This window comes from Ochotona curzoniae, unplaced genomic scaffold (assembly GCF_017591425.1).
Source record: "Ochotona curzoniae isolate NIBS_2020 unplaced genomic scaffold, NIBS_Ocur_1.0 contig_3350, whole genome shotgun sequence".
NCBI lineage: Eukaryota > Metazoa > Chordata > Mammalia > Lagomorpha > Ochotonidae > Ochotona > Ochotona curzoniae.
This window is the reverse complement of record NW_024465827.1, coordinates 440,061-508,920: the sequence shown is the minus strand read 5'-3', so window position 1 is coordinate 508,920 and position 68,860 is coordinate 440,061. Positions and strand designations below refer to the sequence as shown.

Genomic DNA, 68,860 nt, shown 5'->3' with positions numbered 1-68,860 from the left:
GTGACCCAACAGCCCACCCGGGATGCTCAACTCCCCATGCCCCAGCTCAATTCCAACCCCAATCGGGGGTTAGGTTCGCAGTAACAGAATCAGGATTAGAATTGAGCCTGGCGCCAGGTGGAGCTCCCGGAAACGCCGCAGAGGTGGACACCGCGGGCACCTGTACAACTCCCTCGAGCTCCGTGGGGCTCCATCGGGTGCTGAGTGAGTGGCTGACTTGAGGGAAGCTAAGGGAAGGATCTGAGATCCTGGGATGCCGGGGTGGCTGTGGGGTCGATGACTCCTACGAAGCGACAATCGCGGCAGCCTTCCAGCCGTCGCCTGTCCTGTGGTGCCCTCTAGTGGACACACGAGGTCCCTGCGGCTGCGACCACTCCCCTCCTCCAGAGTGAAGTCCACGCAGCAGCTAGGGCCTGCCTGCTCACAGATCGCAGAACCCGTCCCCATGGACGCCACTGGCAGGGTAAAACCTTCCTCTGTGGGGACCTGACCCAGGGCTGCGCCTCTTTCCCCTCATCTTCCCACAGCCCCTGTGACCTTCGATGGGGACTCGGCCCACCCTGCCCTCAGCCTTTCCCGGGATCTGAAAACGGTGATAGCGGACATGATCCCTCAGGACTGCATCGAGGATCCGGGGGAGCCACAGCGCTTCTTCCCGTCCCGTTGCGTGCTGGGCTCGCCAGGCTTCTCCACCGGCCGCCACACCTGGGAGGTGGAACGCAGTGGGCCCAGGGGTGGACCCTGCGTGCTGGGCGTGGCGTGGGAGCAGGCCCCTCGGCAGGGCAGCCTGACCCTGGAGCCTGCCAGCGGCTTCTGGGTGCTGCGCTTCGCCAGATTCAAGTGCCAGGCGCTCACTGGGAGCAACACGTGGGAGGACCTCCCGGTCTGTCCCAGGAGAGTGGGAGTCTGCGTGGATCTCCAGGAAAAGGAAGTCAGCTTCTACGACCCTGATACCAACAACCACATCTACACTTTCCAGGCCTCCTTCCCGGGGAAGATCTTCCCTTTCTTTAGGCTGCTGTTCTCAGGCACCCAGCTCACCCTGAACCCCTAGACATGCTCCCTGGTCATCCTCTGCGTCTCCTTGAGGCCACTGCATCACTGGGCGGTGGGATTCATACCGGGCTTCCAAGAGATCCGGGTCTGTGCATGTAACTCTATTTATGTATTTATATTAAGGATTTATGTATTTTTATTGGAAAAGTAGATTTTACAGAAAGAAGAAGAGAGAGCAAGAGAAAGATCTCCCAACCACTGGTTCACTCCCCAAGAGGCAACTGAACTGAGCTGAACAAAAGTCAGGAGCTTCTGTCAGATTCCCGTGTGTGTAGAGAGGGCCAGGCCTTGTCTCACCATCCACTGCTTTCCCAGGCCACAGCAGAGAGGCGAATTGGAAATGAGCAGCCGGGACATGAACAAGCGACAATAAAGATGCTAGCACTTACGCGCAGAGGATTAGCCAGTCGAGTCATTGCGTTTGCCAGTAACCTCACTTTAGAGGTGCTCCCAGGTCCCCCTCCCATGCTTGCCCCCATTTTCCTCAGCTCTAGGCTCTCTTTCCCTTGGCTAGCAGGTCCTCTGGTTCACCGAGGATATCCCAAATCCTCTCTTCATTGAAGATTAACCCACTAAGGGAAAGCAGTGGCCAGGGTGTCAGGCCGGCCTGCAGAACTCTGGGTGGCAAGATTCAGAATCCAGCCATCAGCCCTGGAGCCATCGTCCTCCCACCAGGCTCTACTTTGAGATGTCTCACAGGACCTTCCACCAAACCCTCAGCAACAACCAGCCTGCTTGTAGACCCCTGCAATGGAGCTCCTTGCTCTCACATTCCCAGAGCGTGCTGGCCTCCTGTGGCCCGCCAATCCCAGGAGGCCCTGGGGCCCAGCCAGAGACACGGCTGCCCTGAGAGGTGCTCATGTCCTGCTCGGTTCTCTGCAAGGTCTGGGAAGTGATCAGTAGCTACCTGCTTCTTGCTTTGTGTCTGACAAAACTAGTTACTGTCACCTACCACTCTGATGGGAGCAGTTGGCTTGCTGTCTGTCCAGTGAGTGAACCAAATTTGGAGGATTGTAGAACAGTTTCTCCAGCCAGGTTGGGGAGATGTTCTATCACACCTGTCCCTGTGTGCCTGAGGTAAAGCACACCCCGCTGTCCATGGCAGCACTGTCTGACAGGACAAGACAGGAAGTGACTCAAACGTCCATCAGCAGCTGATGGTTGAAAACTGTGATGAGGAATCCTCTGGCTGTGTTCTGGTTGAGGTGCAGCTGCAGGAGGCTGGACACTGACCCCAGACTGCCCTTTCTCCTCTGCCATCCAGCTCCTGAGCCCCAGGCCCTGAGCTTGGCTCTGTACACCATCCTTTCCTGACATCTGAAAACTCTGGTCCTGGGCTTGTGTCTCAGCAGTTCAGCCATGCCTGTCCCTGTGCCTTCTGTCCATTTTGCAAATGAGGATATCTGCATGTTGTTATAGGATGAATTCTTTTTAAAAATTGTTAAAGATTTCTTAATTTTCTATGAAAAACAGATTTACAGATTGAAGAGCTAGAAGTGGTCTTCCATCCACTGGTTCACTCCACACATGGCCGAAGTTGCCAGTCACACTGATGCAAATCTGGGAGCCCAGAATTTCTCCTGGGTTTCCCATGCAGGTGCAGGGTCCCAAGCACTTGAGCCTTCCTCTCAAGTGTTCCTAGGTTGTCAGCAAGGAGCTGGATTGGAAATGGAGCAGCTGTGGAAAACTGGCTCCCGTTTGGGATGCTGCTGCTAACCAGCAGAATATTAGCTGGCTATGCCACCATGACAGCCCATGAAAGATGACTTGAAATATATATTGTCACACGGACAAGGTAGGGTGGGGAACAATACACAAATTACAATACATATTACCTAAGGAAGGGGGAAATATTTGGATTTGCTGGCTTATAATTTTGTTTTAGGTGAAAGAACAAATAAAAAACAAATGGTGCTAGCATATAGAGGAGTAGCTTACTGTGCCACCACCCCAGAGTGACTTCTTGGATGTATTTATTGTTAAGTAAAAAAAGTAATGTGTGGAGTAATATACAAAGTACATTATATGTCACCTAAGAAAAGGAAAAATGTATGGATTTGTTGGCTTATAGTTATGTCTTAAGTGAAAGGACAAACCAAAGCCTGGTAAACAGTTCTCTGTGGGGCAGGGAAAGCCAGATGAGAGATGGAAGTTGGCCCTTCAGGATGGATTTTGTGTTGCACATTCAACTTTAGCACCATGTAAATACTATATGTCATTATAAAACAAATAAAACTAAATTATTTTCATCTTATTTGCAAGCAGAGAGAGAGAGAGAAAGAGAGAAAGAGAGATGCCTTCCATCTGCTGGTTCACTTGTCAAAAGCCTGCAACAGGTAGGGCAGGGCCAGAGCAAAGCCAGGCACAAACGAGGTTTCATGGGGCTGGCAGGGACCCAAGGACCATCACCTGACATCTCCCAGGACCCACAAGGAGAAGAGAGCTGGAATCAGAAGTGGAGCCAGGACTCAAACTCGGGCCCTGGATGTGGGATGCAGGCATCCAGGAGTCACAGCTGCTGGCACTGAGCTCTCACCACAGATGACTGCCTTTAAATCACTCCAGAATGAATGTGAGCAGCCAACGCCACACAGGCCATTTATCTCACTTAAATTCTGTTTTATAATGACATCTGCAATAATTTGACTATATTCCTTATAGGATATATCTTAAGGATGAAAACAATCATAAACAGTGACCCGGTGTGTTAGCCTAGTGGTTAAGTCCTCATGTTGCATGTACTGAGTTCCCTTATGGGCATCAGTTCTAATCCCAGCTGCCCCACTTCCCATCCAGCTCCCTGCTGAGGCCTGGGAAAGCAGTTGAGGACGGCCCACAGCCTTGGGACCCTGCGCCTGTGTGGGAGACATGAAAGAAGCTCCTGGCTTCAGATTGGCTTAGCCCCAGCCATTGTGGCTACTTGAGGAGTGAAACAGCAGATAGCAAATCTTTCTCTCTGTCTCTTCTCTCTGTTAAGTGACTTTCCAATAAAAATTTTAAAAACATTTTTTTAATCACAAATAGATGTTGAATTTGTCACTTATGTTGGTAATATTAATTTTATTATTCTGAACCTAGTATTGATGTATATATGTATATAAATACACATGAAACAAATAATTATGTTTAAGCTACTAAGAATATGTTCAATCTGTAAGTCTAGGTTTTCTTTTATAAAAATGGCATAAAAGAATGGAAATAAAAGCAAAGCAATGCTAACTTGGAATTGGAAATCAATATAAACTCATGATGTAATTCCTCTGGAAAATAGTAAAGTTTAATTCTGCCCTTTGAGTACAAAGCAGCCCTAAACCCACCAGAACCTATCAGAGTCATGTTACCAGCCCTGCGGAGATGCAGAGAGAAAACTCCAGTTTGGGAAAGTTTATAAAACAAAAGATTAGTTTTCTTTATCAAAGAGACCCCTAAGAGGAAAAGGGGAACATGAAGGCTAAAGGACAAATCCACCAAGTGTAATGCTAGTCTTGTTTGGACCTGGTCTGGACAAAGTAACTGCAATTTGAAATTTTAAAATATGGAACCAAAATTCCAACAACAACCATGTATCTATGCTAAATAATTGCATTCTACGCGTGTGCTAACTGTACTCTGAAAGGAGTTATTAGCATACTGAGTGTTTTACAATGGTATGATATGAAACCTAGAAGTGGGGTTACGGTATTGGAGATTTCTCTGCACACGCCTCCTAAAACTGTTCTGCACCTAAACTGTTGACATATGTCTTGTTAGAGTTATAAGCCAGTTAAGACTACCCGAAAAAAAGCCAGGTTCAGCAAAATTATGCTTTAACGCTATAAAATGCTAAATATTATAATGAAAATAGACACAAGACAGCTGAACTATAGCCATTTTAAGTGTATAGAACCCAGTTGTATATAAACTAAAATTGAGGGCCCGGCGCGGTGGCGCAGTGGTTAAGGTCCTCGCCTTGCATGCCCAGGATCCCATATGGGCACCGGTTCTATCCCAGCAGCCCCGCTTCCCTTCCAGCTCCCTGCCTGTGGCCCGGGAAAGCAGTCGAGGACGGCCCAAAGCTGTGGGACCCTGCACCCGTGTGGGAGACCCGGAAGAGGCTCCTGGCTTCGGATTGGCATAGCATCGGCCGTTGCGCTCACTTGGGGAGTGAATCATCGGACGGAAGATCTTTGTCTCTCCTCTCTGTATATCCGCCTTTCCAATACAAAAAATAATAAAAATAAATCTTTAAAAAAATAAACTAAAATTGAAATGTCAATGAAGAAGTCACAAGATGTGGTTAAGAACTTGCATTTTTTTAAACATATTAGTTACTCAATACTATGTCAATTAATTACATAATGTTATAAATTGTGGCTGATGTTATGTTGGGGCTTTTAATTGATCGGGATGATACTCTGCTGGCTCTACCTTCAGACCAGAAAAGGTCTCCCCGACAAGCTGTTGAACTTATCTGGACAATAAGAGGCTGGACTCTATGCTTGGTATATGCTTGCAATGAAGGAATCTCAACTGAACTTGAACTGTGGTTATGCAACAAGGTGGAGGAATCCACCATGGGGGAAGGGTTAGGGGAGAGGTGGGGGAAATCCCAGTACCTATAAAACTGTGTCACATAATACAATGTAATTAATAAAAAAAAAAAAGTAAGATTTAAAAAGGTAGATGAGTGAGAGAGGTAATCACAGGCAAAATTGGTTGAGATTTGATTTTGTTTGAAGAGGATGAATTGTGCTCAAGAACTCACCTTCCTCTTTCTACTTCAAGTGCAGTTGAAAACAAAAGCAGACAGTAGATTTTAAAAACAAACAAACAAGGGCATCTTTGAAGTACGGTTCTGACCTCTGATACTGGGGATGCACCTGACTCCGAAGCCAGACATCCATTCAGAGGCCCCGAAAACATTGGGATTGTCACCTAAGATCCCAACATAGTTTAATCCTGGAGCAGGAGTGGATCAGGGATTTTGTTTCAAAGACAAATGCGTTTGCCTTCCCTGGTTACTCACACACGGAAACCAAAGCTCATCCCGGGACTCTTGCATCCTCGCCTCCAACCATCATTGTAGCCTCGTGCAACTGACCTTGGCCTCTTCCAGTGCCGGCACACGAGGGACCCCAGTGTCAATGAGTTCATGTTTCTTGACAGTGAAAAATAAACACAGGGCGCCAGCAGCAAGGGGGCGCCTGCAGGCTCCCTCCTGATGCACTGGGATCAGCAGAGGCAGCCGGCGGCAGGCGTCTCGACTCGGGACTGTGCCCACCGCCTGCGGGGTTGCAGTGGCCAGGCCAGGGGGCAGGTCCAAGTGCCCGCCTGGAGCGAGCCAACGCCCAGCACGGATTGCAGGAGCTCTCAGTCAGCTGGTCCTGGCTGCCCCAGCCAGTTCTCCTGGTCGCCCGCGAGGAGCCGCCAGTGACCTAAGTGTGGGACGCTGGGCCTCGCCTGCCTGGGCAGGGCGACCTCCGGCAGGGGGTGCTCGAGCAGTTCCCCTCTGGAGGTTCATTTAGAGTCCCTGCTACTTGCCCGATTTCCTGGTTGCTTTAAGAAAAGCCTCGGCCAAGGGCTTCGCACATTGCACCTTCTTGGACGCCGGAGGCGCGTGTCCCTTACGTGATAGCGGTCCTCCACTGGTTTTAAGTTGATGTCCTGCTTCCCTCTCCCAGCCCCCCGCGCTCCAGCACAGACCCCAGAACCAGGTAGCCGATGACTATGCAGTAAACTGAAGCCACCCTCTAGTTCCTCGTGGCAGTCTTGGAAGGCCCACTGGGTTTTCACAGACCAGCTCCAGCTCACCTCTCCCAGGAAGCTGTCCCCAGGTAGGGCCGCTGGATCCTCCTGGGGAAGTGTGGCTGTTCCGGGTCAGTTAACAGCCCTGGGTCACCTGGTGATCAAAGTGGCCTGAGTCTCCCTGACGACAGAAGTGTCCTCACAGCTTGTCTTCACTCTCTCACCTTCCTTGGCCATTCAGGAGCCTGGTTTGTGGTGAATGAAAGCAGACTTTGTGACAACGTTTAAATCTGAGGTGGCCCACTGACCCGGATCTTACCCTTGAACTACAACCACACCTCGTGGGCCCTGGGGAAGAGGGGCCCCATCTGTCAGAACCTTCCAGAAGCTGAGTCACCTGAGGAGTGTCCCAGCCATTCATTCAGTGATGCAGCAGGGAAAACGAGGGGATACTGAACCCTTACAAGACCTACATCTCCATTTTCTAATCCAAGATATTTTCTCTTGTGCACACAGCCTAACAGTGCTAATTACAACTTGTGTAAGAGCTTACTGGTAAGGCTGTAATTCAGTAGGCTAATCCTCCTTCAAGTGCTGGCATCCCATATGGATACAAGTTTTGCTCCAGGTTGTTCCACTTCCCAACTAGCTCCCTTGCTTGTGGCTAATGGGGATTTGTGCGAAGGCTCAATTGGATAGTCCTCCTCCTACAAGCACAGTATCCCATTTGAGCACTGGCTTGGTTCCTAGCAGCTCTACTTCCCATCCATCTCCCTACTTATGTTCTGGGAAGGCAGTAGGGGAGGCCCAAAACCTTGGGACCCTGTACTCACACGGGAGACCTAAAGGAAGCACCTGGCTGCTGACTTAGGATTAGCTCAGCTCTGGCCACTGTGGCCATGTGGGGAGTGAACTAGTGAATGGAAAATCTTTCTCTGTGTGTCTCTTTCTCTCTGTAAATTTGCCTTTCTAGTAAAAATTAATAGAATTTTTTTAAGCTTAACCATTAGTGTTGGCACTGCTGTGCACTGAGTTAGCACTCACTTGAAGCACCGCCGTCCCTGATAAGCACTGGTTGCAGTCCCAGCTACTCCACTTCTGAGCCAGCTTCCTGCTCATTCTCCTGGAGAAGTAGCAGAAGATGCTCCAAATACCTGGGCTCTTGCCAAACATGTGGGAGACCCGGATGGAGTTCCAGGCTCCTGGCTTCCTCTTGGCCCAAGCCATGCTATTGTAGTCATTTGTGGAGTGAACTAGTCCATGGAAGATTCTTTCTTTCTCTATTTCTCTTCCATCTGATCTCTGTCTTTAAATAGATAAAAAGGTTTGTCTATGTATTAGATGAGTTCAGAGACATTATTCTACTGACTCCTCACAACCTATTGAATTAGGAATCTGAGCATTTCCACATCTGGATATGATGTGGACGTTCCAAGTCTTTTGATCCAAAGCACATGCAAAAGTCATCTTGAGGAGAATAACAGCCAGGGCCTGCACTGTAGTCCAACGGGTAAAGCTGTCTCTTGCAATGAAGGTATCCCGAATGGGTGCCAGTTCCAGGCCTGGCTGCTCCACTTGTGATCCAGTTTCCTGCTCAGGGCTTGGGAAAGCAGCAGAGGATAGCTCAAATGCTAGAACCCTTGCACCCATGTGGGTGACCCAGATGAGACTCTTGGTTCCTGGCTTTGGACCAGCACAACTCTGGTAGTTTTAGCTGTTTAGGGGAGTGAACCAATGGATAGATCTCTCTGCATTTCTCCTTCCCTCTGTAACTCTGCTTTTCAAATAAATAAAAGAAATCTTAATAAATAAATAAATAAATAAATAAATAAATAAAAGGAAGAAGGGGCCAGCACAGTCGTGTAGTAGGCTAAGCCTCCCTCTTCCTCCCTCTGCAGTGCTAGTATCCTATAGGGGCACTGGTTCTAATCCTGACTGGTCCATTTCTGACCCAGCTCCCTCCAGATGTGCTGAGAAGGCCATAGAGCATAGCCCAGGTGACTGGACCTCTGCACCCACATAGGAGGTCCAAAAGAGGAAAAAGCTATTGGCTTCAGATCTGCCCAGCTCCAGCTGTTGTGACCATTTGGGGAGTGAACCAGCAGATGAAAGATACATATCTCTCTTCTCTCTGTGTCTCTCCTCTCTCTGTGACTCTTCCAAGTAATAAATAAATAAATCTATATAAAAATTATTTTTAAGTCTAATAAAAGATAATATCCCATAATTAGAAGTATGTAGCTGTTTGGCTACAACAAATAAAAACACTCAATGCCTCCTCCCCTACCACCTCAACTCCTGTGCTGTTTTCTGGAGCGGCTGCAGTGAACCACCACAGGCTGGTGGCTTCCAACAACGGAAATGGATTTTCCTGCGGCTCTGGAAGTCAGTATCAGAAGCCACCATGTCAGCAGAGCCATGCTCCAACTGGGAAAGTCTCAGGAAGACCCCTTCCTTCTCTTCTAGCTGCTGGTGTTAGCTGGCAATCTTTGGCATTCCCTGGCTCTGGTGGTGTCACTCGAGGCTCCACCTCCATTTTCATGTGGTCTTCTCCTCTTATCTCTGCACACATATGGCTCTCTCTCTTTTTTAAAGAGTTATTTATTTATTTTAAAGTCAGAGTTGCAGAGCGAAAAAGAGAGAGATCTTCTATCCACTGGTTCATTCCCAGATGGTTGCAATGGTCATGGCTGGGCTGAAGTGCCACCTGCAAGTGCTAGCAATCCAGTTTCTGTCCTGGCTGCTGATCCAGCTCTTTGCTTCTGCTTTGGCAGAGCAGTAGAGGATGGTTCAGGTTCTTGGGACCCTGTACTCAAGTGTGAGACCCAAAAGAAGCTTCTGTTCGTGGCTTCAGATCAATTCATCTCTAGTCATTTTGGTCATTTGGAGAGTGAACTAGCAGGTGGAAGATCTCTCTCTCTCTCTCTCTGTTTCTCTCTCTCTCTTTCTGCTTTCTAACTCTGCCTTTCAAATAAAAATATTTCTAATTATTAATGAAATATTGCCTCTAAAATGAGTTACAGATATTCAACTGATTTTTCAGACAGAGAAGTTTATTTGTAAAGTGACCAAGTGATCAGGGAAAGGGAGAAGGGGAAAGCACCTCCCAAGAGAAAGCTGAGAGGTGGGTGCCTCTTGAAAGGACAGGCACCATCAGCTAAATTTTTTTATTATTATTTTATTTTTATAATCTTTATATAGTTGATTAGGACACAAAGGGTCAAGTGCTACAGAAAAGTGGATCAGATTGTTTCCACATTATGTCTGTCTGTCTCTCTTTTTCTCTCTCTCTTTCTCTCTCTCTTTCTCTCTCTGTCTCTCTGTCTCTTATCTGGGGTAAAGTGCAGTGGGGAGATAAAGGGAGAAGCCCCACCCAGCCTCCCATCTATCCCAGGGTGCCTCTACTGGGGCATGCTCCCAGGGCAGTGCTCAAGTGGTTTTGAGAGTTCAACAGTTCTGAATTGCTGCAAATCTTGCCACTCCAAGCACAATGAAATCTCTCCAGAATCCACTGGTTGACATAGTCCACTTTAGAGCTCTGTTTGCCCAGATTTTCACTGCCAACAGATGGTGGGGGTAGATGATCAATTTGTTCTGTCCTCTATCCTTTGTTGTGGTACCAGGTGTCCTCTGCAGGTTCTGAAATACTGCCATACCCTCCATGTGCACCTGGATATGCTGTCCACTGCTCTATCTAACCCACTGAGGAGTCTCAGCTTTGACACTTGCACTCCATGGTCAGACAATGGAACCTGCAATTCTCTTCATGGTTGGGGTTCTGAGAGCAGCAATTCAGTAGGAAGGATCCCCAAAGAAACTTTGTCTGAGGTGATCCCAGATCTGATTCTTGTGTGTGCTTGCCTGTACAGGGTCCGGCACAGTCCATCACCCCAAACAGCTTATGCGCATGCTGGTGGTTGCAATTGCTGGGTCAGTTCTGTTTCCAGCCCTGTGAACTAATGAGTGTTGGAGTCCAACCTGATCCTGCCCACCACACACTCAACCCTCATACAATGCAGTGGGAGCAGCAGCCTAGTTGAAGCGACCCACAATAATCCCCACCAGGCCCACCCCTGCCCTGGTTCCTGTGCTTGCCAGTATGTACAGCAGACTGGTCCAGTCTGTCCCACAGCCAGTTCAGTTCTCATACATGTCAGTGGGCATTGAAATCTACTTCAACCCAACTAGCCCTATTATTCAGCCCACACACATACTGGCGGGTGCTGTTCTGTCCAGTCACACCTGCCCCAGTCCTGGTTTTCATGCTCTCCAGTACAAGTGGTAACCCAAGAGGATGGTGCCCACTATTTCTCTACTGGGTCCAGTCCCACTCCCAGATCTGCACTCTCCAGGTGATTTTGCAGTTTAATTTGACAGCATTAGCCCCCAGTGCCAGCACCTGCCAGCTGATGCTGTGGCAAAGCCCCACCAACCCTCACTCACCCTAATTTATGCTTGCACCAGTAGGAACAGCCAGCCCAGCCTGGCTTTTCACTGATCTAGCTCACATGAGGCCCACAGGTATTGTGGCCCTGCCTGGTCTAGGCTGCCCCATCCCAACTCAAGCTCTCCAGTAGGAGTGATGATCCAGCAGGGAGCTCTCTGTCTGGCATGGCTCACCTTGCCTCGACATTTGCCAGTGGGTGCTGGAGCCTGGCCAGGCTCCACCCCCAATTGCAGCTCATTCTAGTGGGGATTATAGGCTAGCCCAGCCCAGCAGCCACCCAGTCCCAAGTTACCTAGGCCCACCTTTGTTCCCAAGAGATCCTTTTATTGGAAAAGAAGAGAAGGAGAGACAGAAAGAAAAATATTTCATCCACTGGTTCATTCCCAAAATGGCCACAATGGCCAGAGCTGATCCAACCCAAAACCAGGAGCCAGGAACTTCCTCCAGGTCTCCCATATAAGTTTAGAGTCCCAAGTCTTTGGGCAATTCCTTACTGCTTTCCCAGAATATAAGCAGAGAGCTGAATGGAAAGTGGAGCAGCTGAGACGTGAACAAGCACCTATATGAGATCCCAGCATATGCAAGAAGAGGACTTTGGCTACTATATTGAGCACTCAACTAATTTTTAAAATATATACATATATTTAATATATGTATATCTTTAAATATATATAATATATATTTAATATATGTATATCTTTAAATATATATTTATTTATATATATTTATATGTATTATATATATATATATAATATATATTTAACATATATATTTAATATATGTATATCTTTAAATATATATATAATATATATTTAATATATGTATATCTTTAAATATATATATATAATCATGTCAGGATTTTCTTAATTTTCAGTGATGTCACATCCTGGGAAGACAAAGCCCAAATTCCATATTGCAACTTCTGGTTGTCTCTAACCTAACTCCTCCTCCCACTTGCTTATCTTTCTCACTCCAGGAAGTGCAAATTGTATCAAGTTCCCCTCTTACCACAAGATTTACCACCTCCCTGACCAGCTCTTACTCCTTCTTAGAAACTTGATTCAGCCTTCACGCCAAGTATGCTCTTCCCCAGCAAGCCTTTCTTGAACCTCTACTCCTATACTGCTTTAAATGTACCTGCTCCACGATCACGTAACAGCCCCCAAGACACGCCTCTCAGTCACTGGACTTATCTTCACATACCCTAATGCTTTTTGTCTCCCGTACCCAACCACAATCAGGAGCTTCCTGAAAACTCAGGGATAATGCTGTAGTTGCCTATTGTCCCTGGCACTTGGAACAGCCTGTAGTGTGTGGGAGTGCCGTAAATACCTGTTGAGTGAATGGATGACTAGTTTTGGCCTTTCTGACAGCACCTCTCACCTTTGTATCATCTTCTCCCACATGGGGTGGAACCAGATCTCAACATGGATCCCAGAGGGTCAGAAAGAAGGAAAGAACCCAGGGTGAATCTGTTACCAGGAGAGCTCTGTAGGTCCTTTCCTCAGTTTAGTATGGAAATGAAAAGCCAAGGGTTGGTTACAGACAGAGTTCTATTTGTGAAGTGATCAGGTGGATGGGGGAGGAGAGGGAAGGGGAAAGCACCTCCCAGGAGGGAGCTGGGAGATTGGTGGGGAGAGGGGCAGAGAGGGAGTCTCATGAGAAAAGGAGAGATACCAAAGGTTTTAGGAAGATTCTTGGGATTTTAAGTGTTCCCTGACCCCTCCTTGTCTGGGTGGAAACCTGTGGGGAAGACATTCCCTATTGGTCATCTTTCAGCTAGTTAGAAAATGGCTGGGTAATTCTTGTGCTACCCGCTGGAGGGTGTGGCCAAGATCTGAGTGGGCTTGGATGGTCTCAGGACCCATGTCCTTCAGCCAAAGACCCCAAGGACACACCTGTGGCTGAACAAGTGGGTTCAGTCCTTGCAGGAAGGCAGAGTACATCCCATGAGGACCCATGGGACATTTCAGTGTCAGAGTGTTGGGGTCAGCCTTACAGTGCAATGGCCTGGATACGTGGGCCTCTGCCACGTATGGGTAAAAACCAAATGGAGTTCCTGTCTCCTGGTTTCAGTCTTGCCCAGCCCCAGCTATTGCAGCCACTTGCAGAGCAGATCAGCAGCTTTCTCTTTCTATTGCTTTTTCAAGTAAATAAGCACTTAAAAAATGAGTGTGTTAGCAAATAGCCTGTTGTAGGATTTGGGCTTTTGGGTAGGTAATTTGGGGAAGGTCAAAGAGAGTATGTCAGCTGGGCGGGGGGCAGTGGTTGTTTTAGATTAATGCTGTCAGAAAGCAGGGCAGATTCTGTAATTGAATTTCTTATCTATAGGACGCAGTGACTAGAATGAAGGTAAAACTGTAATTAATAAAGAAGACAGCCAGGAAGGTGTGTTTAGTGTTTTGTGAGTAGCACAATGACTTACTCTGTGCTCAGAATTATGAAGTAGCCTTGCCTTGTTTTGCTTTGTCATGGTCTCACAGTAAACTCATCTGAGGTCAGTCTTCTGTAAGACTTAGCACCTACAAAGAGCATGATAAAAGCAGCTGTGACCGAGGGAGCTATTATAGTCTCTCCAGGGGTTTAAATAGAGACTTGGGGAAAGATGAAGCTGTGGGGTGGGAGTATGTGCATTGTACATGAAGAATCGAGTCCAGATAGAGCCCACTTTGAATTTATCTTCAAGGTCCTCAACCCAGAGGACCAATCCTTGATCATAAGGCTGACATGCTCAGCCCCAGCAAAACGGTCCAGATGCAGGTGGGTCACAAATAAGAAGGGGCTGGCCTCCTCTCCCATCCAGACCTCCCTCACCCTTCCAGGGGAATTGGCCAGGACCCCTTTCCCACCCAGATATCCCCCATGCTGTCAATGGACTTGCCTGGGACCCCTCTCCCACCCAGACTTCCCTTACCCTTCCAGGAGGTTTGGCCAGGGCCCCTTTCCCACCCAGATATCCTTCATGCTGTCAATGGGTTTGCCTGGGACCCCTCTCCCACCCAGATCTCCCTTACCCTTTCAGAACACAGACTGCCTGGCTTGTTTTGTCAGCTGGGCTATTTGTTACCCTGCCTGGTATCACAGCCTCCTGATGACTGTCCTACCTACTAGTCTGAGCCCTGAGGAAGATCTATTAGATACGAATTCTTTGTTGGTTTGGTGACAGCTCCTGGACCCCAAGGGCCTTCTTGTCCATGCTCCCTGCCTTTTGGGGTGGTGATCTCACCCCTGTCATTAGTTTCAGGGATACAGTGACTCATTTCAGGATAAATCAACAACCTGGTGGATGCCCGGCACATGAATTCTTTGGAGATGCTCTCTAAGGATGTGGGGCCATGACCTTTCCACCTTAGGGGCCATGTTTCTGATTTAGTCCCTAAAGGACCACATCACAGGGAGACAGCTGCTAATGCAGACTTTCATTCTCTTACTTCAGTTCTTTACAAATGAATGCATATACTAATGACTCATGTAGGTAGAAATATAAAAAAATAAATGAACCCATACCACACTGCCAAAAGGTAATTACCATTCCCCACAATTTACAGGTGCAAACACTGAAGCCTGGAGAATTAAGTAATTTGTTCCAGGTCTTAACAGCAGGCAAGCACATCTGCTAAGAGTAGATCTGAACCAAAAGAGAAGGGAGGGACAGAAGAAAGGCTGGCATTGTGAGTCTACATGTGGGGTATGAGGAAGCTTTGTGAAGGCAGGAGGCAGCAGCAGGGCTGTGTGGCTTGAAGGCAGTGTTGAGGGCTCTGACAGGGCCTCAGTTTTTTTCCGAAGCTAAGTCAAGATGGGCTGCCCACTCATGGCCTCAGCCCAGATGTACACACCTACCTCCTCCCCCTCACCATTCCCACGGTCAGCCTGGTGCAGCCCTCCTGGTCTCTCATTCCTAACTGGTCTCCCTCGTTCCTCCTAGCCAGGCTCCACTTGCAGCCGGAATGACCTATAGGACAAGTTTGATTATAGTTTACTTCCTTTCTGCTTGAAACCCTGGGGCACTTGCCTGGGACACCAGGATGGATGTGACACCCTCAGCATCGTGACCTCCATGTCCTGAGCTTGAAGTCCAGACACAAGGCCCCTGTTCCCCTGTGCCCTGCCCCCAATGTCATGGGCTGCCAGCCATCTTCTACCCGCACCTGTTCCCTCAGGCTGTCCTGGCTCTGGATTCCTGGTTCCTGCTCCCAGCACTTCCCCTACATCTGGATTGTAACCCACAGGACATAATGTTCTGTGCTACTTTGAACCTGGAGTCTTTGAGAGATTCTCATGTCAACCCAAACAGATTTTCTTCATTCTTGTGAATGGCTATGTGAATTAGAATGTATGAGGCATAAGTGGGTCTCCTGAAGGTCCATGGAAAATGGACACTATGTAAAAAGTACACATGGATGTCAATAATTATATCCAAATGAGGATATTTCTAATGCCGTTTTCTACTAACTTTTTGTGGTGTCCTCCTGTGGTACCTTTTGCACCTAGGAGTGAGGGTCCACCAGAGTTCCCATCACTGCAGCATAATAAAGAACTGTCCTTGTGGTCCTGGAACACTGGCGTTGGGAGATCCCTCCCAAACAGCAGCTGTGCCAGGCTGCTGTATTCGCCCTATTGTTCTCCACACCATTTCTTCAGCTCCTCCATCCAGGCTCTCTCACATCCCTCCTTTGTTCTCCATGAACACACCCAGCTCTGCAGCCCTCCCACACACACTGCTTACAGACTCTCACCTCAAAGGCCCTCTCCATCTTCCCCAACTCCCTGCAGCCACTGGGGCCAAGCTTCCCTTCTGCCCACACAGGACTGTAAAGCTCCTCTGAGCCCCCTTCCCAGGAGGAGCCCTCCTGCCCAGAGAAGCCCCCCTCCCCAGAGGAGCCCCTGCCTGGACTGTGCTGCCTGCTTCACCCTCCAGCTGGACTCGCAGGCTTCTGAGGGCAGGTGGCCCTATTTTCCTGCTGAGCTTGCACCTGGCACCTAACTGGTTGGCTGAAGAGCCTCACTTCCCTAAAAATTAATCCCTCTTGTCTGTTCACCATGTTATGTATAGAAGGGGCTGCAGCTGTGGTATACAGGATCCAGTACAGCATTTAGATTTCTCCTACGTGTGTGAACTCAAGGCAAGTCCCTTTACCTGTCTGAACCTCAGCTGGTTGGGTGATCAGTAAGTTAGAGGGAAGCGATTTGCTATGCAAGCATGAAACGAATTAAAACATAAAAAGGTCTTCTAAAGTCGCAAGAACTACATTAGTACTCCGCTTTCAACCTCATTCTCAACTTCATGAAGTTCCAAGCCCCCGTTCCCCTGGCCCCAACTCCCGCCCAGCCATTCCTGCAAAGCTGTCAGCCACTGCACACCTTCGCTCCCGCTGAGATTCCACTGTCCCACCCTCCGCCGCCTTCCTACCCCCTTGGTGGGCCGGGTTCTCCCCTAATCCGTTCCCCCTGCAGACTCTGCCATTCTCCTCTCCCCTGTCTTCGCAGCTTGCTTAGAGAAAGACCCCAAGAACTCTAGAGGGTCTCTCTTCCAGGGCTTTCCTCGAAGCCCCTCCTGGTTCCTCCAGCCCCCCACGCCAGCCTGGGGGCACGGGAGCCGGGCCTGGGCGTGGACTCTTTCACCACGCACGACTTTCAGGGACGCTCACAAAGGTGCTCTGAGATGGCAGATAAAAGCGAGTGAGAGAGCCGGCACGCTGCGCGCAGGGAGTGGCCGCCGGGAAACCGAGGCAGGTCCCCGTGCAGGCAAGGCGCCAGCGGGTGTGCGCTGCGGCCGGTCGGCTAAGCCCTGGAGGAAGTCAGAGGGAGGAGCTCGGCATGCCGGCCGTGTTTGGGTGACAGGTCACCGGGGAAGAGGAAGGACAGGCAGGAGGAAGGTCCGTCCTGCTGGCAAAGAGTCTAGGCCCAGGGCGCTGAACGTCAGTCACACTTTTCCGGGTCAGTTGTCTTCCTCACCGGGTCTCCCTGCTGCCCTCAACCTTCCTTTCATGTTCCTGACTTGGTTTCTCTGACTCACATAGGCTTAACCCCAACACTTTGTGTCCCTGTGTCTCTTGGCGTTAGGAGTCCGGGCTCCACCCCCACCCCTCCCTGGCCGTGACCTTTGGCCACCAGCCCTGTTTCCTCCCTTAGAGCCAGGAGTGACACACACTCTCCCTAAGCAGTGAAGACATCTGCAGAAAAGCTTAAAGCTTTGAAAAATGATGAATTGCTGTATTAGTGTGAACTATTCTCATACTTTCTATTGAATTTTGTTGTTGTTGTTTATTTAAAAGAGACAGGGCCAGGCAGAGAGTTCCCGTGTGGTGAATCATTCCCTAAACACTCACAGTGGCCGGGGCTGAGCCTGGCGGAAGCCAGGAGCTCAATCCAGCTCTCCCATGTGGGTGGCAGCTACCCAACCACTTGACCCATCACCTACTGCCTTCCAGGCTCGGCGTTAGTGGGAAGCTGGAATTGGGAGTGAAGGCGGAACTGAAATCCCAGCCAGCTGAAACAGGACACGAGCTCCTCCCGGCACCTCCCATAACATCTTCATGTTAGGCCTAACACCTGCCCCAGACAGCTCTTCTATCGTTTTGATTCTCCCACTACCTGTCAGCTCTCTCCACATCATGCTATGAAGCTGGCCTCTTCCCACTACCTTCTCCCACCGGGCCAGCCTTGCTCGGTGCTAACGCAAGTCCATCCCATGCAGAACATGACCTGTGGCTGTCACTTCTCTGACTTCCTCTCCTCTCCCACTGTTCCCTCTGCTCCTGCCTCACGGACCTGGCACTAGATCTCAAGTGCATCACTAGCTTTAAAACAAGGAGTTTGAGGACCCAGCACAGTAGCCGGCGGCTCAAGTCCTCGCCTTGCACACACTGGAATCCCATATGGATGCTGGTTCATTTTCAGGCTTCCCATCCAGCTTTCAGCCAGCAGTCAAAGACAGCCCAAAGCCTTGGGACCCTGCATCTGTGTGGGAGACCCGAAATAGGCTCTGGGCTCCTGGCTTCAGATCGACACTGCTCTGGCCATTGTGGCACCTGGTGAGTGAATCAGCAGATGGAAGATTTTCCTCTCTGTCTCGCCTCCTCTCTATATATCTGACTTTCCAATAAAAATAAAATAAATCTTAAAAAGCAAACAATCAAACAAGGCGTTTGGGCTCACATGGAGCTGTGGATTTTCCTTGATGCCTGATCAGCTGCTTCAGTCCACATTCTTTTCTTTCCTCCCAGCCTTGTGGCTTCCTGGTATCCAAGGAAAAGAGGTTAAGTGGTAGACCAGGCCCACTGGAAAACTAGGAGTGCCAAATTACAGGCATCCTTCAGTTTCTGCTTCTTACATTCCACCCATGCCGTTGACTGATATCAGATTCTGTAGAGGAAATAGGATGACCCCACGGGGCCAACACCGTGGCTCAGCAGGCTAATCCTCCACCTTCAAGCAGTAGCATCCCATATGAAGAATTCATGTCTTGGCTGCTCCACTTTCCATCTAACTCCCTGCTTGAGGCCTGGGAAAGCAATAGAGGATGGGCCAATGCCTTGGGGCTCTGCACCAGTGTGTGAAACCTGAAAGAAGCTCCTGCCAGTTGGCTTCAGATAGGCTCAATTCCAGCTGTTGTTGCCATATGTGTGTGTGTGTGTGTATGCCTGTGAAATTAAAAAAAAAAAAACTTTGGGAAAAAGAGGATGGGGTGAGTTGGGGAGGGGGATAGCCCCAGAACAAAAAAGAAAGGAGAGAGAACCAGAAAGAAAAAGAAAATGGTGGGGGTGAGGGTGGGAGAGAGACAAGGGAAGAGAGAGAGAGAAAAAATTAATACATGTTAGGGGACATGCTGAAGAGGGGAAAGGTAGTAGTTAAGCACTGCTGTTTGGATGGGATGAGTTATCTCATTGCTTTGTCTTTAACTCCTCTGTGGTGATTCCTTCCCAATATTCTAAGCCTACTAAGAGCACTGGTAATGACCTGATTGTCCACTCCAGAAAATAGGATTTCATCCCTGGTTTTACTTTGCTGGAACATGCTGACACTTTGCCAGTTCTGTCTACAAAATATGCTGTAGACTGGCCTGCTCACTTCCACTTCCCCTGAGTCCCATTAATTAACTTGAGCTACCATTGGGATCTCCCCTACATTACTGAATTGTTTTCCTTTTTCAGGATGACCGCCTTGCATCTGGGAGATGTCATTAGCATGCATCAGACCACACTTTGGTCCTATTCCTGGAGGCTCTGCTTGACCCAGTCCCTAAGTCTTTACCATTGTTACACTGTCTTCACCCTCAGCTCTCCATGTGCCACTTTAAGGTGACACTCCAAGCTAAGTTAGTCATCCCTGCTGCTGTCTGTGTACTGGATGTTTGTAGGATTGTGAGATTTGGCAGATAAAGTCAGTGACTAATTACTTAGTTGTAACTGTGTTCTACCAGTTTGAGTCTTGGCTGCTGTGCTTCTAATGGAAAAGCAGTGGAGGCTGGCTCAAGTCCTCTGGCCCCTGCACGCATGTGGGAGAGCTGGAAGAAGTTCCTGGGTACTGGCTTTGGATAAACCCAGTTCTAGCCTTTGTGGCCATTTGGGCAATGATCCTTGAATGGAATATTTCTGTCTCTCTGCGTGTTTTTGTGTCTTGCTATATAGCTCAGCTTTTAAACAAATAAACCTTTAAAAAAAAATACAGGCTGTCCAGTTAAATTTGTATTTCAGATGAATAATTTTTCTTAGTGTATATAACTCCCAAATAATGCATAGGGCATAGTTTGTGAGGTTTTTTGTTTTATTTTGTTTTGTATTTTTAAGGCCAGCTAGCTCTCGTCCCTGGACATCAATTATTTTATCCAAAATGTAGGGGTCAGACTCCCTGCTATTCATGTCACCTTTGACACTAACATTCTACATTATTTAAACTCTGTAATAGAGGTTAGTGGTAATAGGTAATTTGAAAGACTCATCCTCCATGACAGGGAAGCAGATGTGGAAATGATGTAGTCATGGTGAATGTAAATATTGTAAAGGGGCAGGAGAGTTAACAAGAGAAACGAAGAGAGGAGATTGCTGGGGGAAATTAGCTCCTAAAATACAGGAACCATCCCCCACCTAACAGTCTTTGTGAGCATTTTGCTGCTGTTAGGACAAAACCTAACTCCTAATTCTGCTCCCTATGGTCCTACACAGGCTTTGGTGCCTCTCTGATCCGGTGTCAGCTCACAGCGGGCACACTGCATACTTCGCCAGGGTCATGCCGACTGTAAGCAGTGCTGTTGGGCTTGCCAAGGGGGCTCTTCCCTTGCTCTTCCCACTGTGGGATCCCGCTCATCATTAGCTGCTCAGTCCAAAGGCCCCCTCCTCTGAGAAGCCTTCTCTGACATCCAGCTAAATGAAGCGCACACCTGCTCCAGCAATGGCTCTTGTGTGGTTTCTATTCTTCAAAGCACTTATCATCATCTATGATTTTCTTGTTAGTTTGTTTACTTGCTTATTGCTGGTCTCTCACAGTAGAATCTAAATCATCAGCGAACAAAGGACTACATCTCACCTGCTTTCCACTGTACCCCTAATTCCTGGAGCAGTGATTGGCATGTAGTAGGTACTTAGTAAAAAATTCTTGAGGGAGTAAATTAATGTATGTACCACTCTTGAAGGGATGTTGCTAAGGGGTTGTGGGACATGTAGGCCTGGAGAAGAGAGGAACAAGCAGGGAGTGTGGAAGGGAGAATTTACAGGATAGATAGAAATGTCAGAGACATAGACAAGACAGGTTTAAAAAAAAAGATTTATTATTATTGGAAAGACAGATTTTACAGAGAGAAGGAGAGAAAGAAAAATCATCCATCCACTGAGATGGAAGACCCATATGGAATCCCAGAAGTTTATCGGGGGAGGATTAGCCAATTGAGCCATTGTGTCAGGCTCAAGGAAAGAAGAGAGGGCCAGTGCTGTGACTCTACAGGCTAATCCTCCATTTGTGGGACTGGCATTCCTTATGGGTTTCAGTTTATGCCCTGGCTATTCCACTTGCCATCCAGCTCCTTGCTTATGACCTGAGAAAACAGTGGGAGATAGCTTAAAGCCTTTGGATTCTGCACCTGTGTTGGAGACTGGGAAGAAGCTCTTGAATCCTGGCTTCAGACCAGCTCAGCTCTGGCCTTTGGGGCTCTTTGGGGAGTGAACCAATGGATGAAAGACATTCTCTCTCTATCTCTCCTTCTTTTTGTAAGATCTACCTTTCCAACAAAAATAAATAAATCTTTAAAAAAAAAATCTCAGAGAAACGGCTAGCCTAAAGAAGATATTTAAAAGAAGAGAGAAGAAGGAAGCTTCTGTGAAACATAAAAAAGAGAAAATGAGGTCTCAGAAAGTAGAATGAATGAAAGTGTAAGGAAAAGAGCATGGAATTTGGAGTAGTAGGCTGGATCTCATCCCTCGTTCCCCCTCTTGGCAGCTATTGGAGCCGAGATGAATCTTTTGCCACAGGAAACCCTGGTGTCCTCACTGTAGGATGGCTGGTCTTGGCTATTGTTACAGCATCATCTAACTATAAAAGTGACATTCTAAAATGTATTTATTGTCTTTGAGCATCAGGATTCACTGGATTAACTATCTCTACCTCAAGTTCAAGTTCATGGCTCCTCAACTTCATCTCTACCTCAAGTTCATGGTTCTTGGACTCTGGCTATTTCACCCAGTGCCCTTGGAGCAGTCACAACGGAAAAAGGGACCAGTTCTGAGCAACTTTCAGCTAAGTTAAGACACTTTTTCAATTGCAACTTTTTTTGGAAAAATGAGTCACTGTTGAACCAATTGAAACTGAAGATAATTTCTGTGAAAGGTACTGTTTTGGAGAGGCAAGAAAAAATTGTGCATTCCTTCATTTGTGTTTCTTACTTTCTGGACCTTTTGCCCACCTGTTTCCAATGATGTTTCATATTTTTTAAGGAATTTATTTATTTATTTATTTATTTATTTATTTATTTGACAGTGTTATAGAGAGAGAGGAGGTGAATCTTTCATCCTCTGGTTCACTCTCCACAGCTGGGGCTGGCTTTAACTCTGTCCTGGCCTCCCACATGAGTGGCAGGGACCTAAGACTCAAGCCATCTTCCACTGCTTTCCCAGGTGCATTAGCAGGAAGCTGGATTGGAAGTGGAACAACTAGGGCTAGAACCAGCAGGACTCATACAAGATGTTACTGTCACAGGCAGCAGCTTAACCCATTAGGCCACAATACTGGCCTCTTCATTCAGAGGTTTCCACTTCTCTTGTACTCAGCTCAACCCTCCCCCAGCTACAGGTCACCTCTGCCAGGAGCCTTTAGCAACCCATTCACATGTGTCCTCCAGCCTGTCAACAGAGTCTTCCACCCCATCTTTTCTTTGTACACCTTTGTAATTTGATAATGACAGGTTTGGACGGATGATGGATACCTCTTATCTGACTTATTACACTTCCTAATTCAGTAATGATAGATTTTAGTTGGTGATGGATAGCCTTATCTGTCCATCACATTCTCTAAGGGCAAACCAAAGATCATGATCTGTCATCAGTGTCTCAAACAACACTCAAGACCCACCTCTCCCCTGAAACATTTCTCATGACTTATAGACTAAAAGCATGGAGAAAGAATGCTAGAAAACTTTAAGGAATGCTGGAAGAGTAAACAGAAGGAAGGGGAAGGGGAAAGAAAAGAAGGAGTGGGATGAAGCCTGGCCTACCCCTAGCATGTGCTAGTGTCATAGCCGGGCATCAAGCTGTAGCATTCTGTACCACCACTTGTAGGCATCCACAGAGCATCTGGAACAGTTGGAGTGGTTATATGTAAGAAAAAGAGATGGACACCAACAGAGTCAGGATCTAGTCATGGACAACTGCAGCAAGCCAAGCCAAGCCAGCACACACGCAAACACAAACACCACTCACACAACCATCTCCACCCTTCCGCCTCCCTGGAGATAACAATGAGCTGGAGGATGGATTATGGGATCTAGTGTTCAGTTATTAAGGATTCTGCAGAGGGAGGAGAAGGTCTTGAGCTGTGAGGTGTTTCCTGGCAGAGTCTGTCTCCAAATGCCTTTTCCCTTGCTGGTGTGCTGAAGCCATCAGGAATGAACTCATTATAACCAGGGTGTAAAGACTGAACTGAAGCATTGTTAGCAGGAATCCTCATCATCTGATCATAGCAGGCAGTTGGTAACTAGTCATGAGCTTCTTCAGCCAGACTGAGCACCTCCCAGCACTGTGCCTGGTAGCTGGCTATTGACTGAAAAGAGTAAGAATGCCTTTGTCTGGCATTTGAAAGGTCTAAGTAGAGTCAGTCATAGGCTCCTCTCACTCTGCCCAATCACTGGTGAGTAATTCCACAGATCGTTATAGACTTATTGAGACACTGTGTGCCAGGTGCCATTCCAGGGGCAGGGAAAGCAGCAATGAACCTGAAAGTTAGGTTCCTGGCCCGATATTACTTATCTTCTGTAGGATAACAATAGATCAAAAACAGATGAAGAAATCATTGCGGGCAATCCTACAAAGTCAATAAGTCTGAGTAAAGAGATAGGGAATACCTTCGAGGAAAGCTACTGGAGCTACAACTGGTCAAAGAAAGTATCTGGATATGTCATCGTTAGGTCAAGACCTGAATAAGAAGATAGAGAGGTCCATGAGAAGCTCTGGAGGAAGAGGGGCCCACACAGAAGGAACAGCGAGTGCAGACTGCTCAGCAAGACCAACCTTGGTATGCTTGCACAAAAATACAAGACATCACAACTTGAACATAAGGAAGGAAGCAGAAGGAGCAGATTCCCCTGATCACACCATTATGTAAGCCAGCAATTCCTCCCTTGGCTAAAAATTGAAACCACCTTTGAGAAATTTTTTAACAACACTGATGCCCAGGAGCCAGTCCCGGAGATTCTGTTAACTGGTCTGAAGTGTCATCTGGGCATTGAGAAATGACATTGCCCAGAGGGGTCCAATGTGCTTCCAGGGCCACAAATCCCTGCCAAGACTTTGAAGGCTGTGTCAGGGCACTTACGTTGGTGACTGTGAGTGCTGAAGAGCCTCGGTGGCGTTTCCCCACCAGCTCTGGCTGCAAACCCAGGAAGAATTCCTTGTCTAAATGACTTGAAAGTGGGGGATGGAATCAGGAAATGAGGCAATCTGAAGAAAATGAGACATAGGGCTGAAAAAAAAAAATCCAGAAAACGTGACACACTGAGAGCTGCAAAAGCAAAGCCGGAGGGCCTGAGATGGAAGCAGAGGGGGCAAGCATGTGGCTTCAGTTTCCTGTTGCTATTGGAACAAATAGCTACAAATTCCACAGCTGGAAACAACACGCATTTGTTATCTTACAGTTCTGCTATTTGGAAGGCTGAGAAGGATCTTGCGGGGTAAAATCAGTATCTGCAGGCCTCTGTCCCTTCTGGATGCTTCACGGAGAATGCGTGAAAATGGCACTCTTGTGCCATTGGTTGCTTCTAGCAGCTTCCCTCTTTCTTAGCTCCTGGCACACGTCCCAGTCTTCAAAGCTAGTGTTGGCAGTCAAATGTTTCCACTACTGTGGTCTCCCTGCTTCTCCCCTCCTGCTTTGGTCCTCTGCTGGCAATCCCGGTGATTACATCAGACCCACTGGAGAGTGCAGAATACGCGCCAATCTTGAAGCTCAGTGGAGCCAATTTTACCTGTAAACATAATGACCCTTTGCTATATAAGTTAGCACATTCACAGGTTTCAGGAACTAGGACAGGGCATCTCTGGGAGACCACTATTTTATCTATTACAGTAGGAAAGTGGACTTTTACAAAATAGATTTTGATCGTATCTATTGTCTGTTGCTTGGGTAGTTTGCCTGCTTGCCTTAACACTGAACTGGGAGGTCAGTTTCAAAATGAATGCACCTGGGTTGTTTGTGTGGGTTTGTTTATCAAAATGTCCTATTAGAGTATCTCTGTAATAAGTATGGAGGAGGAAGAGGAGGAAGAAGGATGCCTGGAAGGGGTGCTCAATAAACTGCTGCTGCTCCCTCACAACTCCCTGCTGTTGCATTGTTGTTCTTATTGACAATAAAACTAATAACACGGTGGCTCCTTGTATGTTTTCTCTGAGCATGTCCATCTGTCCCTAAATAATATGGTGTGCCCTGCTGGTGATCCCAGTGTGTGCAGATGATTCAGATCTGGCCAAGATGGTTGCATTGCAACAGGAGTGTACCATCTGAAGGCTTGGGCACACACAGGCAATAGACATCAGTGAATTGTACACGTGGTGTACAAGAGTGTGTGTGAACTCAGTTGTGAATCTTTGGTTGCTTACTTATTCATGATTCTGCTGTGGTATCAGAAAGAAAACTCTGGCATCAGAGAGGTGGGAGAGCCTGGAAGAAGTCGGAGCAGGGAGGAAGAAAGGAAAGGAGGGAAGGAGGAATCTCTAGATATGGAGAGAAGGAGGTGAGGCAAGGGGGCATCAGGAGAGATCAGGAAAAAAATTCAGACAGCAGGAGGGAGATGAAAGAAAAAGAAAGAGATGAAGAAAGGAAGGAAGAAAAGAGAAGAAAAGGAAAAGAAAAGAAAAAAAAATTTTTAAGCCAAAAAAAAAACCCACCAAACAAACAAACAAACAAACAAAAAACAGAAAAAGAAAAAAAAACAAAAAGAACGGAAGAGCAGAGTCGGGTTGGAGGAGAGGTTCAGGCAAGAAGATATGAGTGTGGCTTCACTTGCGCTGTGTGACGCTGGTTGGCGGCAGGCCCTGTCCTCAGGCCCTCGTGGAGCCAAGAGAGTTGAAATCGATAATCCTTGGACAGATTCCAAGGAAGGAGAGCAAGAAACATGGAAATACAAACACAGAGACAAACAGAGCCTGCAAGAGAGCCACCGGGAGGAAGTAAGCCGAGGCCTCTGGAGCCGGTCAGAAGCAACGCTCAGAGAGAAGTGTGGGTGCCTCCCCACCCCGCCCCTGCCAAGGCTGCAGGGTGTCCTCAAAGCCTTAATAGGAAAGGCAAGAAGATGGGAAGGAGAGAGGCTCCATGAATGACAGCCACACGCACAGCTTGCCAAAGCCACACAAACCAACATCTGAGCTTCCGGCCGCCAGCCCCCAGATGTAGGTGTGTCAGCCACCTGGGATGACTCACGCCCTGGCGATGTGAGCGCACACGCCACTGGCGAGCCTGGGCAGCCTGCCCACCCGCACACACGGGAGAGGAGGGGCGAGGTTCGGCCCTGGAGGGGCTACGAGTGGGGTCTGCCTCCTCCCAGAACCCACCCCTCCCCAGGACTCCCCCTGGTGACCCCCCTGGGCCGGAAAACTCAGGTGTGGAGTTGTGGGCTCCCTCCCCCAAGCCTCACGGCAAAGCGGGAGAACCAGCTGAGGCGTTACGCAAGTCCTGATGTTTACCTCCCGCCGGAGCCTCCTCCCTCCCTATAAAACCTGACGTGGTGGGGAAGATTTCGCCGGGATCGAAAGACTCTGATAAAGACAGGCAGTCCCAAGACAGGGGCAGGGAAAAGCGGCGGGAAGTTCATGTGGGAGGCGGCCAGAGGAGGCTCAAGTCAGCAAGCAGCGGGGGCTCTGCGTGCTCGCCGGCGGTCACTTCGGAGGTCGCGCCGGGGGTGGCGCCCCGACCCCGGCTTCCCATGGAGTCGTCCGAGCTGGGCCCGGGGCTGGTGGAGCGTCTGGAGCAGTTGGCGACGTGTCCGTTGTGCGGGGGCCCCTTCGAGGACCCGGTGCTTCTGGCGTGTGAGCACAGCTTCTGCCGCGCGTGCCTGGCCCGTCGCTGGGGGGCCCCGCCGGCCCCCGGCGTCGAGGCGCCCCCCACCACCTGCCCCTGCTGCGGCCTGCCGTGTCCCCGCCGCAGCCTGAGGTCCAACGTGCGGCTGGCGGTGGAGGTGCGCATCAGCCGCGGGCTGCGGGAGAAGCTGGCCGAGCCCGGGGCCCGAACGGGAAGACGCCGAGGGGGTCGCATCCCCACCATGGGCTGCCTGGATCCACAGGGCGAGGTGAGCTGCGCGGGTCCCGAGCCGCGAGTGGAAGGGGCAGATTCGTAGGTTTCCCCCTTGCCCCCGCATGGCATTTCCCGCAGTAGAAGTTCAGGTGAGGGACGGAGTTGGGAGCGGCCGGTAAAGGCTGGAGGGGCGGGCTGGAGACGGCTCGGGGTCCTCCAGGTGGAAGAGCGCTAGCCAGGACCACGGGCAGAGCTGACACCGAGCTGAGGGGTGGAGGCTGGAAGCCAGCCCGAGTTTTATGAGAGGAACTGTTGCGAGGGGCGATTCAGGAGACACATAAGGATGAGGTGGTGCTTGGGCTGGGAGACCCTTGATGCCAACCGCGGAGAGCGCGGGAACCGCGCGGGCAGGGCTTGGCACGCGACGGGGGCAGAGGGCGCGGACCAGGACGAAATGGGACCTGGGTCCGGGAGGTCAGAGCCAGCTCCGGGGACAGGGAGTAGAAGAGGTCGGAGTGGAGGGGTGGGGAAGGAGCGGACGACCGAGAGGACCGGGGACGGAGTAAAGGACTGGGGCGGAGAGGGGGAGGCAGAAGCCCCTGTGGCCAACCCCCGCCCCCTCCGCGCCCCACTCGGGCCCGCCGAGTTGGATGTTGTTGTTGTGGGCTCCTCCCAGGTCCCCGGGCTGGGGCGGTGACCGGTGGAGGCGAAGTCGGGGACAGCAGCCGTAGAGGCCCCTTGGCTCCTGTCCACACACCGGCCTCATCACCCACTCACCCCTCCTACCCTTCCTGGGCTCTGTCTCCCTTGCCACCAAGCGACCCTATTCCCTTGTCCAACCCCCAGGCGTGTGGGATGCCCGAGTGACATTTCCCCAACACTCCATCAGATCTCGGGGCTCTCTTTCGCCCTGTGAAGTCTTCATAGACCTAATTAGTTTAGATAGAGCTGGCATAAATTAGGGCCATTGCCCCTCCTCCCGTCTCCCCCTGCACACAGCTCGGGCAAAGGGCTCCAGCGAGGTGGGGTGGGGAGGCGGGGCAGGGGTATAGGGTCCAGGAACTGGGTCCCCCAGTGCGGAGGGAAGCCTCTGGCGCCCTCTCCTGGTTCCCATTGCACCAGTTGGACCTCCTGGCGCACATCCAAGTCCCTGTTCCCTCCTTGGCTAGGGTAGAGACACAAAACAAAGGACCCAATAAAACGCCATTGGGTTTTTATGACAGGAGGGGAAGCAGCTTTGTTGTAAGGCTTTTATATACCAACTCATAGCTGTGGGCTTTGAGGGCGCGTTTGGTCTCCAGGGTGGGGATGCAGGGTCAGATGATGGTCTGGATGCTGTCAGATAAAGAAGCGGCCAGGTTAGAGAAAAGGGGATTGATCATCTTTGGAGAATGGAGGAAGAAGGGAACCATGATTCTGGATGTGGGGAGAATGGGGAAGGACTGGGAGCTCAGGAGAAAAGGAAGATGGCTGCGACAGGTGCAGGGACAACATCAAAGGGAAGAGGGGCCCCAGACTGTGAAGCCTGAGTCTGTTTGTTTTTATCCCTCCCAGGATATGCGGAAGACATGGAGACGGTGAGTTCCCCCTTTTTTTAATCTCCATAATGAGACTCCATAGCCATCACCTTCCATTTGAGCACACTTCCCTTTGCCTCAATTTCTAGGCAGAAATTTCTTTGGGTAGTGGTCTCCCCTCTGCCCACCCTAAGGCTGTGGTTGGGGTGCAAGTGGGGGCATCAGCAGCAGAGGGCGGGCGTAGCACTGCTTCCTGACCCTTCTCTCTCATCCATCCAGATTTGATGTCCAAACACCCAGGTCTTCCAACTCAGAAGAAGAGCTCCCAGAAGATTACCCAGCTTCCAAAAACATGCTGCACCGGCTGGCAGGTAAGGAAGAAAGTCTGCTGGGCTGCTCACTCGCAGTTCAGCAGAAGGATGGAGGCACTTGCTCCGTGTCAGCTTCCTACCACTACAGTAATGAAACAACACAAGCCAGGAGGTTCCAACAGCACACGGGTTATCTGGTGGCTCTGCAGGCAGGGGCCTGAAACCCAGGGCTGGCCGTGCGGCTTTCTCCTGAGGGCAGAGCTCTGTGACCTCACTCCAGAGGCTCCCTTCCAGTGTTGGTTAAGAGCCGTCCTTCACGTGATCTTAGCCTTAGTACTTGCGCCGGCATCTTTTCCCTTGATAAAGTGGCGGTCATGCGGGCTTACTGCCCACCCTAATGGCGTCATTTTCCAAGTAAGGTCAAGTGTGAGGTATTGGCGACTTCAACGTACCTGGGTGTGTGCATATGGTGACATTTTAACTCATGACAGTGCCTGGCCTCATTCCTTCATATTCCAGCCATTTTCCAACCTCCTTTTACACACACTCCAGACCTCTGGAGCTCAGCCGCTCCCTAGGAATCTCTGCCTTCAACTGCACAGCATACCTGTGCACGGGGCCCCTGCTCCCCAGCATCTCCCTGCCCCTCCCATGGTTGCCCTCAATCTCTCTCTACCCTCCAAATAGGTTCTGTCTTCTCTGGTCACCCATCATCCCACCTAACCCAAATTGCTTTTAGAATCCCTAACCCAGAAGTCTTTTTTAAAATGTATTTATTTATTTATTTATTTATTTATTTATTTATATTAGAAGAGGGGAGAGACAGAAAGCTCTTCCATCCACTGATTCTCTCCCCAAATGGCTGGGACTAAGCTGACCCAAAGCCGTAGTTTCTGGATCTGCCACACAAGTGCAGGGTCCCACAGCTCTGGGCCATCCTCTGCTGCTTCCCCAGGCTACAGACAGGGAGCTGGATGGGAAGTAGAACAGCCAGGACATGAGTCAGCGCACATATGAGATTCCAGCACTTGCAAGGGGAGGATTAGCCAATTAAACCACTGCACCAGGCCTCTGACATCCATTTTCAAAGCACCCCACATAAGTACAAGGCCAGTTGTTCTCCCTGGCTCCTCTGGCCGTCGCTGCCTTCTTTCTCCTTTGCTGGTCAGCCCCAATCGAAATAGGCCTGTCCACCCACACCAGTTCCTGTAAGTGGGTGGGCTGGTTTCTCAAGATAGCTTGGATTCCTTCCCGTGCCCCTCCCCACTTGGTATTCTTGTATCAAGTATCGGTCTCTGGTCTCTTTGCTTCACAGTCCTCTTCCTCTTGCAGCTGACCCAGCTCCCGCCCAGCCCCACCCCAGATGCTACAGATTGAGGTAGCAATCTCACTCCTTCCCTGGAAGTCTCATCCATCTCACTCTCCCCAGCTCCACACGCCACACGGCCTCTCTGCTCCGGGCCCTGGGCCGGCACAGCTCTTCCCCAATGCCTCGGTGTCCAGACCTGGCTCTGTGGCTGTGTGTCCTTTTGGCCTCAGTCGTGGTCACTAACACCCTTAGTCTCTTGTGTGGCCTGCACCGCTGTACCCGGCTCCTGACACGATACCCCTGTCACAAGGTTCTCTTCTGCTTGTTTCTCCCCCAGCTGACCTGACCCTGGACCCTGGCACCGCACACCGTCTCCTGCTCATCTCCGCTGACCGCCGCAGCGTCCGGCTCGCCCCTCCGGGGACTCCCGCGCCTTCGGATGGCCCTGCGCGCTTCGATCAGCTCCCGGCGGTGCTGGGCGCGCAGGGCTTCGGGGCCGGCCGCCACTGCTGGGAGGTGGAGACGGCAGACACAGCCTCCTGCAGGGACTCTTCTGGGGAGGATGAGGACGACGACGGGGAGAGCCGCTATGCTGTGGGCGCGGCCGGGGAGTCGGTGCAACGCAAGGGCCACGTCAGGCTGTGCCCTGCGGGGGCTGTGTGGGCTGTGGAAGGCCGCGGCGGCCGCCTGTGGGCCCTCACCGCGCCCGAACCCACCCTGCTGGCCGGTGTCGGTCCCCCACCACGGCGCATTCGGGTGGACCTGGACTGGGAGCGAGGCCGTGTAGCGTTCTATGACGGCCGCTCGCTGGACCTGCTCTTCGCCTTCCAGGCGCCTGGCCCCCTGGGGGAGCGCGTCTTCCCGCTGCTCTGCACCCGTGATCCCCGCGTCCCGCTCCGCATCGTGCCAGCGGAAGGCTGAGCGTCGCCTCCAATCTTCACTGTACTTTAGCCTTGACAGGCGGCCTCATGTTGGGCACTGACAGCCGATTCCAGGGATCATGTCTACAAGCCCACTGTTGTACTGATAAGCATCCCTACCAGGACACGTTCTCTCACCTCCCCTCATAAATAAGCCCCCAACTTTCGGCTGAAACCTCCGGTTTCTCACATGCATAAAGCTGAATCCATTCCTGCCCACTCCCTCTCTGGAAAGTGTCTCCTCACCCTACCTCAGTACTTCCCAGCTGAGCTCCATCCTTCTAACCCCTCCCAGGCCTCAACTCAGGTCTGCTGATGGGGCCATGTTGACTGTGGAGGCCTCTCTAGTCAAACGCTGACCTCCCACTCTTGCCTCCTCTCCTAGCGCCAGAGAAGGCTTCAGTGCCTTCTCCAGGGTTCTGAGGCTTGTGCATCGCGGCACTGTCCACTGTTTCTCTTCATAAAAAGAGGCTTGACTCTGGGCTGGGCCCTGGGGCCTCTGCAACACTTAATTGCCCTATGGAGCAAGCCCCTTCAGTTCCACTTTGGATATGTGACAGCTTCCTAGGCTCACAGCCTTTGCCCAGTAAGACCCTTCCTAAAACTCCTTCCTGCACTCACCAAAGAGAACCAATGGTGCTACCTCTCCTTTCTTCAACTCTTTAGAATGGCCCGAACATTCCAGAACTCACCCTTAGACAGTCTCATATCTCTTCCCCACACATATAAAATGGGCCCGTATTTAACACATTTTGCGATGTTGGGTTATTTATTTTGTGCATCTGTGGCAATAAATGAGATCTCAGTGGTGGTATGGATTTGACTGATCTCTGCAACTGCATGCTGAGAGACCTGGGAAACGGTCACCAGATCCCGGCACGAGGGGTGCGGAGGCCGAGAGAGCTGGCCGCCCGGGCTGGCAGAGACCTTGGAGCCTGGGAAGGAGGACTAAGAGTGCAGCAGAGGGGACACACACTCACCTCCTTGCCCAGACCCAGGACCTCAGGACTACGTCATCTCCATCTCTGAAGCTGAGACTAAAGGCTGAGGGTGTGTTGGCACTCAGTGGCCAACTCTCAAGCCAACTCTGTCAGAAATCCTACATCACCTGGCGATCGTGGGCACAGAGGACAGGGCTATCTTCCATCAGAGGTGATAAGGACAAAGGCCTCTCTCTCCTAACTCCTTCTGAGGGAAGGAGGGGGAAAGCTGGGAGGCCTGAGGTCTCTCCTCAGACCTCATATCCCACAGGCAAGGAGAAGTGGATTGCATAAATACAATGGTTGAAGAGCACAAGGCCAGAATTAACCAAACACAGCTGGGGTGAGATTGCCTGGAATCTGACTGGGACCCTGGCAGTGAAAGCTGGGACCACTGAAAGCTTAATTTAAGTATTTGGGACTCAAGTTGGGAATGCAAGGGGCCAAGATTACTGGATCCCAGGACAGGCAATTTGGCAGTGAGAACAAAGGGCAGAGCCTGGGACCAAAGTGCCTGGATCCCTGGAGAGAGATGAGGGTGGGTACTGAGAGAAGTGAGGGCTGGGGAACCCCGGAAAACCTGGGTTCTGGAAATAGCAGCAAGTCAGAATTCCAGGATCTCTGCCCACTTCCACTTCCTTTTCTCTCTATCTGGCAGAGAAGAGGGAAGGAGAGGGCCGGAGAAGGGATGAAACCATGGGTTTAGTCCCCAAGTAGCCACGTGGATACATTCAGGGCCAGACACACACAGGAATGGTGGGGAGAGAGGAATTTAGTGCTGCATTGGCCCTGGAGGGGGTTGGGAGGGATCGGGAGGCTGGGGAGGGGTGCTGGGAGTCGGTCCCAGGGTTCCATGACGCCGTCCTCTGCGGTGGCCCCGTACACAGTGTGTATGACCACAGCCCTCCTCTTCCTCCTCTTCACTCTCCGTGGAGCTCTCGCCAAACGCCCGAGGTTTCTCATAAATACAGCAGCCTGCAGGAAGGGGGAGTCCAGTTACAAAGGAGGAAGAGTACAACGCATGCTCGATGCCAGTCCCACTGGATTTCAGTGGGAAGCATCCACTTCATTGTCTCCTCCTCTTTTCCAGCACCCACTTCCTGGCACTCAGGCACCCAAACCACAGTCCTGTTCGGGAACCAAAATCCCAAAAATCCAAAGTCCCACTTTCTTATCTCTTGATTCCTCTTGCCTTTAGTTCCTGGCACACCTCACCTCTAGCCCCTCCCACTGTCTTTTTTTTTCTTTTAGATTTATTTATTTTTATTGGAAAGTCAGATTTACAGAGAGGAGAAACAGAGAGGAAGATCTTCTGTCTGCTGATTCACTCCCCAAGTGGCTGCAATGGCCAGAGCTGAGCCAATCTGAACCAGGAGCTAGGAGCTTCTTCTAGGTTTCCCACGCTGGTACAGGGTCCCAAGGCTTTGGGATGTTTTTTTGACTGCTTTCCCAGGCCACAAGCAGAGAGCTAGACGGGAAGTGGCACTGCCGGGATACAAACCAGTGCCCGTGTGGGATCAAAAGTAAGCAAGGCGAGCACAACAACCACCAGGCTACCATGCTGGGCGCCCCTCTTCCATCTTTCCCTTTACCTTCCTGATATCAGGGAATCACCATGGAAGCAAAAGAACTATGAGCATCCGGGTGATGTGAAAAGAGAAAAGATACATAGACAGGAATAAAAAGTCCATGGCTTGGGGCTGGTCCTGTAATGAAGTGAATTAAGCTATGGTCTAGTTTGAGTCCTGACTTCTTCACTTCGGATCCAGCTCCAATATGCCTGGGAAGGCAGAAGATGGTCCAAGTGCTTGGACCTGTGCCACTGAGGGAGAGACCTGGATAAAGTTCTAGGTTCATGGTTCTGGCCTGGCCCAGCCCTAGAAGTTACAGCTATTTGAGGTGTGACCCAGCAAACCTCTCTATCTATGTATCTTTCAGATAAATAACAATACATCTTTACAAAGATGTATTAATTTTTATTGGAAAGGAAGATCAGATTTATGCAGAAGGAGATACAGAGAAAGATCTTCCATCTACTGGTTCACTCCCCAAATGGCCACAATAGCCAGAGCTGAGCCAGTCCGAAGCCAGGAGCCAGCCAGGATCTTCTTCCGGGTCTCCCATGCAAGTGTAGGTTCCCAAGGCTTTGGGTCCTCCTCTTCTGCTTTCCCAGGCCACAAGCAGGGAGCTGGATGGGAAGTGAAGCATCCGGGACATGAACTGGTGTCTATATGGAATCCGGTGCTTTCAAGGTAAGTATTTATCCATTGAGTCATTGCACTGGGAATAGATCCATCTTTAAGAAGAAAAAAAAAAATTCATGGCTACTGTGGGCCCACATTCACTTACATTTTGATGAGCGGCGCCCCATATGTTCATTGTCCACAGTATCACTTGTCCATTCCACCTTTTTCTCTGGCTTCCGTTTCCGAAGTTTGATGGTTAGACTCCGATTCTCCTAGAAGGTTAAGAGGGCTGGGCTCACCTATCTGGTTTCCCCTAGTGATCCTTCCCACTCCCTCCGTTCTTCCCCAGCTCAGTCTGTACCAAGACCCAGAGGAGGCAAGTGCTGGGAACAATGCAGAGAACAGACCCCCTGAGGAGGAAGTACTATTCCCTATTCTTGATGACCATGTGCATAGAGAGAGAAGACACAATTCCTAACCTAGGGGTGGGCTCAGCAAATCTTCCAAGAATAACACAGCCCTCGCTGCTTCTCTTCCCCAAAGCATCCTTGGTGGTACGGACGCTTGAAAACGATTTTCTCAGCGTCCAATCGCGGACATTCTGTCTCCAGACCTCTTATTCTCTCTCATTCTAGAAGGACCTTATTTCTTTCCTCTCTGGTCCTTAAAGTCAGCCTGCACCACCTCCTAGTCACTTGTTCCCTAGCCTCCTGGTCATCTCTCGTGGTGACTTCTGCCAAACTACTAATTACTAAACTCCAGCGTTTGAGTCCCATGCAACACTCTCTTGGAAAAGCCATGTAAACCTGCTTTTACCAACATGGTGTTTGTTTCTCTAGTTACATCTTCCTTTTCTGGTTCGCCTCTCTGGTTCTTGCTTCTTCATTCCCTCCATTTCCCTTTACACCCATCCCACCAACACTCCCTGGTCCAACTCCCCTAGAGCTGCCTTCCAATCAGGCAGCACTTCCGCAAGCTGCCTTGCTGCTTAATCCTCCATTTCCCGTTCTTCCACAACTTAAGACTTAAGCATCAACACCTAACAAGTCCTTAGTACTGGCCCTTGCTCAGCCACCTGCATCCCGGCCACTCCAACACTGTAATTCTCCCAACCCCAGCTATTCAGCCCGCACTCCCGCACCGTGCCGCAGCTCCCCAAGTCCTGTCCCCCTCTCCTCCCAGACCCCAAAGCAGCGCGCCCCCTGCTTTCTCACGGGCTCGGTTGTCACGGTAACCGTTGTCTCAGTGACGGTCTCACTCAGCCCGGCCCCTGCCTCCGCCATGGCTATGGCTGAGGGGAGGAGGAGGGAAGGGAACAGGGACACCTTTCCCCTTTTCTGGGTCTCTGGGATCTAAGAGAAGCGGTATCCAATGCAGAGGAGTGTTAGCCGGGAGCCTCCGCCTTTTTCCCCCTCCTCCTGGGCCTCCGCGTCCCCACCCCTGGGGAGAACCTGTCCAACCCCACTTCCGGCTCCCTGCTTCCGGGTGTGACGCACCCGCAGTCCCCCGCCCCAGGTCGTCCCTGCACCAAACGCGTCAAAGCGCCGGCGTCGCCAGAGGAGTTCCGCCGTAAGGTGCAAGTGCGCAGGCGCACAGCTCCAGCGGAAGGGGTGTCATGGCGGCAGCAGGACGGGGCTGGGGCTGGGGCTGGGGCGGCAGGACTGGTCTGAGCTCGCACCCGCGGGGCAGCAGGACGAGCGGGATCCGGCGGGTGCTGCAGTCGGCGTCTGGAGGAGGGGAGGCAGGTTCGGACCTCCTGCAGCTGTGGCCGTACCGCCGCATCCTTGACCCTGGGGCAGGAAAAGTGAGGGCGACAGGAACGACGCTTTCTTGGGCTTATTCCCTGTTAGTGTTGCGTCTAGGCTTCCCTGAATGGAAGACAGGCCCGGGGAGCAGTGGGAAACACTTGATGAACCAAGCGATATGGGTTCTACTCGGCGCCCGTTAACTTGAGGAGACCTCAGTGCACCTGCAGGTGCGGTGTTTCCGGTCAGTGTCCAGGCCTTGAGGGTGAGATGTGTGACACCCGGATTCTGAGTGCCCAGTGCGAAAGGCAGGAGAGCTCAGGACGAAAGGTACAAGGACATTAAAAAAACAAAAAACAAAACAAAACAAAAAAAAAAAACACGAGTTAACATCTAACTCACCCGTGAATGTGAATTTAGTTCCAGCCTGTCAGCATGCTCTGGGGGGGAGGATAGGTTTCAAACCTAGAAATAGTCCTAAATTGCAGCATAGGTCATTTTATAAAAAATTGTATCAGTTTCTAAGAAATAGAAAGTGGAAAAGCAAGAACCAGCAGGACAATCTTTGTTGAAGGCAGACGGCAGTTTACCCAGTGTGTGCAGAAAGAAGCCAGTGAGGTGCGATAGTGCATGCTGGTGCTGGTTGTGTGGAAAGCTCTATTTGCTAAGAAACTGAGATTTTAGCCAGTCCATGATGAGGGCCAGAGAAAGGTTTAAAGTGGGTTCGAAACATGAGCAGGTTTGTTTGTTTCAATAGTGGGTTAGGAAGCTCCCAGCCATGTTCAAATGCACAGCAGGGAATCTGCCCTCAGTTGCTGTGGGAAGGAGATGGGCCCTCAGATGTGACGGGTGTGGAGTGGGGGACAATGGCGACTGTTAGTACACTCCCCTCTTGATCGCATTCTAAATGCAGGATTCAGTTTCTGGTCCAGTGGTTGAACCACCAGCTGAGACTCCTATATCTCTCTCGGAGCCTGGGTCCAAGGCTGCTCCAGCTCCCCTCTAATGCAGATCTTGGGTCTGTTGGGGGTTCCTGGTATTCACAGGGGAGACCTGCGTGCGTCCCTGGTCCCTCTTTGGCATCAGTGCAGCCCTTGAAGACTAAGTATTTGAGAATCAGCAGATACTTCATCTGTGTCAAATGAATAAACATTAAATCATTTAAAGCAAGGAATGCAAGAAAAATGAGATCCTGAATGTGTTGTGTTGTGCCTTGACTAGGTATTTGTTATTCTTGAAAGTTTCTGAGTCAAAGTGAAAAAGGGGGGAAAAAAGAGTAGGGCCATGGTTATGGTACAGTATGTGGTGTGTTAAGCCACCACTTGCAGTGTAGGGATCCTGTATGGGTGCCAGCTGCTCCACTTCTGATCCAGCTCCCTGTGAGGAAGGGTGGAGCAGCAGAGGATGCTAGCCTAAGTGCCTGGGCTCCCTCACCCCTAAGGGAGACCTGTAACTCCTGGCCCAGCTCTAACTGCTGTGGTCATTTGCTAAGTGACCCAAAAGATGGAAGACGGCTCTCTGTCTCTCCTCTAACTTGGCCACTCAGATAAACTAAATCCTTGTAAAAGGATAGAATTTAGCATGTACAGTATAATGCGTTTAAAACCCCAGGGAGGAGTCTGGCCTGGGGGCTTCCAGGGTAGATACCCATGCCCCATATCCACATGCTTGGGTTTGAGTCCTGCTGCAATCCCGACTCCAGGCTTTTGCCTGTGTGCACCCTGGGGGCAGCAGATGATGTTCCTAGTGGCTGGGTCTCTGTCGCTTATTTGGGAGACCTGGATGAACTTCCTGGCTCCTGGCTTCAGCCAAGCCTGATTCTAATAAAACAATCAATACATAAAAGTTTTTAACATATATATATATATATATGCATGTATGTCTCTATCTCTATATATATAAACACGTACTTCAAAAGGCTCATGGAAAATTTCTTCTAGTGCAAAAAGATTTTGAAATTCAAGCACACTTTTTTAATAATTACATTATCTGTGAACATTTTGGACCACTGTCCTTTACATGGACTTCAAATTTTTCTTGTTCCAAAATAATTTTCCAATTCCATGGACTTCCTGAAGACACAGACACCTCTGCACGCACCAGAGGACAGACATGCACTTCCGTTATTTCTGTGGAATGAGAGTCTTTGTCACTTTTACTTCTTTGTTTTTCCATAGAAGAATGTTTCAGTGAATATATATCTGAGGAGCAATTTTTTTTTTAAGTTTTCCTAAATAAGTACATACTGGTATTCCTACAATCTGATTTGTCCAAAATTAAATTGCTGTTAAATCTCTCAAGCCAAAACCTGGTTTTTATTTCCCCGAGTTCAGGAACCCAAACAGAGGGAGAATACTTAGAACTGCTTCTTTATTATCCTCATTTCTGGCTCCCTTCTTTCACTCTTTTATTGGGGTGACAACTTTTCATACAAATATAGTCCCATAAACATTTAAATTCCTTTGAGAATAAGAAAAATTATAAATAACATGTGGGGATCTTAAAGTCAATTGGAGGTAGAACACTCTGGAAACAGTGACCCCGCAAGATGACCAAGCCAAGCACTGCAGCTAATGTCCAGTGGATATGGCATCTGAGAACCAGTATCCTTCACCTTCTGGAGATTTGTGGAGTTGCCCAGAAAAAAAGTCATGAATCTTCCTTCTCCTGGAACCTGCAAGAAAGAAATGGCTGTGATATTGACTCAAAGAAAGGTTTCCTGGCAGTGTAAGAAATCTTCAATGAAACAGTCCAATAAGGACTTTTCTTTATGACACTCTGGAGGCCTGGCTTCCCTAAATACTCCTCCAACAATGGAAATCACTGGGATCAAAAACAAATCTTTTAAGTTATAAAGTATGCAAAGTCTTCTTAGAACACAAAAAAACACTAACCATGAAAGAAAAAAGCTGAACCTCATGAAAATTAAAAACTTAAAATGTTCATATAAAAGAAAAAAATAGCAAGTGTCAAACTTGCGAAAAAATACCTAACTATAAATATTTTTAATCCAGCGGTAAATGCCAAGAAAGAAAAGGCAATCTCTAGTTTAAAATGATGTAAAGCCAGAAATCTCGAGGTTAATGTAAAGCCCCTACTACTATGATGGCTTTATTGTGATGGCCACGGCAGCATTTAGAATCCACAGCATGACAGGAGTCACACTTCTCCCCAAATTACTCTTCTCTGCTGAGAATTTCGAACATATAGGCCCTTCCATGCACTTGCAGCTAAAATTCATAACACATGACTTGTCTAAAAAATATAAAACAAGAGTGTGTATTTAAATATGATTCAGGCTTGACAGTGCCTCAAGCACCCAAACGCAACTATTAGCTCAAGCCTCAAAGGAACTCCTTTTAACTCAAGTTTTAAACAATCAGAGAACTGTTTTAAACAGTCAAAAAGAAGGTGCCACAAAACAGCAGAAATAGCAAGACAACAACATTATATCCACAAAAGCTAGAAACTTATTAATATATCTAGTGCACATTTAAAGAATAAAAGGAGTGACTTAAAATACAACTCAGGAACTGAGAAGGTGAAAAAATTGAAAAAATGGAACTTTAAGAATTGGAGCAAGACATGGGAGACCTGAAGAGAACACTCAGAAGGCAGTATAAAAACAGAAAGGAAAAGTAAGATGGAAAAGGTGTAACTACTCATGAGGCCTGCAGCGGGGAGCATTGAAAACAGGGAAACAACATCAAACGATAGTTTTCCGAAGTTAATGATAGAACAAATCCCAAACAGGATAGACCCCGTGCTGGCACATCCCAGTGGAGCCGTCCCCAGGACCCTGTCCACGGAGCACGCAGGTCACCGTGCCCACTCGCACGGTGGGCAGCGGGGCGGAGAGGATGCACCTGCACTTGGTGCAGGTGTAGAAGACCGTCTGCCCCTCGTCGGCCGAGCGCATCTGCCTGGTGTGGTAGGCCATCCCCTCGTGCCCGCATCGGGAGCAGCGCCTGTCCACCTGCGGGGAGACGGGGAGCTCAGGGCGGCCTGGGCAGGTGGCCCTGCCCGCTCCGGAGTGCATGCGGGACTCCCCACAGCTCGGCTGCCACCGCCCCCTTTCCCTCGCTTCCCCACAGCTCGGCTGCCACCGCCCCCTTTCCCTCGCTACTTTTTTTGGGGGGTCAGCCCTTTACCTCCATGACTTACCACTGGCCCCTGGAACTCGGGTCCTTCCTCCGCCGTCCCAGGCACGGCTGAGCCCAGGGAATGAAACACGACCGAAGTCTTCACGAGCTTCCCTTCCAAGTCTGCGCAGACATTAAGGGCTGGATGTGGGGGTCCTGGGGGCGGCCTCGCCCCTCGCCCCCCAAGGTGGCCAGGCCGGGACGCCCTCCGTGCTTCCCTGCGGGTCCTCCCCAGCCCTCCCCGGCTCCGCACCCCGCACGTGGACGGAGAAGCCACAGCGAGGGCAGAGGACCGCGTCCTGGACGCCCGGCAGAGGCAGCACCGAGCCGCAGTCGGGACAGAAGTCCAAGTCCGACTGGAAGCTGGAGCTGGTGACGGTGCTGGCGCGCTCCATGTCCACTCGCGGCCGAGCGCTGGCAAGGGAAGGACACGTCTGTGAACACGAGACAGAGGAGCCCCTCCGCACTCCGGGCGGGCCCTCCCCTCCCCTCCCCTCCCCTCCCCTCCCCTCCCCTCCCTCCCCTCCCTCCCCTCCCTCCCATCCTCTCACAGGACCCCGGCGAGTGGACCCCGAGCCCTCGCTCCCACCTACGGCTCGGCCTCCACCACCAGGGAACTCAAACCAGCCGGATTCCTGTGACTCCGCCAGGGCAGGCGAGAGCGGCGCGACACGCGGGCTAGAGCGTCAGCCCCGGCGCCGGCGGTGGGGCAGCGAGCGCGTGGAGGGCTAGAGCGCCGACGCGGCGCGCACCGTTGGCTGTGACGTCACAATTCGGCGCACGCCGCGGCCCTGGAGGTTTAGGGCGGGCACCGGACCACGGGAAGGAAGTACCTGAGGATGACAGTCTGACAGTCTTCCCCCACTAATCCTGGGGTGTTTACTTGTCTCACACCATAGCGAAAGACTCAGCCCCTGGAGGCTGTGTCCCTGAAAGCTTTGCCTACTTGCCCGTAGAATTCTTTAGTTCTCGAGCTGGTGTTTCCGTTTCCGTTTCCGCAGAACAAGTGGGTGAACCGAGCGAAGCGAAGCTTAAGAGCTCCCGAGCTCCCTACACTCCGTTAGGCGAGGAGAGTGCTCTTCCAGGCCATTCCCGGGCGCTTGGAAGGTGTGAGCTTTGTTGGGGCAGGCAGAGGAGGTGTAGGGGTCCTTCCTCCAGGACGGAAAGGAAGCAGGGACCCTTGGGGAAGGGCCAGCCATCTCATGTGGCAAAGAAATACAGGCAGTAAAAGGCTCCCCCTCGCTTCCCCAACAAAAGCACGTGCTATTTCCAGTGAGCACTTTACACTTACGCCAAGGTTGAAGCCGAGGCAGTAGTTGCAAAGTTAAATTGTGTTCCTTCACCTCCAAGAGCACAAATGAATCATTTGGATATGATAAAGGTGCACTGGCAGTTGCAGACTGTGCGAATCCAAGGCAGATATGTAAAACAGATACACATGTACACCTGAAGGAAGGTCAGTAAAGACAAATGTGGCAAAAAACAGAAGAATGAATGCTCAGTGAGCAACCATGACCATGAGCAACCAACCAGCCATTGAGGTTTGTGACTTGAGGTCACATACTCCAGCGTGAAGAACTGGGTTAGATGCTGTGTGCAGAGCAATGAAGATGCTCAGATGTCTTGACACTCAAAATAGAAATAGATGCACGTTGGTGAACTGTGCATGTCGGCCAGACCAGATATTTAATGGGGCAGGTAGTTGTATTTGTAGATATAAATTTAATCTCCATTCCTTTAGAGACCTTAAATTTTTGTGAGAGGAGTGGATCTCTGGCCTTGTGTGTAAGACACTGTTTGGGACGTTTGCATCATGTACTGGAATGCCTGGTGCAAGTCCTGGTTCTCCTGATTCCAGCATCCTGCTCAAGTGCACTCCGGGAAGCAACCCACCCAGGCTCAAGGGATTGAGTCTCTGCCGCCCATGTGGGAGAGCTGGGTCCTGTTTCTGGCTGCTGACTCAGACCTGAGCTAGCCTTTGCTGTCGCCTGTGGGGAGTGAGCCAGGGAGAGGGAGCTCACTCCGTCTCTGCCTCTCAAATAAAATAACAATAAAATAGAAAATATAAATAACAAAATATAAAGTACAAAGATAAGTGACATAGAACTACAGGCATCACAATGCGAAGTTAAGTTTTTAGAGAAAGACAAAAAATTCTTACTGACAGACTGAAGAGCCTGTAGAGGATCCGGGATTTGTGGAGGATTGACAACCTGTGTCTACTGAGGACGCACGTCAGATTCTGTGCCTATCTCCTTATATCTAATGGGCATTTCTTCTTTATGATCCTAGGAGCACGTTTTTGTCTCATCTCCATTTTATAGATGAGGAAACAGAAAAGTTACTTGCCTTGAGTCGTACACCTAGGAAGGGGTGGAATTCGTGTTGGGAAGGAGCCCTGCGAGCTTCCAAAGCCCAGTTCTTTAACCATGACGACATGAAAGGCACGGTGCTAATAAGGCAGAAATCCTCAGTGCCTTAAATACAGCCTCGCCATAAACTCAAAATGGACTAGGGTGATACGTGAGAGTTGGTGGTTTTCATGTATTTTGCTATCTGCTTGTCCCATACAAACAAGCTCCAAGTGACCCCACACGCTCCCAGGCTGAGGGGTTCAACAGGAAATGTGCTCATAATGGCCTGAGTATGAAGGCTGAGGGGCAGGGCAAGCAGGGAATGTGCTCACAATGGACCGAATGAATAAGGGTCAATGGACAGAGATGCTACATGTGCTGATAGAGACAGATCCCGGCTCATGAAACTGCATAAAAAGAGCAAATCGACAAAGCCAAGGGTTAGAGGTGTGTCTGGAAACAGAGCAGGCCGGAGGACTGACACAGCTGACAAAGACCGGCTTGTGCGACACGTCCCCAGTGAGCCCATCTCTTCCCTCAACCAGACCCCCCTACAAGACTCAGAGTGGCTCACGTTGAGTCCACAGGACAAGTATGGATTTTTGTTGTTGCTTGTATTCTTTCCAAAAACAATTGTAAACATTCTGAATAAGTATGTAGCACTAGTAAATTTTTATGGCATATTTCAATACACAAATACAGCATAACCTCATACAGACAATTAGAATTTTTATTTCCTTATCTTTTTTAAAAAAAATTCTATTTTTATTAAAGGGGCATTCTTTATTCTCTGCCACAGGGATGCAGAGGGGAAATGAGCTTGCTACGGTCTTACTCATTAGCAGGTTTTCTCTCTGTAAGAGTAGTGTTGGATGTGGCTGAAGCAGCTGATTTCTTTGACTCAGATAACGTGTAAACACATGTGCTGTGGTATGTCCTAAATTCTAATCAACCTTTCTTTTTTATCTTCCAGATTTGCCTGGGCGAAAGCATCTAAGGACCCTAGGGTTGCTGTAGGTCAACAGTCTCCACTGGAGAAGAAGATCTTGGTAAATATGTGACCCTCACATTACACAGCTTAGAGAATCTTTGAGAGAGGGAACCTTAGATCTGAAATCCTTCTGTGCAGGTAACACTTTCAGGTAGATGTCTACATTTGTAGTTATTTTCAGCTTTTGCTTTTTTCTTTTTCCATTTTGCAAAAAGATTTGTTTATTTTTTTCATTGGGAAGGCATACTTACAGTGAGAGAGAGATCTTCCATCCACTGGTTTGGCCGCAACGATCAGAGCTGAGCTGATCTGAAGCCAGGAGCTTCTTCCAGGTTTCCCGTGTGGGTGGGATCCTAAGGCTTTGGGCCATCCTCCACTGCTTTCCCAGGTCACAAGCAGGGAGCTGGATGGAAAGTGGAGCAGCTGGGACATGAACTGGCACCCATATGGGATCCTGGAGCTTGCAAGTGGAAGATGAGCCAATTGAGCCATCACACTGGCCCATTTTCAGCTTTTTCTACAACTGCAAAATGACATATCTTTCTGAAAACATTCAATAATTTAGCTTTACAACTAGCTGCTAATTGGTGGTGCTGAGTACATCATACTCTAGGGGTTCACAGGCTTGCTTGGGAGGGATGGAAGTAGAATCCAGTTACACAGGCAGAAATAAAAGGAGAAGTGTCTGTATTGATGTCAGTAGGAAGGATAGGCTGCTTTTTTAACGTGTGCTGAAAGAGATGAGTACATTATAAAATTCTGAACCTACTCTCCAGAATCTAGGTGGTGTACATACAAGAGCAGCAAGACAGTTGATCATTCAGAAGCATCGAGAAGAATATGAAGCACTCCGCAGGGAACAAGTGCTTTCTTTTGATTACTGGCTCGCCAAGGCAGAATCTTATTATAATAAAAGAATAGCGGACATGATGAAAGAAGAAGAGGCAGACAATGGAATGAAGAAGGAGACGGAAGAGAGCATAACTGAAAGCATCGAGGGGCAGCAGTGTTACTACTTGGTACCAGAGAGAGAGTTGAAACACATGGAAAAGCACATATATCAAATAGGCCAGGCCAGGGAATCCAGGAAGAAAACAGTTAGGCAACAGCTGCGACCCCGTGATAAGATCATACTACCAAAAATCATGCTGGAAGAGCAAGGCACGCAGACCACACAGAGAAGAAAGGTCAGTGAAAGGGAACAGATGCAAATTAAAAACCACCAGGAACGCATGGTTCGGGGGAGAGAACTCCTAGAGCAAAAACTCCGGGAAAGAATCTTGAGAAAAAGTCTGAGCCCACTGCCCATACGTGAGAAGCGCAAGGCAGTAAAAAAAGAGAACAAAGAGTTTGAACGAGTTGTTGCATATCCACTTTTCCAGCCAGACAGTGGAAGTCAGATTAAAGTAAACATTCTTATGGAAACGACTCCGAGTAGAGAAATAACAAGTATGATTGTACAACCAGCTGAAAGAAAGTTTTTGGCTGTGCCACCCTTCTTGAGGAGCCAAATAGGAAAAATGAAATATTGGTAAAATTTCAGCATTTTGTGAGAAAATCATATTTCTTAAAAGGAACTTTTTGCTAGTTATTTCTCCTAAAGGTTTGGTGCAACTTTTCATTTGTGGCAGACCCAGAACTATAAAGAAGCTGTGAACATGAAATATGGTTAGCTTTTTAAAATTACCCTTTGTGGTGTTAAGTATTCCTGTATGTAAAGTGGAAATCATGGCATTTTATCATGTAATACTTACAGGAAAATTATGATTTTTGTGAATCATTACTGTTTGTTAATTGTTAAATAAATGTTTGTTTCGCTGCTTGGGAAGCTTGGGTGATGGTGATGAATGAGGGTTTTTTTCTCAGCTGCTTCTGCCTTTCACCTGCTCCTGACCCTCAGGTTTATCTGGATGCCGTTGCTAAGGTCCTGATTTCACATTCACACCTTCATCAGAAAACTGTTAACCAGGCTCTAAAACTCTGTCTTGCACCGTACAATTTTTAATTGTATAAGAAACTTAATTCTGAGAACTTTCTATTATCCTGGCATTGTATTAGTTACTGGGAGTGAATAAAGAGGAGTTCTTGCCCTTAAATAGTTTACAGCTATTGGCATAAATCACTCTACAAGCACTTAACATGAGATAGTAAAGGTTATGATAGAAGTGTGTGTAGAGTGCTGCTCAAAGGAAAGACCTTGATGACACCCTAGAGAGCAGGGGGAGGAAAGAGGAGGTCCGAGAAGGGAGGTGGCTATCTCATATCTCTTCTAGCTCCACATTTTGTCACTTAAGAAACATTTTAAGGCCCGGCAGCGTGGTTTAGCAGCTAAAGTCCTCACCTTGAATGCGCCAGGATCCCATATGGGCACAGGTTCTAATCCTGGCAGCTCCACTTCCCATCCAGCTCCCTGCTTGTGGCCTAGGAAAGCAGTCGAGAACAGCCCAAAGCCTTGGGACTGCACCCGTGTGGGAGACCTGGAAGAAGTTCCTGGATCCTGGCTTCGGATCAGCATAGCACCAGCCATTGCGGTCACTTGGAGAGTGAATCATTGGACGGAAGATCTTTCTCTCTGTCCTGCTCTCTGTATATCTGACTTTCCAATAAAAATAAATCTTTTAAAAAAGAAACATTTTAAATATTTTTGTATTTGAAAGGCAAAATGAGAGTGAGATCGAGATCTTGAATTTGTGGTTCATTCCCCAAATGGGCTGAAAGACTGTGGCTCAGCCAGGCTGAAGGCACAAGTCTGGAACTCCAACTGAGTCTCCCACACAGGTGCAGGATCCAAGTATTTAGACCATCTTCTACTGCGTTCCAGATGCAACAACAGGGAACTGGATCAGAAGTGGAACAGTAAGGATTAGAACAAGTACTCTAATGTGGAAGGCAGGTGTTGCAAGCAACAGCTTAATGTGCTGTGTCACAATGCTGGTTCCACAGTTTGTCATTTCCTGTGATCCACTTAAAAGAAGATCTCGGGCTGGTACGGTGGGGCTAATTATCTGCCTACAGTGCTAGCATCCTGTATGGGTGCTGGTTTCTCCTTTGTATCCAGCTCCCTGTTTATGCCCTGGGAAAGCAGTGGAGGATGGCCTAAGTCCTTGGGCCCCTGCATGCATGTGGAAGACCTCGAAGAAGCTCCTCAATTCAAACTAGCTCAGCTCTGGTCCTCACTGCCATTTGAAGAGTAAACCAGCAAATGGACGATCTCTCTCTCCTCTTTGTAAATCTGCCTTTCAAATAAAAGGTCTTGAACAAACAAGACCTTCCCAATGTTTGAATCCTCAGAATTGACCCTGCTCAGCTTCTCTCAAGCGTATAACTCAAATATACTCATCGATAAATAAGAATTCATGATTGGTAAGTACAGAACAGAGTTTTAGAAACTGGGTGCCCTAAGGAGTTGTGACATTTTTTTTTTAAAAAAGAAATATTTTCTTAAAAGGCACAATGATAGAAAGGTAGGGATCTTCCATTCTGGTTCACTCCCCAAGTGGCTTCAATAGCTGGGTTGAGCTAATTGAAGCCAGGAGCCAGAAACTCCATCCAGGTTTTCCACATGTGTGGCATTGCACTAATGGAATAACCCATGCACTAACACTGCCCCCAAGTTGGGGTCGTCCTTCCTCTCTCTCTCTCTCTCTCCCTTTCTCCCTCCTCACCTTCCATCCTCCCTCCCTCCCTCCTTCCTCTTCCCTCCCTTCCTCAATCTGTTTCTCCCTCCCTTCCAAGGCAAAGTTACAGAAAGAGGCAAATTGAAATCTTCCATCTGCTGAGTCACGCTCTTCAAATGGTGGCAATGACTGGGGCTGACTCAGACCATAACCAGGAACCTGGAACTCCATCTCCCACATAGTTTCAGGGGTTTGGGTCATGTTCTGCTGCTTTCTAAGATGCATTAGCAGGGAGCTGCATTGGAAGTGCTTCAGCTGACACTGGAACCTGTGTCCATTATGGCATGCCAGCATCAGAGACAGCAGTTTAACTTGCTAGACCATGATGCCAGTTCTTTCTGTGTCTGACAGTATTTGCTGTTTTGATGGATTACTGCATATCTTCTGTTAGACTCAGATTCGTTTTCTGTATTTTTCAGAGGCTCCTTAATCTTAATTTTCAAATCCAAAGAGATTCGAAAGACAATGAAGAAAGCTTCTGAATGGAAATGACTTGATTTTCTTAAAATGGTTTCAGAAACTCTTTTGTTTCTGAATTTGCCTGGGACACATAAACAAAGTCATTCCTATCTATCTGAGTTTTCCTAATGATGATTTCTTTTTTCCTTTATGCCATCACAATGGAACTTTAATAAATTATTAAGATTTTATTTTTTATTGGAAGAGCAGATTTACAGAGAGAAGGAGAGAGAGAGAGAGAGAGAGAGAGAGAGAGAGAGCTGCATCTGCTTATTTGCTCTCCAAATGGCCACAATGGCAGGAGCTGAGTAGATCCAAAGCCAGGAGCCTCCTCCAGGTCTCCCACACACATGACAAGGTCCCAAAGGCTTTGGGCCATCTTCTACTGATTTCCTAAGCCATAGACAGGAAGCTAGATGGGAAGTAGAGCAGCCAGGACACGAACTGGCATACATATGGGATGCCAGTGGTTGGAGGTGGAGGATTAGACGGCTAAGCCGTTGTACTTGTCCCACTTTTATATTTTGAAAGTCTGGGAGTAACAGAGATCTTTCGTCTCTAGTTCACTCTTGAGATACCCACAATAGCTAAAGTTGGGCCAGGCCAAAGCCAGTAAGCCAGAGGAACTTCATTCAGATCTCATACATGTCAGGAAGCCTGATGCTTCATCCAACACCTGCTTCCTCCCAGACAACTTAGCAGGAAGTTTGATTGGAAGCTTAGAAGCTGGTGCTCAATCCCAGACAGTGAAGTGGGATGTGAGAATTCCAAGTTGTAACTTAAACTTCTGTGCCACAATGTCTGCCCGTGCAGATTTACTCTTAAAAAAAAAAAAAAACCCTAATGTGTTATAATCATGGTTTTCCAATTAGATAACCTTGTCTAAAGAAACCCAATTACTGTAAAAATTGGCTAGGGTCATTATGTAACTATAAAACATTTATTTAAAATGCATGTTAATTTATTCAAAATGTCAATTTGAAAGGTAGAGTGAGAGGAAGAGGGAGAGACACACACAGAGAGATATCTTCCACCTGCAGGTTCATTACCGAAATAATTACAATAGCCTGGTTTGGGGTAGGTCCAAGCTAGAAGCTAAGAGCTTCATCCTGGTCTCCCATGTGGGTGGCAGGGGTCCAGATACTTGGAGCATCATCTGCTGCCTTTCCAGGTGCATTTGTAGGTGCACTTGATTGGAAGTGGATCAGTTGGGCCTGACAGCAGTATTCTTTTTTTTATTATATTTAAAGATTTATTTTTATTGGAAAGTCAGATATACAGAGAGGAGGAGAGACAGAGAGGAAGATCTTCTGTCCGATGATTCACTCCCCAAGTGAGCGCAACGACTGGTGCTATGCCGATCCAAAGCCAGGATTCAGGAACTTCTTCCAGGTATCCCACACGGGTGCAGAGTCCCAAGGTTTAGGGCTGTCCTCGACTGCTTCCCAGGCCACAAGCAGAGAGCTGGATGGGAAGTGGAGCTGCTGGGATTAGAACTGGTGCCCATATGGGATCCTGGGTGCGTTCAATTTGAGGACTTTAGCCACTACACCACGCCGCTGGGCCACGCTGCTGGGCCCCTGACAGCAGAATTCTAAACTGGACTGCTGGCATCACAAGCAGTGGCTATGCCACAATGTGCACTGCTGTATAGCAGTTTAGAAACAGAATCCCACATGTCAGATCAAACAATCAAAGCAATACTGGGCATTTCATGTTGTCCCATAAGTTATTTAAAAGTCAATATGTTTATATCTGAATAATTTTCCTATTGTGTAACTTTAATTTTCCTGCTCAGTTCACTCTAGTTCATACAGATGCTGGTTAATGACATTTATACTCATCAGTGGGAACTAAAACCCTTAGAAATATCTTCAGGTGCCTATTCCCCTTGCACCTCTCTCCTCACATCCAGCAAGCCATTCAAACGGATTGATTGTATCTATCAAATGTATATTGACTGGTAGCGTCACCTGCATTTGCTTTGATTCTGACATTCAAACTCTAAAAACAAAACAAAACCATTTGTTTTTTTTTTTTTCAACTACCTTATTTCTTTGGTAAATATCATAAGATCATGGTAACTAAATTAATACAAATAATGGGCGTTAGAAGAGGTAGTAGGCTCTTAATAAATACTAGATATTAATTAAAGGAACTTTGTAAGGTATTAGCCATTGAGGTATATGGGAAGAGATTTGAAGTATATGTGAAGATTACGTAAATATTTTTTATCTCTTTCCCTAAGTGTACACTCTACCAGGAAGCTAAACTGCATGTGATCTTTTCCTCTCATCCTGGTTAGTTACCAGAGGCCAGATTCTCACAAGTGCTGAACTCTGGGAGATTATTGCCTATCACCTCTCACTTCTTTATCAATACAGCATCAAAACAATGTTAGCTCCTGTCCTACCGTGATATATAAGCCTGTCCTCTCTTCCCTTGGACTGCTTGTACCCCATTCTTCATGCATAGTCCCTTGCACTTACTGTAATTGCTGGTCTCCCGTTAGATTGTGTACTTTGCCTAGAAATGAATCATGGTGGCCAGTGCTGTGTCTTAGTAGATTCGTCATATTTCTGTGGGACTGTTTTTTTTTTTTTTCTGTTAACACCTTTACACTTCAACTGTAACAACAGATTAAATGCAGAACTAGATGCGAAAATGCAGTGAACTTGTAATGAGACAGAAAAATTGCCTTGCAGAAACACTAGGTGTAAAAAATCCATGTGGGGGGCCTAGTGCAATAGCTCAATTAGTTAATCCTCCCTTTGCAAGTGCTGGGATCCCAAATGGGCTCCAGTTCGTGTCCCAGGGGCGCCACTTCCCATCCAGCTCTCTGCTTGTGGTCTGGGAAAGCAGGAGAGGATGGCCCAAAGCCTTGATACCCTGTCCCCACATGGGAGACCCAGAAGAAACTCCTGGCTTCTAGCTTCAGATCAGCTTAGCCCTAACCATTGCAGCCACTGGGGGGAATAAACCAGTGGTTGGAAGATCTTTCTGTTTCCTTCTGTCTGTAAATCTGCCTTTCCAATAAAAAATCATTCTTTTAAAATTTTTTTTATTTTTCTTATTCATTCTTTGTTTTTAATTATATATATTTTTAAATTACATTGTATTATGTGACACAGTTCTATATAGGCACTGGGATTCCCCCCACTCCTCTCCCAACCCTCCCCCCCCCGCCGTTGCGCAACCACAGTTCAGGTTTAGTTGAGATTCCTTCATTGCAAGCATACACTAAGCATAGAGTCCAGCATCTCATTGTCCGGTCAAGTTCAGGGACTTCTTGGGGAGACCCTCCCTGGTCCAAAGGCAGAGCCAACAGAGTAAAATCCCAGTCAATTAAAAGCCCCAACATAACATCAGCAACGATATATAACGTTAAGGGATAAATTGACAAAGTATTGAGCAACCAATTTGTCAAAATTGGATGCATGGTCTTAACAACTTCCTGTGACTATTTCAATGACATTTCAACAATTGAGGTGTGAAACAGATTTAGGAGGGGTGTGCAGAGAAATCTTCCATACCTTGGTGAGGAGTACTTAATCCCTGTGTCCTACCTAGTAAGGTGTGTGAGTCCATGCTGACCAAGCCTTCCTTGTTGTTCTCTGCCTATCCATTCCAATTTGTGAGTGTGTGTGTGTGTGTTGGGGCAGTGCTCTGGAGCGTCCCTCATGGTATTGCAGAGAAGGTGGGGACCCAAAGTTGGAGCTAAGTAAGAACCAGAGATAGCTCCTCTCCCTAGTCCTGAAAGAAGTTTACTGTTCTTCTGTTTCTGAAGACCGCTCAGGTTTCCTGGTTGTTTTTCCGATGGCCTTGGATCCTATGATGAAGGATTCAGCTTCTTCCATCCCGTGTGATAGGTCCAAAGGGGGAGGGTGGGATGTCCTCTGAGTTCTCGGCCTCCGAAGGCATTCCAGTCCCCCGTGGTCTTTTTGGCAGTTGGGATGTGGTCCTTGGCGCCCATACTGATAGCCCTTGGTGGGGATCTGGGAGAATCCAGGTTTGGAATACAAGCCTCCTCCTGTCCATCTGCTCCATTCTGTGGTCTCCCACTGCTCTGTGCACATGACCTCCTGTTAATAGGTTGTCAGGGTCGCTCTTGATTCCCCCTATATGACTTTGTAGTTTTACTTTTTTCTAATGTTGTCTTGAATCTATTGTCTACAAGTTACCTGTTATGTGCCTGAGAGGTTACACTACACGGCTTCCTCACACGTTCACAGGAGATGGAAGGTTTCTTTGCTCTCCCACCCAATTTCTGAGTAGTAAAAGGTTTTGAAAATATATTTGGTTATACAATTTTAAAAACACATGAGTTGAGACCATATTAGGTAGAGGTCCATCAGGGGAGATTTACATCATTGGGAATCTTTAGGGTTGATTCATGTACCCAAAGCCCTGAGGGTTCATCATGGAGCTTTCTAAGCAGCAATCATAGAAACTAAATCCCAGAGCTCCCTGGCCGGGCGGCCAGCAGGCGGAGCCTACCGCCAAATGGTGCACTGGCCGCCCAATATTTAAAAAAAAAAAATGAGACCTGGATCTGGGAGTGGATTTGATGGGGGCCCTTGGGGATCACCTTTGGTGGGCTATATCTCCTTCTGGTGAGCATATGAGATAGGGCTGTGTGTTGGTCAGGCCAGGAAAGGAGGTCCACTTGTCAGTGTGTGGGTTGGTTTGGGGTGGGGTGGAAGGGGGAGAACTAAGCAGACTGAGCCAAATCTTAGCCCATTGGCATGTATAGGAGCCAGGAGAGATGTGGGCCATGCCAGGCGAGACTGTCACAGCTACCAGTTTCCATTAAAGCCAGAAATGGGAGCAAACTGGGCAAGCATAGGCTGCAGCAACCACCAGTGAGAGTCAGGACTGGGGGCAGGCTGGGCCAGGCCAGGTTGCAGCACCCACTGGCAAATGCTGAGGTGAGGAGAGCTATGCCAGACTGAGTACCAATGCCCACCGGCACAGATAACACTTGGGGGTGATTGGCAAGCCCAGTAGGGGGGCAACAAGGACCGTTGCTCCTGCTGTGAAGCATGAGAACTAGGACCAGGGGCTGATCAGGCCTGTTGGCCTGCATGTAAGCTGGGTTATGAGGAGAGCCAGGCTGTGCTAGGTGAGCACATCTGCTGGTGTATGCAAGAGCCAGAATAAGAACAGGCTGGTTATCTTTGCTGCAGCATCAGCTAGCAAGTGCTGGGAATGGGAGCCAGTCTTGTCAGGCTAGACTGTAGAACCAGCAGGAGAGTGCAAGATCTGGGTCTGGCAGTGGGTCTAGTAGGGAAACTGGTGGGCACCCCTCTGGTGGCCTATAGCTTCCTCCATTGAGCATGAGAACCATGGCTGAGGTGAATGAACCAGGCTAGACAGGTGATAGTACCCACCAGCATGTGAGGTTGATTGGGCTAGCTAGGCTGCAGCATTCATTAGTGTATATGAGAGCTGAATGGGAAGCAGGCCAGACTGGACCAGTCTGCTACATGTACTGGCAAGCACAGGAACCATGGCTGGGTTTGGGCCTGGTTGGGCATTATTGGGGGTCTTTCCAAAAGGGCTGGTGTATGTAAGGGCCAAGCATTTTGGTAGGCAGGGTTATACTGGGCTGCAGCATCCATTGATTTTCATCTGAGATGGGGCTGGAGACAGAACTCACTCAACAACTGCAACCACTGGCATTTGTATCGGCTGGTGTGGGTGATGGACTGAGCCAGACTCCTCAATGGCTGGGACACAAAAGACTGAGTTATGGGGTCACCTCTGGTGAAGTTTCTTTGGGAACCCCCCAACTGGACCCCTGGACTCAGATCTCCAACCATTAAGAAATTGTAGGGTCTGTAGTCTGACCATGGAGTGCACATGTCAGAATTGGGCTTCCTCAGTTGCTGAAAATGGAGCAGTGAATAACATGCCTAGATTCACATGGGGATATGACAGTTCTTTGGGGCCTGCAGAGGACATCTAGTACCCTCACAGAGGATAAAAAGCAGAACAGATTGGGCAACTCTGCCACCAAGCTTTAATAGCAAATACCTGGGTAAATGGAGACTCTAAGGTAGACTATGTCAGTCAATGAATCTTGGAAGGATTTCCTTATCCTTGGAGCAATTAAATCAACAGCACTTCAGAACTATCAAAAGCACTTGATCAGAACTCTTGAAGCATGCTCCACATCAGGGTCCGGGGATGACATAAGGTGGCCATTCCCCATCTGTGGGTATTGATGCAGTTAGTATGCTAGGTGCAGCTTCTCCCCTTCTCTTCACATTTCCCTAGATACAGGAAGAAGAAAAAGAAAATTGGAAACAATTCTCTCACCCACATTTCCCTATTCTTCAACCCTTCCCAGTTTAATCAGTGGTCCACAAGGGCATGCGCCCTTCTCAACTATGTAATCATCATCAAAAATAAAATTAAAAATAAAAAGTGGAGCAATCGGAACACAAATCAGCACCATATAGGATGGCGGTGCCTCAGTATGGAGGTTTAGCTTACTGTGTCACCATGCTGGCTCCTTGAGATAATTTAAATAGTATGGGGGAGGTCTGTACCAGTTTCTTAGAAGTACTTTGGGGTGGCCTAGTGCAGTAGCCTTGTGGCTAAAGTCCTTGCCTTGCATGCGCTGGGACCCCTTTACAGTGCCGGTTTGTATCCCAACTGCTCTACTTCCCTTCCAGCTCCCTGCTTGTGGCCTGGGAAAGCAGTAGAGAACAGCCCTAAGCCTTGGAACCCTGAACCCACATAGGGAACCCAGAGGAAGTTCCTGGATCCTGGCTTCAGACTGGCTGAACTCTGGCCATTGCAGCCACTTGGGGAGTGAACCAGCAGATGGAAGATCCCTCTCCTGGCTGCCCCACTTCCCTTCCAGCTTCCTGCTTATGACCTAAAACAGCAATAGAAGATGGCCCAAAGCCTTGGGATCCTGAACCCGTGTGAGACTGGAGGAAGATCCTAGCTCCTGGCTTTAGATTAGCTCAGCTCTGGCCGTTGCAACCACTTGGGGAATGAACCAACAGAAGGAAGATCTTTCTCCTTCTCTCTGTAAATTTTCCTTTCCAATAAAAATAAAGCTTGAAAAAAATATGTTTTGGATTTCCCTGATGACTGGGGATGGCGAGGGCCTTTTCATATACCTATTGCTCATTTGTGTGGTTTCTTTTCAGAAATGTCTGTTACATTTTTAATTAAGTTTAGTGGGGTTTCTTTAATGGTCTGTTGTTTGAGATTCTTATGTATTTCAGATGTTAGCTCTTTATCAGACGCATGGCTTTCAGATACTTTCTCCTATACCGTAGGTTGCTGACTTACTCTGTTAAATTGTTTCCTATGCTGTAGAGTAGCTTCATATTCAGAGACAATTAAATTTGCATATATTTTCAAACACACACAAACAAAACAAACAAACAAGCAAAAACACAATGCTTTTACAAGGTCTGGTGCAATAACTCAATTGGCTAATCCTCCCGTTTCAAGCACCAGGATTCCATATGGGTGCTAGTTCATTCCTGGCTGCTCTAGTTCCCATCCAGCCCCCTGGCCTGGGAAATCAGTAGAGAACCAAGCATGCTGACTAGGCTGGATCAATCCGCTGAAGCTAAGCTCATCCAAGATCCAGGAATATTGGTCCTGTCTGAACTCAGTTTCCTTTTGTGAACTAGGCCTGTTGCACAAAACTGGAGGAAGGTCTTGGAGTACTTCAGAAATTCAGGTCAGGGCTACTCTCTGTACCCCACACTCTGACAGCCTTTCTGGTTGTCAGACTGAATGCTGTACTCTGTCCTTCCTTCCACAGAGATCAATTTGTCAAAAGACTGGCTATAGTTTGCAGCAAGGCCACGAGCCCTCTGCTGCATGCCTCAATGAATCCAGTCTGCCCTAGATCCTGATGTATCCTCCATCTCTGTCTCTGCTAGAAATCCCTAACAGTTCTATCTCACTGCCAGAAGATCTCAATTCCTACGAATCAGATCTAGATTTTGCTAGTCCATATTTACTAAGTATCTCATTAGGTCTTTGACAGAACTTAATTGCCCTTCTGCAGGTGGCAGCCTTTCCATCTAGGCTCCACAATAGGTAAGGTCCCCACATAGCCTGAACTTACAGAGAGAGGTCCTCCAGCAGGGTCCCTAGTGTCCGCTTTCCTTTATAGATTTCTCTTTTGGATTTCCTTTGTCAGGTCCTGTTTGTGTAGCCTATATCTGAGAGTAAGCTTACTGGAGAGAGTTTTATCCAGTTTAATGCCTATTAATCCCTTCCCCTGCCTAATTGCCAACCTAAACAATAGCCAGGATGAGCACCCTCTCTCCTACTCTAGCTTACTGCTAACACTCTTTCTTGGAAGACTCATTGTTGAAATCAGACTTGCTATCAACTCAAGATCAGAACAACTATCCTCTTAAAAGGCAAAGTGATGATATATTTGACTAGGCAGAAGCCAAGATCTAGCATGCCATTGGTGGTTGGAACTGATCCCTCCCTGCACATGCTGTTATGACAGATATATCCCCCAAAGGCATAACAGGCTGAGCAACAATGGGTAACACATGCTAACCTCGCTGTCACCTTCCTACCTGCCCTGTATGCTTCAGTGCATGTCTGGATGGCACAGGCTGGCTATAGGAGTCTTGAGAGATGTTTCAAATTCAAAAGAGATATAAACTGAAGGATGCTTCTGTTTTTATCCTCTCATTTCAGTATTCTCTCCAAGTGCTGTTGTTAAAAATACCAGGAAAAGCTGCTGCTAAAGGGAACTGAGCAGACTCCCCTTGGGATGCCACCTTAGACACTGGGATTCCTCTGACACCCAAAGCTTACAGAAAGATGTCTGAAAGATGTCTGATTTATTTATCATATATATTTATTTATCATATATATATATATATATAGCCTACTTATAAGCTAGAGAACTGGCCTAAATTGGGCTTTCTTTGCATAGCTTGATTGTATTAATTCAGCTGCTGTGCCAGATCTATCTCTGTGAGAACCACACAACTGACTTTCTGAATTCACCTTGACCCTTCCCTGTTCTGTATTGCTTTTAGCTGAAATCTCTTGGCTGCACCCTTGCAGGCATTGTCAGAAATATCTAGCAGGAGATATAAGCTCATTTTACGTATCTCATTGGTTGATTTCCTGAATAAAAGAGGAATGCTGCTGGTTACAGCAGGCCATATCAGTCTGCCCACCCTAGCTAGAGAGGCTTGACTCCATTAACACTCTCTGACCTGGGAGACATTGTCCCCTTCTCTGCCGTTTATGATAGTTTTTTTCCTTTGGTTCCTGACTATAGGAGTATGTGATTTTTCTTTGTTTCATGATGTGTCTCATTGTTACAAATAATGGGTTCATGTGCTGGACAAAGTATTTCCTGTGCTATTGTAACTGACTTCCGGAATGAGATTTCCTGTGCCTTGCAAGGCTTTCTACATTTCTTGCTGTTCTTGAGTCTTGAAAGAAATTAGTTATCTACCTATTTCTAATAATTAATTGGATCTGGTTTATAGTGTTTATTCGAATGCTAGTTAAATGTATTTTAATTTGACCAAATTACTTAGACCTGATAATTCTCCAGTGTTCTAAACCAAGTCTCCTGATTTGGGGACTTCCAGTAGGATCCCTGGAATTCTCAAAAGAATGAGACCCGGCATGAATAAGATGATGGTCATTCAAGTCATGCAAAGTACTTTATAAGGTTATAAAGTTATAACAAATGTATGTTGTACTAGTGTCACTGCTTATACCTAGAACTGTGGTGTTTTTTTGTTTTTGTTTTTGTTTTGTTTTGTTTTTGTTTTTGTTTTTGGAAAGGCGGATATACAGAGAGGAGAGACAGAAAGGAAGATCCTCCGTCTGATGATTCACTCCCCAAGTGAGCACAACGGCCGATGCTATGCCGATCCAAAGCCAGGAGCCTCTTCCGGGTCTCTCACGCGGGTGCAGGGTCCCAAAGCCTTGGGCCGTCCTCGACTGCTTTCCCAGGCCACATGCAGGGAGCTGGAAGGGAAGCGGGGCTGCCGGGATAAGAACCAGCGCCCATATGGGATCTTAACCACTGCGCCATCACACCAGACCCACCTAGAACTGTTTTATAAAGAGGTTTCTGTGTTCTACCAAGGTGAGTGAATATAGTTGTTCAGAAAATAACGTTAACCCAAATGTCTGGCTCACGTGGTTGCATGGATCTTTGATAAAGTTTCAAAACTTGCTCATGTGTATCAGTGCCTATGTTTACTGGTCAAGATGTCTTCTAACGGTAAACGTGTTCCACACTGTGAAATGACCACATATTTTCTTATCTGTAAAAAGAGCTTTGTAAGATATTTTGTTTATAGGAGAATGGCTAATTCTTTTTTTTTTAAAGATTTATTTTTATTATTTTGTTTATTAGAAAGGCAGATATTCAGAGAGGAGAGACAGAGAGGAAGATCTTCCATCCGATGATTCACTCCCCAAGTGAGCGCAACGGGCTGATGCTATGCCGGTCTGAAGCCAGGAGCCTCTTCCGGGTCTCCCACGCGGGTGCAGGGTCCCAAAGCTATGGGATCCCGGGCGTGCAAGGCGAGGACCTTTAACCACTTGCGCCACCGCGCCGGGCCCAGAGAATGGCTAATTCTTAAGGGATGTGTAGTGTAATTAATTGCTTGCAGCATTCTCTAAATATTTATTATTGTTACATGGAACTAAACTCTGATCTCTGTTAAAGCAAAACAGTTATGATAACTAGTATTATGACTTGTTTTAGTTGATGTTTACATAGTTGATCAGGGTGGGAAGGGTTCAGGGTTAAAGGACAATGGATGTCATCATTGTTTCCAAACTTCCTATTTCTTCTTCCTATTTCTCTCTGTCTCTACTTCTCTCTGTAAATCTGACTTTCCAACAAAAATAATAAATAAATCTTCTTTTAAAATTTCTACATGTTCGGGCCCGGCGCGGTGGAGCAAGTGGTTAAAGTTCCTCCGCTTGCACGCCCGGGATCCCATATGGGCGCCGGTTCTAATCCCGGCAGCCCCGCTTCCCTTCCAGCTCCCTGCCTGTGGCCTGGGAAGGCAGTCGAGGACGGCCCAAAGCTTTGGGACCCTGCACCTGTGTGGGAGACCCGGAAGAGGCTCCTGGCTTCGGATCGGCATAGTATCGGCCCTTTGCGCTCACTTGGGGAGTGAATCATCGGATGGAAGATCTTCCTTTCTGTCTCTCCTCTCTGTATATCCGCCTTTCCAATGAAAAAATAATAAAAATAAATCTTTAAAAAAAAATAAAATTTCTACATGTTCCCCAAAAGATTTTTTCCCTTAATTCAGAACTGTCAATGCTAGATAAGATGTGATTCCTTGTAAACTTAAAAGTCAACTTGTATGTAACTGTTGTGTGTGGTGGGTTTCATCCTGATGTTGATGCTGATCCTTTCATTCTTTCTGTGCCTTCTAATCTAGGCTAACAATGTTGTGCAGCTCAGAAAACTGTCATGTATTCTGTTGCCTTTATTGAGTTCATTGTTTGTAAATCTTAAACTAAAGTGCTCAGGTCTAACATTTACTCTGATAATGGTTTTGTTCCATTGCCTTTATTGAGTTTAACTGCTTCAGTTTGAACCTTAAAGGAGTTAACTTAAACTGATCAATCCAGTCCAGAAGTGTTCAAGTCAACTTTATTTTTTTAATTGATTAATCTTTTTGGGAAGTGGAAATACATTTTGTTTACCCTACAGACTTTTTAAAAAAAAAGATTTATTTTATTGCAAAGTCAGAATTACAGATAGAAGGAGAGACAGAGAGAAAGATCCTATGTCCACTGATTCACTTCCCAACTGGACACAGTGGCTGGAGCTGAGCTGACCTGAAGCCAGAATCCAGGAGCTTCATCCAGGTCTCCCAAGCAGGTGCAGGGTCTCAAGGCTTTGGGCCATCCTCCACTGCTTTCCAAGGCCACAAGCAGGGAGCTGAATGGGCAGTAGAGTGGCTAGAAAGCAAACCAGCACCCATAGGGGATCCTGGCACATGTCAACCAAGAACTATAGCTGCTAGGCTACCACGCCAGGCTTTCAGGTTTGACTTTTACTCCCACAAAGGTTTAGACCTGACAATTCTTTCACATTTAAGCTCTAAAGCACAGTGTAGAGGTTCCCAGCTGAACTCATGAAATTGTAATTTGGGAGACATTATAACTGTCTTATGTTTTGTTATCTAGACTTCAACAAAGAGAAACCCTCAAGCTCCAGGCAGTATGTCAGATATCAAATGATTTCTTACCTTTCACCAGGCACCTCTAGATCTGACCCTCCAAAGAATACCTTGCTGCAGTTGCCCTTTTATGCCAATTTTCAACATGAGACATCAGAGTGGTTGTTGCCCTATTATCCCTAACAGCAGTTATGATTTACTTTTCTCGGGGAGGGAGTGTGAGGAGTCAGGCTCAGAAGCAGTTAGAGTCTCTGATCGCTAATGAAGTTAGCATTTAAAATATAAAATCTGGGCCCAGTGCGGTAGCCTAGTGGCTGAAACCCTCACCTTACATGTGCTGTGATCCCATATGGATGCTGGTATGTATCCCAGCTACTCTACTTCCCTTCCAGATCCCTGCTTGTGGTCTGGGAGGATGGCCCAAGGCTTTGGGGCCTTATATTCACATGAGAGAAGTGAACCAGTGGATGAATGATCTCTCTCTGTCTCTCCTTCTCTCTGTAAATCTGACTTTCCAATAAAAATAAATGGATCTTTAATAAATAAAGATAAAATCTTATTTGAACTATCCGAGTGTTGAATGAACACAACCTAAAGTCCAAAACCAAACCCTCATTGTGTTCAGTGGCATCACTGACATAAACTCATGCAATTAACTCTGTATTGCACAAGAAAGAATGGCTTCCACAAGGTTGCTCTCTTTCAAGGGGATGCTGGAAGAGCATATGACAACCAGGGATGGCTTCCAGTATTCAACAATGCTGAGCACAGAGTAGCTCCTTCTGCCACAGGATAGGCCAGCCCATAAAGATGCAGCATCTTATACTGGAAAGTCCCAAGCTCTATAGGCAAGATACCCAGGAGAACTGATGGGGAAATTTTTAGTTCAAAGACCAGCAGGCCTGAGAACAACCAAGAGCCAGTTCAAGTCCAAAAACTCCAAAATTTGATGTAATCCTTTGAAGGCAGCCAAGCAGAAAAAATTCTTTCTTACTTTAGGGAGAGTCAGACTTTTGTGTATCCACACCTTCAGCTGATTCCATGAGGTCCACCATTATGGAAGGAGTCATCTGCTCTGCTCTGTACACTGAGTTAAATGCTGACCACATCCAAAGACAAACAAAAATGAGAGGAATCATGTTTTGTCAGTTAGCTACCCTGTCACTAAGTGATCACACAAAATAAACCATCAAGGAATTCTTACATATTTCTTCTTGGCCATGAGGACATCATGAGGGTTCCAAATTGCCTGCCATTGGTGTGCTCAGTGTTCCATATAGCAGCATGGAAAGGATCAAATTTCAGAAACTGAGATCCAATTGTTAGATAATGATATTAAATATCAAAGTACACTAACTTAAAAAGAGAAAGATTTGTTTATTTTTGAGCCTGGCACCATGACTCAATTGACTAATCCTTCCCCTGCAAACACCAGAATCCCATGTGGGTGCCTTTTCATATCCCAACTGCTCCAATTCTCATCCAGCTACCTGTTTGTCACTTGGAGAAACACTAGAGGATAGTCTAAAGCATTAGGACGCTGCACTTGTCTGGGAGATCCGAAAGAAGCTCCTGGCTCCTGGCTTTGGATTAGCTCTGCTTGGCTCCAGCTATTGCAGCCATTTGGGGAAAGAATGAGTGAATAGAAGAAGTTTCTCTCTGTAACTCTATATTCCAATAAAAATAAATAAACCTTTTTAAAAAGTATCATGTGGTCACTCTATCTCCCCAAATAGCTCAGCAATTGAATCATCCAATTTCTGATCAGAAAAGCTTGATTTAAAACACTATACCATGACGTTTGATTGAGCTTAAGCCAATTACTTTCAGGGTTAATATGAATGGTGGTAATTTGGTCCTGTCATTTTAGGAATGGGTTGTTCATTGATTTAGTCTTCTGTTGTCATTTGACTGGGATGTTCTTCACATTTGCCTTTGGTTTTGATAGGTGTTGTTCCTCTTTGTCAAGAGAACATCTTGAAGTATCATTTTTAGGGCAGGTTTGCAAGAGGCAAATTCTTTTAACTTTTCTTTACTGTGGGAGAATTTTATTTCATTTTCAAAGACAAATGAAAGCTTTGCTGGATATGTTATACTGGGGCAAAAAATTTTTTTTTTTTTAGAATCTGGAATATGCCACTCCATTCTCTTCTTGCCTGTAGAGTTTCCTGTGAGAGATCTCCTGTGAGTTTAGTTGGCATTCTTTTATATGTCAATTGATTTTTTTTTCACATGCACATTTAAGGATCTTTTCCTTATGTTCAACTGAAGAGAGCTTGATGATCAAGTGTTGTGGTGAAGAGGAACTATATCATAAAATGATAATAATAAAATGTAAAATAAATAAATAAAACACTACACTATCATAAAATAAAGAAATAAATCAAACTAGAAATTAGAAAATACATTGAGATTAATGAAACTTAGGATACAACATGGCAATAATTATATGTTGGTATTAAAGCAATGTGCTGAGGAAAGCTTACAATATAAATGTGTAAAAGTAAAGTCTCATAGGCCAGGCACAATGGCCCACTTGGCTAATCCTCCTCCTTTATGTGTTGAAATCCCATATTTACTAGTTCTTTTCCCAACTGGTACATTTCCAATCCAGCACCCTGCTTATGGCCTGGGAAAGGAGTTAGAGAATGGCCAAAGCTTTGGGATCCAGCATTCATGCAGGACATCCAGAAGAAGCTCTTGGCTTCTGGCTTCGGATCAGCCCAGTTCCAGGTTGGTAAGTAAAACAGTAAACGAAAGATCTTTCCCTCTGTCCCTCCTTTTTGTAAATCTGCCTTTCGAAAACAAAACAAAACAAAACAAAAACGTATAGCTTCTTCTTGGTGCCGGCTCTCGAAGGCAGCAGTCAGGTCCCTGGTTCTTGCCACCCATTGCCAGGTTTGGGGTTGAGTCTCTGTTCCTGATTTTAATTCCAGTCATGAACTATTGTGAGCTTTTGGGAAGGAAGCCAACAGATGGAATGCTCTATCTTGCTGTGCCATACACAGACGCACACACACACACACACACACACACACACAATGGCATATTAATAATTGGAAAAGCCTCCTGAGGATTTTGCGATTCTTATTAATAGGACTGTTTACTGATATGAGTTCCCCACACACTCAAAAGGTTAATCATGAAGTATGCACATTATGAAAATACCTTTGCATTTTTTCAAATTTTTTGATCCCTGAAAAACTAATATCTTAGTTTCACTTTCCCATTTAGTTTTTGAAGTTGGCGTGTGTTTTGCTGTTGGGTATAGTGTCCTTTAGATGTCTTAAGTTGACTGATAGTGTATGCATGTCTTTTATTGCCTTCATGATATATTTTTAAAAAGAGTATTTACTTTCCTTGAAAGACTGTTCTGAGGTTGCTTTTTGCTTAGTCCCTCAGCCTGTGTGGGAAGGAGGATGGGGTCTCTGGCATCTCTTCCTCTTCTTACAAGGACACCAGTCTTACCAATGTAAGACTTTGTTTAACCTTCATTACCTCCTTAAAAACTGTAAACTGGTTACATTGGGGATTAGGGCTTCAACAAATAAATTTGGAGTGGGGCGGGGAATGATGCAGTCTACAAAGCTGTTAATGTTACATTCTCTGCTTTCTGCTTCATCTTGCCTTCATGTGTTTTAGAACTCTGTTCCTTCAAAAGTCAGGAGCACTGAGTGGTCTGCAGAAACAGAAGAACAGTAAACTTTTTCGGGACTAGGGAGAGGAGCTTTCTCTGGTCCTAAGTTCCAACTTTGGATCCCCACTCTCACCTGCAATGACCGTCAGGGTCACTCCAGAGCCCAGCCTAAAAACAAACAAAAAATAGAATAGATAGGCAGAGAACAACAAAAAAAGCCTAGAACCAGACAGGAAATGGTCAGCGTGGACTCACACCTTACTAGGTAGGACACGAAAATAAGTTACTCCTCACTGGGGTATTGAAGATTTCTCTGCACACCCTTCCTAAAACTGTTCTGCGCCACAACTGGTGACATATGCCTTGTTAGAGATATAAGCCAGTTTGGACTATCCTAAAATCCACCAAGTTCAGTAAAAACTATGCTTCAACACTATAAACTACTAAATACAAATATGAAAATAGACATGAGACAGCTGAATAGTACCCTATACACATTTTAAGATATATAGCAGCCAGCTGTGTATAAACCAAAATAGAAATGTCAATGAAATAGTTACAGGGTGTGGTTAAAAATGCTGAGAAATACAACCTAACCTTCCAGATTTCATGTGCTTCCTGTGCTGTCTGTTGTAAGACATGGGACAAGACTGTGAAGGGGCGAGTGTGGACAGTACTATGCCCAGTCAGTGCTCAGGCCATCTGGGCTTTGGTTTTTGTTGTTGTTTGTTTGTTCATTTTTAATCTTGCAATTTTTACAACTTTTTAATTATATTGTTGACAATCTTTACATAGTTAATTGGGTTAAAAAGGTTCAAGGGCTACAAGAAAGTGGGTAAGATTATTATTTCCATGTTGTTTCCTTCATGTTTAAAGGGGAGTATTAAGGGAGAAACCCCACCCAATGTCCCGCCCTCCCCAGGTCCCGGATGTAGGGTATGCTCTGAGGTTCTTGCTCAAGTAGTTTTGATAGTTCACCAGTTATAAATCGCTGCCAATCTTGCTACTCCAACGCCATGATGCTTTTAAGAATCCACTGGTTGACATAGTCCATCACAGAGTCTCCGTTTGCCCTGTATTTCGCTGTCAGCATATAGTTGAGTTAATTGATTGTCCTCTTCTGTCTTCTCTCTTTTCTTGGTTAGGGTTCTGAGTCCAGCATTTCCATTGGGGAGATCTCCAAAGAAACTTTGAGGTGTTCTCAGAGCAGATTTTTGTATGTGCTAGCAAGTACAGGGCCCAGCTCAGTCCATGGCCCTGATCAGCTGGTGATTGTGATCGCTGGGTTGGTTCTGTTTTCAGCCCCAACTTTCACTGGAGCCAATGGGTGTTGCAGTCCAGCCTGGTGCTGCGCAGCACATTCTCAGCCCTCGCATAAACAAGTGGGAGCTGCAGCCTAATTGGAGCGACCCCCAGTAACCACCACCAGGCCCGCCTCCTACCCTGGTTTGCCAGTATGTATAGCAGTAGTCCAGTCTATCCCACCCCCCATTCCACCCCAGCCCCTGTCCTGGTTTTCGTGCCCTCCTGTGGAAGTGGTAACCCAAGAGGAAGGAGCCCACTATTTCCCTCCCAGGTTTCTCTCACTCCCAGATTATGCACTCTCCAGGTAGTTCTGTGGTTTGACTTGACAGAACTAGCCCCCAGTGCCAGCTTCTGCCAGCTGGCCATCTGGGCTTTGATGCACTCACTCCTCAGTTCAGTCTTCCTTGCTTCCTATTTGTTCTACTGCCTCCAGTAGAATCTTGTCCTCCTGGAACCTTTGCTCATAAACATGTAGAGGTTAGACATTGCCTGGGCCTTGCCCTGAATCCAGGACTGTAGGCAGGTCCTCTGGTTAGGTCGACCCAAAACTGTGACTGAATGAAACCTGGCTCTGGATCACAGTCCCCATCTTTTGTGTTTGAGTTTTTTTTTGCTTGGTTTCTGTGGAATACTATGACTGTTCTTGTGAGTTTTGATCTCTGTCTCACCTAGGGATAGCTGACACAGGAGCAGCAGGAGATATTCTGTCTGTCCTTGTCCTAACGAGGCCAAGAAGGCCACTGCACACTGGAAACACACCTGTAGTGCAATTCGGGCCTGTCACTTATTGCAGCAACTGAATATTCACATGCGATGTTTCACAGGGTGTTTCACAGTATGAAGGTGTTAAGAAGAAAGACTATATCTAGATTTGTACTTTGGTTGGATATTTTGAGGAAGGCCCTTAAGTGAGGCAGTTTTACTGTTATAAATTATAAATCTTGACTGTAGAGAGAAAAAGCTAGAACATGGGAAATGATTATTAGAAAGATATGAGAATTGTAAATGTACACATGTCAAGGAACAGAGTTCTTTTTTATTATTACATTTCATTTTATGACAGTTTCATAGCTCTGCGGATCCCCAACCCCTCTCTGTCCCCTCCCCCCCCCTTGGTGGATTACTCCACCTTATTGCAGTATTACAGTTCAAATGCAGTCATGATTCTTTCATTGCAAGCATGTACCACGTGTAGAGCCCAGCACCTTAATGTCCAGATATATTCAACAGTTTCTTGGGAGACCATCTCTAGTCCAAAAGCAGAGCTGGCAGAATCTCATCCAGACCAATTAAAAGCCACAACATAACATCAACAACAGTTTACAACATTATGGACTTAATTGACATGTTAGAAAATGCAAGTTTTTAACCACATCCTGTAAAGCATAGCTCTTGACAAAAATTTTAAATTTATATTCAGCAGCATGGCCTAGTGGCTAAAGTTTTCGAATTGAACGCACCAGGATTCCATATGGGCACCAGTTCTAGTCCTGGCAGCTCCACTTCCCATCCAGCTCCTTGCTTGTGACCTGAGAAAGCAGTTGAGGACGACCCAATGCTTTGGGTCCCTGCACCCGTGTGGGAGACATGGAGGAAGTTCCTGGCTTCAGATAGGCACAGCACCAGCCATTGCGCTCACTTGGGTAATGAATCATTGAACAGAATATCTTCCTCTCTATCTCTCCTCCTCTCTGTATATCTGACTTTGCAATAAAAATAAATAAATCTGAGCCCAGTGGCGTGCCCTAGTAGCTAAAGTCCTCGCCTTGAACGTGCCAGGATCCCATATGAGCGCTGGTTCTAATCCCAGCAGCTCCACTTCCCATTCAGCTCCATGCCTGTGGCCTGGGAAAGCAGTCGAGGACGGCCCAAAGCTTTGGGACCCTGCACCCATGTGGGAGACCCAGAAGAAGTTCTGGCTCCTGGCTTCGGATCAGCATAACATTGGCCGTTGCACTCACTTGGGGAATGAATCATCGGACGGAAGATCTTCCTCTCTGTCTCTCCTCCTCTCTGTATATCTGACTTTGTAATAAAAATAAATAAATCTTTTAAAAAAATTAAAAAAATAAATCTTTAAAAATAAATAAATAGGGTGGGTCTCAGGACGGGGCGTCTCATGCCTGGATCCCGGACAGCCGCCATGGGCACAGCCGCCATGTGCTGAGCTGTCCCCGGGCCTGCTGGGTTCCCGGGGCCGCTTCCTTCGGGGTGAGTAGACCGAGGGGGAGGCCTCTGGGACTGGGCAGGCCCAGGACCCACCTGCCGCCCTCTTGGGGCGGTGAATGGGATTTGGGAGGGGCGCGACCTTGGGCCTGGGTTCTTTAAACCTCCAGCAGCCTCCTGGCAGCTGGTGGGTCTCAGGACGGGGCGTCGCATGCCTGGATCCCGGACAGCCACCATGGGCACAGCTGCCATGTGCTGAGCTGTCCCCGGGCGGCCAGTGCGCCATTTGGTGCCAGGCTCTGCATGCTGGCCTCCCGGCCGGGGAGCTCTGAGGATTTGGTTCTTTGAGTTGCTGCTTAATTAGCTCCAGGTTTAACCCATTGTGCTTCTTGGACCTGAAACAGGCAGTAACTCTTCCTTAGCAAAACTTTTAATCACTAATAATTCTGAGCACCAAATACCAGTCATGCAGAAGCTAGGGCTTGGGGCTTGTCCTGCAAAAGTAGTTCCAACAGTTGGCCAATGTGTCAACTGGTAATGGAACAGAGTAGATTAGGCACGACTGAACAAACCTTAGCCCACAAGTAAAACTAGAAACCAGGAGGGAGCAGAGGTCATGCCGAGCTAGGCTCTTGTACCTGCTGGTCTGTGGGAGCCAGGGACGCTAAGCCACAATGTCTAAGGCAGAGTTCGGGACAGGTGAGGAGCTGTGCCAAGCTGAGTCAGAGCATCCATTGGCAGGCAAGTGATCTATGGCTGGGAACAGACCCGGTTGGGGAGCAAAGGGGACAACCCTAGCTGGGCTGAGGTTCCCACCAAGAGGCACATGGCCTGGAAGGGGAGCTGCGTTCTGATCTGGAAACAGTTGTAGTCTCCCTTGGCACAAGTGTGGACTGGGATAGGATGCACTGAACTGGGCCGGACCCCGACTCCCCCTGGTGTTCTGGAGGACCAGGGCAGATGTGGGATGGACTAGGCTAGGTCTCAAACCCCTACTGAGCCATGTATGAGCCATATGTGGGTATGGACAAACCATGGCTGGGCTGAAACATCCAACAGCAAGAACCAGATTGGGTGGAAGGCCAGTCAGGAAAAGCCACAGTTCCTGTTATTACAGGAGGTGGACTGAGTAGGGTTGGCTCATGGACCCACTGGTAAGCGTGAAACCTGGCATTGGGAGAGGTTCTGATGGAGGAGCCTGGGCAACTCCTCTGGCAGGCCACAGACCCGGCAGGTAAACGCAAGAAACATGATAGGAAACAGCCCAGAAAAGGCCATGGAAAACTACCCACTGGCATACAATTGGCTGACGTGGGGGCAAGACCAGGCTGAATCTGTCCACGTCATCCACTGGCAAATCCAGGCACCAGTGTGGGTCGACCTAGGGTCGGTCGCAACAAAGACTAGTGCACATTATGGAATGCCGAGGTGCGGTTGCCTGTACCGGAAGGGACCGCAGCGCCCTACCAGCCTGAGAACAAGAAAGGAAGTGGGCAGAGCTGGCAGGGGAATAAGGGAGGGTTCCTTTGCAGGACAGCTACTTCCGCAGGCGAGCATGGGCTGGGATGGGGGCAGACCAGACTAGGCAGAGCTACCACACCTGTGCGCCTCACGCAGACTAGATCAGGGAAAAACCGGGCTGGGCGGATTATTCCTACTGGTGCAAACAAAATTAAAGTGGGCGAGGGTTGTTTGGGCTTAGACTCAGCATCAGCTGGAATCTGGGAGTGGGAGAGGCCTGGGAGGGTAATAGTGGGCTCATCCCTCTTGGGTTACCACTTCCACAGGAGGACATAAAACTAAGATAGTGGCTGGGGTGGAATGGGGT

General features: G+C 47.9%; 5 protein-coding genes across 8 annotated transcripts in view; 3 read left to right on the top strand and 2 right to left on the bottom strand.

Moving 5' to 3' along the window:
- Positions 1-1,054, top strand: part of LOC121156342 (E3 ubiquitin-protein ligase TRIM31-like) — a 12,249-nt gene extending 11,195 nt beyond the window's left edge. The window contains exon 7 of the mRNA XM_040979967.1: positions 528-1,054. Within this exon, the coding sequence (XP_040835901.1) occupies positions 528-1,054 (527 nt within the window). The remainder of the gene's footprint in view (positions 1-527) is intronic.
- Positions 1,055-26,601: 25,547 nt separating this feature from the next.
- Positions 26,602-32,022, top strand: RNF39 (ring finger protein 39). Of its 2 annotated transcripts, XM_040979932.1 has the most exons (5): positions 26,772-27,206; positions 28,706-28,728; positions 28,948-29,039; positions 30,626-30,921; positions 31,120-32,022. In XM_040979932.1, exons 1-5 carry the CDS (start codon positions 26,844-26,846, stop codon positions 31,207-31,209), a joined length of 864 nt encoding a protein of 287 aa, XP_040835866.1. In that variant the 5' UTR covers positions 26,772-26,843; the 3' UTR covers positions 31,210-32,022. The 2 variants fall into 2 exon arrangements, with proteins under 2 accessions (XP_040835867.1, XP_040835866.1); XM_040979933.1 differs by having other exon boundaries at positions 26,602-27,206; positions 30,626-32,022.
- Positions 32,023-32,869: 847 nt separating this feature from the next.
- LOC121156310 (E3 ubiquitin-protein ligase PPP1R11) lies at positions 32,870-35,866 on the bottom strand. Its single transcript, XM_040979931.1, has 3 exons — positions 35,589-35,866; positions 34,538-34,646; positions 32,870-33,163 (listed from the first exon to the last, which is right to left on the bottom strand). Exons 1-3 carry the CDS (start codon positions 35,655-35,657, stop codon positions 32,961-32,963), a joined length of 381 nt encoding a protein of 126 aa, XP_040835865.1. The 5' UTR covers positions 35,658-35,866; the 3' UTR covers positions 32,870-32,960.
- Positions 35,867-38,400: 2,534 nt separating this feature from the next.
- Positions 38,401-40,966, bottom strand: POLR1H (RNA polymerase I subunit H). Of its 3 annotated transcripts, none has more exons than XM_040979929.1 (5): positions 40,832-40,966; positions 40,515-40,675; positions 40,284-40,384; positions 39,986-40,095; positions 38,401-38,793 (listed from the first exon to the last, which is right to left on the bottom strand). In XM_040979929.1, the coding sequence occupies exons 2-5, from the start codon at positions 40,654-40,656 to the stop codon at positions 38,769-38,771; spliced, it is 378 nt and encodes a 125-aa protein (XP_040835863.1). In that variant the 5' UTR covers positions 40,657-40,675; positions 40,832-40,966; the 3' UTR covers positions 38,401-38,768. The 3 variants fall into 3 exon arrangements, with proteins under 3 accessions (XP_040835863.1, XP_040835861.1, XP_040835864.1); XM_040979927.1 differs by having other exon boundaries at positions 40,851-40,966; XM_040979930.1 differs by having other exon boundaries at positions 40,855-40,966.
- Positions 40,967-42,974: 2,008 nt separating this feature from the next.
- Positions 42,975-45,444, top strand: LOC121156308 (putative uncharacterized protein ZNRD1-AS1). Its single transcript, XM_040979926.1, has 3 exons — positions 42,975-43,207; positions 43,589-43,664; positions 44,383-45,444. Exons 1-3 carry the CDS (start codon positions 43,017-43,019, stop codon positions 45,139-45,141), a joined length of 1,026 nt encoding a protein of 341 aa, XP_040835860.1. The 5' UTR covers positions 42,975-43,016; the 3' UTR covers positions 45,142-45,444.
- Positions 45,445-68,860: the final 23,416 nt, after the last annotated feature.

What these genes read in the sequence shown, in the direction of transcription:
- RNF39 (XM_040979933.1), top strand. Translation starts at nt 26,844, where the DNA reads ATGGAGTCGTCCGAGCTGGGCCCGGGGCTGGTGGAGCGTCTGGAGCAG. An exon ending in ATGCGGAAGACATGGAGACG is followed by an intron (nt 28,729 to 28,947) that starts GTGAGTTCCCCC and finishes TCATCCATCCAG; the next exon opens with ATTTGATGTCCAAACACCCA. An exon ending in CATGCTGCACCGGCTGGCAG is followed by an intron (nt 29,040 to 30,625) that starts GTAAGGAAGAAA and finishes TTTCTCCCCCAG; the next exon opens with CTGACCTGACCCTGGACCCT.
- LOC121156310 (XM_040979931.1), bottom strand. Translation starts at nt 35,657, where the DNA reads ATGGCGGAGGCAGGGGCCGGGCTGAGTGAGACCGTCACTGAGACAACG. An exon ending in TTACCGTGACAACCGAGCCC is followed by an intron (nt 34,647 to 35,588) that starts GTGAGAAAGCAG and finishes TTAACCTTCTAG; the next exon opens with GAGAATCGGAGTCTAACCAT. An exon ending in GGGGCGCCGCTCATCAAAAT is followed by an intron (nt 33,164 to 34,537) that starts GTAAGTGAATGT and finishes CCCTTCCTGCAG; the next exon opens with GCTGCTGTATTTATGAGAAA.
- POLR1H (XM_040979929.1), bottom strand. Translation starts at nt 40,656, where the DNA reads ATGGAGCGCGCCAGCACCGTCACCAGCTCCAGCTTCCAGTCGGACTTG. An exon ending in CTTCTCCGTCCACGTGCGGG is followed by an intron (nt 40,385 to 40,514) that starts GTGCGGAGCCGG and finishes ATGTCTGCGCAG; the next exon opens with ACTTGGAAGGGAAGCTCGTG. An exon ending in TACACCTGCACCAAGTGCAG is followed by an intron (nt 38,794 to 39,985) that starts GTGCATCCTCTC and finishes TCTTTCTTGCAG; the next exon opens with GTTCCAGGAGAAGGAAGATT.
- LOC121156308 (XM_040979926.1), top strand. Translation starts at nt 43,017, where the DNA reads ATGAAACTGCATAAAAAGAGCAAATCGACAAAGCCAAGGGTTAGAGGT. An exon ending in ACGTTGAGTCCACAGGACAA is followed by an intron (nt 43,208 to 43,588) that starts GTATGGATTTTT and finishes TTTATCTTCCAG; the next exon opens with ATTTGCCTGGGCGAAAGCAT. An exon ending in CACTGGAGAAGAAGATCTTG is followed by an intron (nt 43,665 to 44,382) that starts GTAAATATGTGA and finishes CCTACTCTCCAG; the next exon opens with AATCTAGGTGGTGTACATAC.